Consider the following 72,089-nt stretch of genomic DNA (forward strand, 5'->3'; position numbering starts at 1 on the left):
GGGTTCACAGTGGTATGTATCTCTGGGAGGAGCTGGACTAGCTTGAGTTCATTTGCCAACACCAAGGGATTTGTGAGACAGTTGATTCTGTTGTAGACAGACATTAGCTTTTAGAATAGACACTCTGATAGAATAGGGATATTAATACCACTATCCTCTTTGCCTCCTAACATGAGCATTTCAAACAAAAGACTGCATTAGAAGAGAATAGTCTATTAACAAATTTTAAATTTTTCTTTATTTCAGAACTGCCTTTATGTACAGACATCATAAAAAAAAATGCACATATAATGGAGATCTTCCAAGAACAGGAGCTGAAATTAAAAGTTAAAAGCATTTAGGAGAACTGAAATTGTCCCAGAGAAGTTCTGAGGCTCATGCTTCTTTAAATGTCCTTGATAACCTCTTCAAGTTCTTCCTTTGTGAACATGTGGAAATTCTGGCCGGGCTGCACCGTGGCCAACTGGAAAGAAAGCAGAGAAGAGTTAATGAGCTGGGCTCGATTACTCTGCACATAGCACCAGGTCTGGAGGAAGCTGTGTTAGTGATGCCGCTGTTCATTAGGAACTAAGGGATCTGCTGTCCCAGGGATATCCTTTCCCACCGTAGGTTCCTAAAATAGCTCTCTGACTCCCAAATAAAACTTTTTATTGACCAAATTTTCTATTTTGAGGTTAACTTACCACATAATAGTTAACCAAACACCTGGCATCATTGTCATTTTTTCAAGTTACTTCAACAAGGATCAGAAAAGCAGCAACAAATTACACAGGGTTACTACGTTTTTCCATTAATGATTTCTTTAGAAATATATTAAAGTGTGTTTACCCACTTGCAAGTGAACCTTGTGTGTGTGAGACCTTTGTTTCTTGGACAGTCTGTGTTTCAATTTCCAACAGAAAAATGGGGATGATAATAGCACTTATACAGAAGCTGTGAAGATTAAATGTGTTAATATATGTAAGTGCTTACAACACTGCCTAGGAACACTGTAAGTACTAAATAACTATTGTTATTAGGTATGTTGTATTCTCTAAAATTGTTCATAAGGCAACTTAACAGCAAAGTTCTGTTTTTTTTAAAAGGACTGGCCATGAGGGTCGCCTGGGTGCTTAGGCGGTTAAGCATTTGCCTTCAGCTCAGGTCATGATCCCAAGGTCCAGGAATCAAACCCTGCACAGGGATCCCTGAAAGGCAGGGAGCCTGCTTCTCTCTCTATTCCTTAATTTTATTCCTTAAATTTAAAATTAAAATTTAAATCAAATTTTAAAATCTTTTAAAAAAATAAAAAAATAAAAAATAAAAGGAATGGCCATGAAAATGAAAGGATTCCACTAACACTGACAATAGGAAATCAGTTGTGATTGACAGATATTAATAATAACCAACAGTTTAGGGGCACCTGGGTGGCTCAGTGGGTTGAGCCTCTGCCTTCAGCTGGGGTCATGATCTCAGGGTTCTGGGATCGAGCCCCATGTCGGGCTCTCTGCTCAGCCTGCTTCTCCCTCTCCCTCTGCCTGCCTCTCTGCTTACTTGTGATCTCTCTCTGTCAAATAAATAAATAAAATCTTTAAAAAATAATAATAATGATAAAAATAATAACCAACAGTTTAGATATAATCTATTTAAGCAATAAAAGACCAGGGTTAGAAGATGGTTAGTTTCAAATTTAGCTAAAACAACCAATACGTCCATCACCTCTGCTGATAACACAGTTCCCATGTGTCGGGGCAATATTGAGCAATAGGTGCCACTTCACATTTGCCAAAAAGCTGTTTTGTTCGTTTTAAATGTCATGTCCTCATGTTGCCTTTTTTTTTTAGACCTTAAAATTAAACATGCTAGAGCATTTTTGGTAATATTCATTATTGATATTTAATATAATTTGAAAATTGCCAGAATTAGCACAATCCAATTATATGATATTTATTATTTTCAGGTCATGATCTCATGGGTTGTGGAATCAAGGCCCATGGGGGCCTTGCTCAGCTGGGAGTCTGCTTAAGACTCTCTCTCTCCCCTCTCCCTCCAATCCCCTCTACATACTTTCTCTCTTTCAAATAAATAAATCTATAAAAACCAAACCAATCCAAAACAACACCAACAAAACGAAATCACAAGCTCTGTGAGATAGGTAAGACATATTTTCTTTCACTGATCCAATTAATAATTATTAAGCACTTGTGCACTAGTTACAATTCTATTAGGCACTAGGGATGCGAAGATGAAGAAAATTTCTTTATTTACTAAGGGTGCCAGGTGCCAAATGCTTTCAATGTTAGATGTTATAAAAGAGCTAAGCATATGTAGAGCCACAAAGGAGTGACCTAGGTGAAGTCAAGGAAGATTTCAAAGAGAAGCAGCTTTTAGGTTGTGTGTCTTTTTTTTTTTAAACTTTGGCAGGGGTGGGGGGGTGCCTGCACAAGCGAGTGGAGGGAGGGGCAGAGACTGAAAGACAAATCCAAGCAGACTGAGTAGGGAGCCCAAAGTGGGGCTCAATCTCATGACCCTGAGATCATGACCTCAGCTGAAATCAGGAGTCAGATGCTTAACCGAATGAGTCACCCAGGTGCCCCCTTGAGTTAAGTCTTAAAGTGGACGAGCAGAAGGGCAGGTTGAATGTATAAATGCATAAAAGCATGAAACAAGATGATGTATTTATAATACAAAGTAATTCTGAATGGCTAGAGCAGAGATTGCACATGAGGTGAGATAAAATGGGGAGGAGGAGTAGGAAAGACAATGTATTATACTGGTATATTCTGGTTTGGTATAGGACCCCAAATCATGGTTGGGTTCAAATTTTGATTCTTCCACTTACCAATTCTGTTATTTAGGGCATGATTCTACCCTCTCAAAGCTCAGTTTCCTATTTTGTAAAATGGAAATAGGAATACCAACCTTGGAGAGTTGCTGTGTAAATTAAAAAAGATAATTACATGCAAAATGCTTAGCAAGGTGCCTAACAGATTAAACATTATGACTTAAGAACTGTAAATCATTTCATCATGAAAGAAGCTTGGAATTCATCTTGTGGACTAGAAGTCAGAAAAGATGTTTTTAAGTGGAGAACAAGCTAGACTAGATACGTGGTTTAGAAGATCAACTTCAGTAGCACAATGCAGGGAGGTGGGAAATGGAATGAAATGAAGGATGGCAAGGCTATAGGAAGGAAGACTAGTTAGGAAACCTCTGAAAATATACAAGGCAGGAGAACACTGAGTGCCTGAACAAAAGTAGGCACTGGAAGTAGGGATGGAGAGCGGGCACAGACATGAGAGTTACTGAAAAGTAGGCAAAAACAGTGAAGAGAACAATTCAGTAAAGGTAAAAGGGAGAAAGCCAGAATCTTCTAGGTTTCTGCTATGAATGGCAGGTACACCGATGGTGTCATCAACCAGCATTAGAAAGACAAGATGAAATGGTTTTCAGGAAAGATAATGAATGTTTCGTTTTAGAATTGTCAAAAATTTGAGAAGTCTGCTTCAGACAGGTCAAATAATAGGTCTAAAATGTGACCATGAAATATGACAAAAAGGAGTTATCTTAGCAAGGAGCAGTCTCAGGGAACTATTAAGAACAGAAACAAATGATAGCGATTGAGGAATAAATGGAGGGAAGCAGTGAGCACAATGAACCTAAGGTTCTGCTGGGAAGAGACCTAGCAATAAAGGTTACAAAAAAGGATGAATGAAATAGCGCTTGGCAATAAAATGTGACAGACTACTGACAGCCACAGGCTGAATCTCAAGTCATTACGCTGAGTGAAAGAAGTTAGACACAAAAGAGCACATACCGTGTAACCCATTTATATGAAACTCTAGAACACCCAAAACAAATCTATAGGGACAAAAAGCAGATCAGTAGAAAGGAATGGATTAAAAAAGGGACATAAAAAAATTTCTGGGATGACAGAAATGTTCTATACCTTAATTGAGGTGGCAGATTATGTGCTTGTTAAAATTCACTGAACTGTGTACTTAAAATAGTACATTTAAAGTTTAAATAGTACTGCATTTTACAGAATATACACTGTATCTCAACAAAGTTGATTTTTTTTTTTTAAGACAAGATACTAGGTCGAGGAGTTAACGAAAGTGGATTTTGTTTTGTTTTTAAGACTTTATTTATTTGAGAGAGGGAGAACAAGAGAGAGAGCTCATGCACAAGCAGGGGGAGGGGCAGAGGGAGAAGCAGGCTCCCCACTGAGCAGGGAGCCCAATGTGGGGCTCAATCCTGGGATCATGACCTGAGCTGCAGATGCTTAACCTACTGAGCCACCCAGATGCCCCTGTTTTGTTTTCTGAAAAAGATGCCACTTGGAAATTTTTTTTTGTAGAGAAGGAAAGGCTGGGGATCCAAGGGACAACTTGATGGAGCAGGGCCCTAAAAGAAGATGAAACAGATGGGCTCTAGAGCAATGGCTCCCAAATGACTGACCCTTAGACTCATCCAAGGAGACTTCAAAACTACAGATTTCTGGGCCTCATTTCCAAAGACTGATGGACAGCCAGATTTAGAAACATCAAGAGTACTGGTGGAGTAAATTATCTTGGACAAGTCAAAGTGCCCTTTTGTTTTAATGTGAAAAAACTATAGTCAGGGATTATAGTTAGGGAATAGTTAATGATAAAACATGAAGGAGACACTTCTGATGTTCTCATGTTCTGATGTTCTTTTCAAAGAAACACTGAAACTGAATGAGCTAAAAATCTATGCAGTTTCAGGTGAACCAAACAGGCCTCAGAACCTTCATTGTGAAATCAACAGAGCTACGTCTGAACTACTCTGAGGTGGGAAGGGGATAGTCTTAGAAAAATGCCAAGACCCTAACTCATTAAGTACCAAGAAACACTAAGTACTAGAAAGGAAATGACAAAAACCCTCCTCAGGGTTAGGAAGGGGTATCACTGCATTTGCTGCACTTGGTCGTCTCAGAGGTTGCCAAGGGAAAGTATTTAAAAATCTCTGCTAAGAAAGTGAAAAAACAGTATTTATGTAGTAAGTTTTTCCATTTCCATTCCAAACCCTTCCTCTCACCATTACTGCTCAAAGAGCAACCCCTCCTACTCCCCGCCCTCTCTCCAACTCCACTAAGACCTTTAGGCTAGCTTCTGTTTTGGCATCCAATTTGCTCCTCCCACTGCAGCCTGTGGAAGCTGGCTCTATTGGAGAGACATTCGTAGGCCCTGAACCAGCAATCCTCTATCAGGGATTAACCCTAACATACATTATCTAAGTCTATGCTAAGTACTTCTGACAAATATCCTGGTTAAGTGCTGATTGGTTTAATTACGGATTTGTGATTACAGCTGCACTGCCTTTAAAAATTCTAATTGAAATATAATGTACATACATACTATGCCTACTATCCTGACTTTCTATAAGTATCTGTTGGATGATTCCAGCCTCCACTAGATTTTTAAAAATTATTTTTAATTAAAAAAAAATTTTTTTTTCTCCATTAGTATTTTAATACAGCCCAGCAACCCTTTTACTCATCCCTGTCTTCCTTTTTCCTTATCCATAATGACTCTTCCAAACAGTTCCCATTCACCTTAATTTCACTGTTGCACTCACCCATCCTGAGCAGATGATGTAAACAATCACGAGGGAAATACAGAATCCCTCTCCCAAGTCACCTGCAAACTTACCCTAACTTATTCCCAAGTCACCTGCAAACTTGCCCAAACTTACTCACCACTATACCTCCTTTCCTCCCATCTACTTTTAGCATCCTAAATAAGGGCACTCAGAATCTGGTCCACAACTGTCACGTCATCTCCAACTATCTCACTACCTCACATTTATCTCACACCCAACAGTCAGAAAACCCTCAAAGATCTCTTTTACAGGGGCGCCTGAGTGGCTCAGTATTTTAAGTGTCCAATTCTTGGTTTTGGCTCAGGTCTTGGTCTCAGGGTTGTGAGATCGAGCCCCTCATCACTGGGCTCCCTGCTCAGCAAGGAGTCACTTGGGATTCTTCCTTTCACTCAGCCCCTCCCCACATGGTGTTCTCTTGTGCTTGAGCAAGCACTCTCTCAAATAAACACATAAATCTTTAAAAAAAAAAAAATTTCCTTTTCTATACAATGTTATTTTACAGCTTTGAGCCTTTATGCATAGCTGTTTGCCTCTTCTCAGAACACCCTTGTCTTCTTTTCTTTAGCATCACCTCTTCCAGCCAGCTTTCCTAATGTCCTAGTGTAAGTTACATGTTCTTGTGGCAATACATTCTGATCACTACTATAGAAGAAGTGCCACAAGCTGTTATTATCTCTATGTTCCCCAGATTACATAGTATACTACCCTGAATGGGAACTGGAGTTTCTGTGTCTGTATCCCTGGGCATCTAGTATAATACTGGACATATAATGGGTATTCAATATAAACCTGAATGAGTCTACCCTTCCAAATCAACTCCATCATTTGTACTAAGGCTTCCCTCTTCTAGAACTTTTCGATCACCATTTAACCTCTGCTTTTGTTTGTTTCTTTTTTTTTTTTTTTTAAGATTCTATTTGTCAGAGAGAGAAAGAGCACGCACGAGCGAGCGCGTGTACAAACAGGGGGAGCAGAAGGCACAGGGAGAAGCAGACTCCAAGATGAGCAGGGAGCCCAATGTGGGACTCAATCCCAAGACCCTGGGACTATGACCTGAGCTGAAGGCAGATGCTCAACCAACTGAGCCACGCAGACATTCCTGCTTTTGCTTCTTTTAACATTTTTCTATATACTAGTTTCTTCTTAGTCTATGAAAGTATTTTCAAGTCTTTTATCATCCTTAAAAAGACAAAAAAGTCCTTTAATACTGCATTCTGTGGACAGTAAATCCTTGAGAAAGCAGGACATCCATGTTTTGTCCACCTCCCTTCCAGTCTTTAACTCATCCAGTTCTGGCTTCTGCTGTTACCATTTATTCAAAGGATAGTAATAACTTCTAAAGGGCCAAGCATATAAAAATGTGATTATCTCCATCCATTCAAACTTCAGCAATGGGAACTATGATATATAAATAAAAAACAACAGAAGAGAAAAATACCTCTATATTAGTTGCATTCAGCTTCTCCTCCATTACTTGTTTGAGGATGATGAGTGAAGACTTGATGGCTTCTTTCAATGTCATAGACTTGAAACAAAAAGGGTAAGAAGTGTAACCATTATAATTCTGCTTTCCTTCAAAGATTTCCCCTATAGTTCCCTGAAGAAATGACTTAGCAAATAATAAATCACGCCGCTTAATAAGTAGAGTGCATGACAAGAATCTCTACAATTCAAGTAAACAGTCAATAAGTATAATACATTTATTCACAGGGGGGGAAAAAGTCCTATTTTGAACCAGATCAAAGCCACCAACTTTCATGTAAGGGACCTTTGAAGAAGCAGAAAAGGCTACACTTATGTAGTTATCTTCTTTTAATAATCGAAGCAAGATAATATTGGGAATATCCTATGAATAAGAATTCCCAAATGATCTAAAAAGGTAGCTCATTGGTTAGCAAATCTGTTCTTGTACCATTTTAAACCCATGAAACCCTATTTTTCTACACATAAATTTTTTCTACATATAAAATCAAAACTACCAGGGGTTGATGGATGTGTGAACTGTGAGAATAATAAGTATGGCAGTCCTCAAACACAATGAATTCCCCAAAACTAAGCCCTCTCATCCCATAAGATAAAAAGTGCCAAATGCCTACTTGCTTCCAGAGCCAGACTAGGAAATACAAGTGTTAAGTAAAGCTGTAAAGATAAAGGATAAACAAGCTGTGGTACATCCATACTATGGTATACCACTCAGCATTAAGTACTGATAAGTGCAGAAACATGAATGGAACAGTATATTGAACAAAAAAGGGCAAACACAAAATACAAACTGTATGACTGCATTTATAAAAATGACAAGAGCAGACAAGCCTAATCTCTAGTGGTAAACATGGTTACCAGGGAGGAAGAGGGTGACTGGAGAGAGAAACATTTCAGGAAGTGAGAAGTGTTCTACATCTTGTTTTAAGTGGTGGTTATAAGGGTAGATAGAACTGTCAAACTCCTAGATAGAACTGTCAAACTCCTAGAAATGAACTCTTAAGGTCTGCCCATTTTATTGTATGTAGATTATACCTTGATTTAAAAAATAATAATAAAACTAAAGTTGTGAGTGCTCAATTACCTTGTGGTAAACTTCTTGCAAGGAGCTCTGGGCACCCTCTGAAGCAGAGCCAATTGCTCGAGCATCACACTGTACAAAGGTCCCAGATGGGTCCATGTGAAACCTGCAAAACCCCCCAAGAGAAGGGGATTAAAATGCTGAACAGTGGTGGCATTTTAAGAAATAAACATCTCGCTAAAGAATATAAATGCTTGGCCCTGCGGCCAGAAAACCACTGAAATACTGAGGAACAGGTCCAAAAGACATTCTGTGCCTGAGGAAACCAGATCTTTTCAAAAGTGTTTAAACTAATAAATTCCTCAGATATTTAGCAGTATAGGAGATCTAAATATGGCACCCACGTATGCCTTTCTAAATATCTGAGGATAAGGATCAAATCAACATTCTAAATCAAAGCTCTAAAATACAACCTGACTATAGTAACCAAGTTACTTTTAATTCTTTCCAGCATTAGCAGTGGTGCCAACAGGGGGAGCTCTTTATAGACTCCCCAAATTTGCCTTAGTATAAGCAGCACACAATCACTGAACTTTAGAGTTAGAAGCCCTTCATTTTTTGTAATTCTACAATAATCTTCTCAGTTGATTTGAACAACCAGTCCCCATCCTAAATTAAAATTAACTTTACTAGAAAAGAAGTAGGAAAAATGGCAAATTATTCTTACAGCTGGGGTCCTTTCTCATCAACTCCTCCAAATAACAGTGCTACTCCAAAGGGACGAGACTAGAACCAAAAAAACAAGAGGTATTAAGATAACTGGCTATTGAAGTAAGTGGTGAGAGGCGCTGGGAAAGGTTTGTTTAGAGGACAAATGTCCTAAGTCCCTAAGAACAGCAAGAAAACATGACACAAACACCACACTCACCATGGCACCTGGATCTGCATCTTCTTCTCCAAACTGAAGAGCTAGATTAGACACAGCCTGAGTCACACTCTCCACAGTCATTGTCTCATTGTAGGTGAACCAATGGTTCTAGAAGAAGAGCAAAACATGGTCTACCTCCTCTTCTTTTTTTTTTTTTTTTAAAGATTTATTTATTTATTTGAGAGAGTTAGAGAGAGAGAGAGAGAGCGAGCGAGCACGGGAGCATGTGCAGTGGGGGACAGAAGGGGAGAGAAAATCTCAAGCAGACTCCCTACTGAGCACGATGCCCCACAACCCTGAGGTCAAGACCTGAGCTGAAATCAAGAGTTGAACACTTCACCGACTGAGCCACTCACGCGCCCCTAAATGCTCTCTACCTTTTAAATAAGAGAAGCATTAAAGCAGCCCTCCATCTCACTACACACATCCCTGTGAACGATGGTTGCAAACTGAATGCTCAGCTCCATTGTGTTTTCCATAACACTAAACTTGAATGCTCAGGACTGCATGAAAGGAAGAGAAATAGCTCTGAAAATAAACTCTGATCAAAAGGACTCTAAGCAACGACAGACTAGAGGATTATTCCAATGAAAAACAGAGTTAATGCCTCGCAGCACCAAGCTTGGTCTTTTCACTAAAGTGAATGCTAACGGCTAAGTGCCACTTTCCCCCAAAGACCCTGGGTCATCATTATACTGGTGTTTAAATTAATGACTTACTTTTCTATAAGTACTGACAGAAAAGTTGAAAATAAGTGTAAAAAATGTTAACAAATCAGGTATTTTTTTTTCCCTTCCTGGTCTACTCTCCAAGCAGAGTATCAGTTTTCCTGATCAGTACTTGTCACCTGGTACATAACATTACTTGCAATAGGAGAGCTGTTATTTTCAAGCCCAGCACCAAAGGCAGCTGGGGTAGAATATCCCTTAGCTACATTCACTTCCTGCTACGGTGCTCCCATAGAAAGTCAATTAGGGAACAGAATGCAGTGCAAAGCTTGCTTTATATAAGGCAAATCAAAAAAGAAGCAAGAGACTGTCAGCACTATTTGCCAGGGCTTCCTTAAAGCCTCAATGGTTGGATGGCTAGACTCCAAGCCTCAGAAACTTATAAACTAGGGATTCTACCCAAAATCATTCCCAAGAGCTACATCTGATATTAACACAGATAACCTGCAATACAGCTCAGGCAGCTATGACATCATTAAAGAAAGAACTCAAGCATCATGGGAAAAAGGAGAGATGATGCTAATTTTACCTGTGTCTCCACTCTGGCTTTATCAATTAAAGTCTTAGCATCAGCAATTAGCCCACTCATGGCACAACCTGCAATGTAAAAGCAATAGTGACCTAAGGGGCCAAATCCTTGCAGGACTCTTTCATCCACTCAGGAAATACTGAAATACTGGAATGGAACCACGACAGCCACCTAGCAATCCCACAGCAATATACCCAAGAGATAAAAATGGGAAATTATTTGATTATCTGAACTGAATACAAGTACAATTATATTACAAATAAATTTCAAAAACAATCCACAATAACATAGAACTTCAATATTTTTAAGATAGAAGACAGAGAAGAACAGCCAATCGAACATGAATTTCCTCACATTACATCCTTAAACATCCCTTCAGCACTCTTTATAGACCACAATGCACTTTCAAACTAAGTAAACAATAACATCCTAACAGAAGAAATTAAAATTTAAAAAGCCATCTCACTATGACCTATAGTAGAAGAACCTAGGATAAAATCAAAAGCTTTTTACCTCCCTGACCAAAGAGAAACCAAGTAATCTAGAGAAAAGTTTGTCTAACGGTCCAAGATACCAAGGTTATGGCTTTTACTTTATACACCATGACTCAAAAATCTGCACTTCCAGCCTAAGCCTTGCTTCCACGTTTCAAACCCCATAAAGCCAAATGACTCCCTTAATATATCTACTTGGATATACCACCAACTCAAATCAAGTTTGTTCCCTTCTAAACTCCTTGGCCCGCACAACCAATTAGATCTCAAATTCTTTCAGTGTCTATCAAATTAGCATGTCTGGCATTAATCCTTACTTTCTCCCTTCTCTGGCTATCATTTTGGTTAAACCCCTCATCATCTCCATGTGGACTAAAGCAAATTTCTTACCTGATCTCCTTACATTCAGTCTCAGCCCTCTTCACTCTACCTGCAACCTTGCTATCAGAATGGTCTTTCTAAAATACTAACCTGATCATATTACCTCAATGCTTAAAATCTTTCTCATCAGAGCAAAAGGATCAAGTTCAAGCTCTTTAGCATGGTAAGAACGCCCAACTATCTGATCCCAGACTCACTTCTTGCTACAGTCCACCTCCCAGTCATACCAAAATTGCTTGTGCCGGCGTATTCCACATTTTATACCATCAAGGGTTTGCTCATTTCCATTCCCTCTAACCAGAGTGTCTCCCTTCTATCTCCAGACACTTGTTCACTTGGTGAACACTTCCTGATCTTTTGCAGTTCAGCTCAGCTCAATCTTCACCATTACGGAATCCTTTTCTGAATACCCACTACCACTGGCCCAAGACAAAACTAATTATTTCCTCCTCTGTACCCCTTCTAAACACATACCACAGCCTTTCTTAATGCTACCTATATCACTCAGTTGCATTTACTTATCTACATGTTTACCTCCACTATTCGGTTGTATGCTTCTGAAAGACAAGGACTATGTCTCATTTCTCTCTGTATCCCTGCTGACTAACATATATCTGGCACATAGTTAGGTTCTCAATTTGCTGAATGAAGTGACACTGATCTATCTCCAAAAGACAAGTGACCTGAAGTAGCCACAATGTTCTAATCTTAAAAGACTAAATCTGTTTCTCTGTCTGTGAAAGAAATAATGTGGAGCTCCCAGAATCACCATGGCATTTGGTTCTGAGGCCTTCAAGTCATTATTTTACTGATGTTTCATTAATAAGATGACTAGTAGGTTAAGAAAATCTGGACAGCCAACTAAAATGCCATGCTATAAATAATGAGAACTACTCACCCTGTAATGCTACAGTGATGCCAGAAGCTAAGGCAGGGGAATTTAAACAGACACCAAGAAAATTAGTGCTGGGGAGTGGGTGGGGGAGTAGGGGGTGGCAGGGAGTAAAAAGATAAATCTCAAAACAGAGGAAGAGAACTGATCTGTTCAGTCTAATATTCTTATGCTCTCTGAACCTTAGTCACCCCAAAGATCTTTAAGAATTCTTCTTTTCAGCAGAGACCTCTAGTTTTCCACACAATTTTCTGCTCCTGGTGGTTTCTTACCAGGACTAACATTATGCATTACTGAAGACCCAACCATCTCATAAGGACCTGGCCTATGATTCAACCTTGACATAGTTTAACAACCATCACATTTGCCAAGTCTAAATTTGAAGGCTCCCTGACTTAATTCTGGGAGTAAGTGAGCTCTACAACTGCTTCCTACTCTTATATTACGCACACTGGCCTACTATCTGAAAAATAATAGTTAACAAGGAGATAAGATGTTCATCTAATACATCTCCCTTGGAACACCAAAGACGACTAATTAACCCAAGCCAGATCCTACAGATCAGCTTTCCCTTACTGCTTACCTATGTGAGCATCAATCTCTACAATTTTCTCAATGCTGCTTGGCTCCATGAGTGGGGAGGTAATTCTCTTCTCCACAGCTAGGCACACACCCTCTGATGTCTGGATCCCAATGGCTGTAGAACCAAGCTGAAAAGAAATGCATCACGTTATCACATACAGGTCAAAGAACCGTCTCACATACTCACCAGGAATCTCTCTGAATAACTTTACAAGATAAAAGCTTCAATCAGCTATATCTAGTATGCAGAGAATAAGCAGCACCCTAATAAGTAATGTACTATTCCTATCAATGGTGAGAGCACTGATTTATAGAATTTTGTTCTTCTAAAGAGAAAGGTCACCAAGTTCTTAAAAACATGTGGAAAATTATCAACTTTAATGCCAGTATTTTGAAGGAGCAGATTCTAAAGTTCTAAACATAGTGGGGAAAAAGTAGTAAAATTCTAATATTTTTCTTTCCAGCTCTGCTATCTTGACCTATCCCAAAAGGTAGTATTCCTCAAATGTATAACATAACCTCCAGAAAAGTAATGTACTTAAAAAAAAGAAAGAAAGAAAGAAAGAAGAAGAAGAAGAAACACAAATACCACCACCAATGTAAAAATAGTAATCTTTTTTTTTAAAGATTTTATTTATTTATTTGACAGAGAGAAATCACAAGTAGATGGAGAGGCAGGCAGAGAGAGAGAGAGAGAGAGAGAGAGAAGCAGACTCCCTGCTGAGCAGAGAGCCCGATGCGGGACTCGATCCCAGGACCCTGAGATCATGACCTGAGCCGAAGGCAGAGGCTTAAGCCACTGAGCCACCCAGGCGCCCAAAATAGTAATCTTTTGAGGTCACTAGCAGTTCACAATATAGATAATTTCATCTCCCATCTCCATGACACCATCTTAATCACCTTCCCTCTATGTCTATTTCTTTATCTGTAAAACACATCAAGAAGAGTAAATGTATTAATATATAAAAGGCTTAAAATGGTGTCTGGCATACAATAAAGGAGTAACAAATTTAGTCATTCTTCTTCTATGCCAGGATTACTTCAATAGCCTCCTACCTAGGCTCCCCAACTTAATCTCTCTCTTAATGTATATTTCATGTTATGGCCTGACTGATTTAATAAAATGCTCTTTTCATTATACTTCTTCTCTGAAGAATTAACATCTCCCTATATTGCCTGTAACATAAATTCCACATAAGCTTCCACAGCCCTCAAAACCTAATCTCACTTTTCTCTCCCAACTTTTTTTTTCTTTTTAAAGATTTTATTTATTTATTTGACAGAGAGAGATCACAAGTAGGCAGAGAGGCAGGCAGAGAAAGAGGGGGAAGCAGACTCCCCAGTGAGCAGAGAGCCCAGGATCCTGAGATCATGACCAGAGCAGAACAAAGAAGCTTAACCCACTGAGCCACCCAGGCGCCCCTCCCCCTCAACTTTATCGTTCATTATTCTCCAACAAAATCCACCAGGTATAACCCAACCCACTTTCTCATGCCATATTATCTCCTACTACCTTTGCAACTCTGCTCATGCCTTCTCTCTCTTGGAATACAATCTTCTGCCTATCCAAATTCCACCCACCATTTATAAAGCCTTCGATGACTAAATGCGCTCTTTCTTCTGAATTACCATTATTATTTAGTTAGTTCTACAAAGCATTCCCTGCCAGTGCAATCACCAGACTCCTGGAACCTGTTATTGCAAAGGAGTCCAAAGAATTCCATGAATCAATATGCATAACACGTTTAATATGTCTGCACACTGATCATGTCTCATACATAGATGTATTATTTTTCAAATACATAGTCCTTTTTAACTGTTTTTAAATGTATATAGCAGCTTTTTACTACATATTTTCTTTTTTTTTTAAGTTCACTGTTCTTTTAAGATTTCATTCAGTTTTTTAAAGATTTTTTTATTTACTTATTTGACAGAGAGAGAACACAAGCAGGGGGAGCAGGAGAGGGAGAGGGAGAAGCAGGCTCCCTGCTGAGCAGGAAGCCCAATATGGGGCTGGATCCCAGGACCCTTAGATCATGACCTGAACCGAAGACAGACACTTAAACTGACTGAGCCACCCAGGCGCCCATTATGTATTTTCTTAATTGGTATTTATATGCATAACTATAGGAGATGAACTGTTAAACAATTTTTTGTAAAAAAAAAAAAAATGAGCGTTCATACTTCTAGTTAAAGTTGTAGACTGAAAACACCCATAAGCTCTACTCCTTCCCCCAGCCTGGCAAGAGTACAAGATTAAAGGATGGTGGGGGTGAGGGATGTACAAAAAATATACTAGGACAAAGAAAATGGGCAAAGACATAGCAACAAAATTTCAAAAAAAGATTGGTTGGTGGTAATTTACTGAGCAGACCTGAGAATTCTGAATCCTAAATCAGTAGTAAAGAAATCAAGAAAAAACCTAATTTGTATCACAGAAACCTCCAAAAAGGAAACAGTGGTAACAAGGACCTGTGGAAATAGAATCAGAGGAACTAAAAACTGCAGCATCAGTTCCATGCCTACCTAAGAAACAAATTTCCAGATCCCATCCCCTATGCTATAAAGCTGGAAGATGGCCTCCACCCAACTCCTGTAGAAGACTCTGGAGAGTGTAAAACAGGGTGGTCTTTGGATTGCAGGACACTAAGAACAGTCAAAAACAGGAGATTAGAGTGGGAACAGGGGCATTAAGTAAAAATTGACAAGCTTAATATTAAGAACCTCAGCCTTTGGCTCTCAGAAGCTAGTAGCTGAAACCCTTTAGGCATGAAATGAGAAGGGGCATTTTTCTCTAGAGCAGTGGTTTTCAAACTTTTTGAAATCTACAAACTCTACATTAAGAAATACATTTCCTATCATGATCAAAACACACAAAAGGATACAAATATAACAGAAACAACATGGAAAAAAACAAAACACTCACCAGAACTATGAGCAAGGCATTCTGATATCTCCTGTTCTATTCCACTCAAAAAGAAATGCTTCAAAAAACTACTAAATTGACTTCCATGACCACTAATGGGTCAACACTTGCAGCTTGAAAAACACAGCTCTAAAAAAATCTAACCAGTTAGGGGTACCTGGCTGGCCCAGCTGGAAGTGCATGCAACTCCTTATCTCAAGGTTGTGAGTTCAAGCCCTACACTGGGTGTAGTAGGGATTAAATAAATAGAAAGGGAGGAAGGGAGGGAGGAAAGAAAGAATCTAACCAGCCCAAGGAAAAAAATTAAAAAACAAAACAAAAAAAAACCCTTAAAAATCCTTGGGGTGCCTGGGTGGCTCAGTTGGTTAAGTCTGCCTTTGGCTCGGGTCCTGAAATTGGGGTCCTGGGACTGAGCCCCATGTTGGGATCCCTGCTCAGTGGGGGAGTCTGCTTCTCCCTCCCCCTCTGCCCTTCCCCCTCCCCCACTAGTGCACACACACTCTCTCTCTCAAATAAATAAATATAATTTTTTTAAATAAAATCTTTGGGGTGCCTGGGTGGCTCAGTCAGTTAAGTGTCTTGACTCCTTGATTTCAGCTCAGGTCAGGAACTTAGCACAGTGAGCCCTGCCTCAGGCTCCACACTCAGCAGGGAGGCTGCTTGGGATTCTCTCCCTCTCCCCCTGCTCACTCTCTATCCCACTCTCTCAAATATATAATCTTTCAAAAAAATCCTTAAAGAAAGGAATATAGGGCACCTGGGTGGCTCAGTGGGTTAAGCCTCTGTCTTCGGCTCAGGTCATGGTCTCAGGGTCCTGGGATCGAGTCCTACATGGGGCTCTCTGCTCAGCAGGGAGCCTGCTTCCCCCTCTCTCTCTGCTTGCCTCTCTGCCTACTTGTGATCTCTGTCAAATAAATAAATAAAATCTTGGGGCGCCTGGGTGGCTCAGTGGGTTAAAGCCTCTGCCTTCGGCTCGGGTCATGATCCCAGGGTCCTGGGATCGAGCCCCGCATCAGGCTCTCTGCTCAGCAGGGAGCCTGCTTCCTCCTCTCTCTCTGCCTGTCTCTCTGCCTACTTGTGATCTCTGTCTGTCAAATAAATAAAAAATCTTTAAAAATAAATAAATAAATAAATAAAATCTTAAAAAAAACAAAACAAAACAAGGAATCCCCAGGATGATGTTGACAGAATATCCTGAGTATACAGCTATGCAGTATGCTCAGAGAACTGGTCCAGACTGGAGCAGGTGAGAAGGCTCAAAGATTTTTTAAGAATCTTTTTTTAAAGATTTATTTATTTATTTGAGAGAGAAAGAGAGAGTGTGCACATGCAAGAAGGAGGAGGTGCAGAGGGAGAGAATCTCAAGCAGACTCTGAATGCAAAGCCTGACTTGGGGCTTGATCCCACCACCCTGAGATCATGACCTGAGCTGAAATCAAGAGATGGATGCTTAACTAATTGAGCCACCCAGGCACCCCTATTTAAAAATCTTTAATAGGATATTTAATGTGCCTGGATGTTTTGAGAAGATATATATTACCTAGAGAGACTTTAGGGATGATTTTATGATATGCATATATTAAATTAAACAAATTTAAAAAAAAAGAATTCTCCACTCTCAGGAAAAAACTGTGGAGAAATGGAAAAATGGCTCAGCTGTGAGCAGCATTTACATAGTCATACTGATGATATAAATGTTGACTAATGATCTCACAAGATTATGATATATATGATATAGAATGGGTTGCCTTACCACCACCCCGGAAGGAAATTGTGTGTGTGGGGGGGGGTGGTGTCTGTTTCTCTATGTGTGTCACTAGGGGCAGAAATCATCATTCTCCTGTCTGTGGATAATGCCTAAGCAAAACAAAACAAAATATGTGAGTCTGTGCTAGAAATACAGAAGTAAATGCCAAGAAAATTATCAGCGGAAAGACTTCAAAGTGCTGCCTCAAGGAAGTTGAAGGTAAAGGGGGCAGTCCTCAGGGATTGCTGTTTTTGTTACGGAGTTTATATAATCATTTTATCTTTCGACTCTAAAACTACATACAGGTATGCCTTAAGAATAAAATTTTTAATCCAAAAATATTATCAGAGAATTTAATGTGGCACTTAGTTGCTCTCTAGTTGATTTATGTACTGTATATTGCTCTTTTGTCTCCAACTGAACAGAGCAGGACAGTATTCATACCTACTTTCAAATTATATCTAGCAGGGCGCCTGGGTGGCTCAGTGGGTTAAGCCGCTGCCTTCGGCTCAGGTCATGATCTCGGGGTCCTGGGATCGAGTCCCGCGTCGGGCTCTCTGCTCAGCAGGGAGCCTGCTTCCTCCTCTCTCTCTGCCTGCCTCTCTGCCTACTTGTGATCTCTCTCTGTCAAATAAATAAATAAAATCTTTAAAAAAAAAAAAATTATATCTAGCAGAGTTGCTCTCAACTGTGGGCCCATTTTACCATGTCTAAAGGACATCTGTCTGGAGGGCAAAGTCTGGAGACATTTTTAGTTGTCACAGCTGGAAATGTGAGTGCTAATGGCATCTAATGGTAGAGGACAGAGATTCTGCTGAACATTCTACCTTGTACAGGATAGTCCCTGAACAAAGAATTATGTGGTCAAAAATGTTAGTAGTCCCTGGATACTATAATTATTTTGTGGATGAATCATTATCATATTACGAGGATAAATTCTCAACCTGTTCAATTCGGCCTCCAACTTAAATAACTTCCTAAGCATCCCTCCAAGAAAGAGTTCATACTTTCAAGACAGTCTACTTTATAAAATATATCAAAATCAAGATTCTTTTTTTAACATTTACCCCCAGATGTTTCGGTATTACAGTTTTGCCCAAATTTCATCCTGCCCCTTGGTGGAGATGAGGAAAACGAAGGGAGGGAGAGAACATTTGAACTGATTCTATGCAGTACTTTTTTAAGAACAACTCATAGTGACCAATAATCAGATGCTCCGTATAATACGGTAATTTTGATACTGCCACAGATCATCCTTCCTTCCCCCAAAAAACCTACTAAGGCAATTTTTTCCACTTTTGCTGGCTGTATCTCACCCATGCCATCCATACAGCACCTCCAACGATAATTTCTACTTCTCAGCCATTCTTAGTCATTTCTCTAGCTCCTTTCATACTGCTGAATACTTAAGGTTATCAAATTGCTTTTTCACTGGCAACTCTAAGTTGTCAAGGCAACAACCAGGTTGTTTAAATACCAAAGAGCCTGAATTTTCACACAGGTTAAGTCACATCTATTAAGGGCCACATGGCTATTTCTATCTTAGTCCAACAGAGGGCTAGAGATCGGATGCTATCTAATTATCTTTAAGCAATCTGGAAATCACTAGCAGTAGGGAGCTTAAAAGAGAAACCCTAAAAACCTGAGGATTATTCTTGGTTTGCACATCTGGGTGGGAATGTTGTCTTTAGAGGCTCAAAATAAATGCTACAGCTTGGAATTATGATGGTTTCGTATTTCACAGTACTGTATGGTTTCAATATAGGGCAAACATGATCAGAAAGAGGGACAGGCACTTGTAGCTGGCCCACCATTTTCTGTCCCACCATCTATCATAGTGCATCCACTTTTATTTCTATGTCTTCAACTAATCGAAATCTCTTTTGCCCTTTTCCAGACTCTCATACAACCATACACACTTTCTAAAACAGGTAACTTAGAGAGAAACACAGTAGCTCTCTTCAATTATGCAAGGAACTGTCTTTGGAGGTTTCAACATTCTGTATGGTTCAAGGGCAAGACTAGGGCAAAATGAAGGAAACTTCAGGAAGCTAGACTCTTCATTCAATACAAGGGTAAATTTCTTAACCATTATGAACTGTTTTCTAACAGAATGAGCCATCTTGTGTTTAAATGTTCTATCACCAGGACTCTACAAATAGAGACTATTTGGGGATGCAAAGTGATTGAAGCACAGGGTAAAGGGCTGGACTAGACACCTGCTAGATATCAGAATCACTGACGGAGTCCTTAAAAATACTGATGCTGGACCTTACCCTGGACAATCTGTATCAGAATTTAGATTATCCATAATTCAACAAAGGCACATCCCATGTGATAACTAACTTTAAGTATAGATAGCTTACTTACTAATTTTCTTAACACTGGTTGGAACTATTTGATTTTGTTACTAGACAACAAGACACATCTTTTATTTAGTCCTAAAAGTGCCCCATATAAATCCACTCTACTAATAAGAACACAGGTGATCAAAGGATTTGTTCAAAGTATCTCCCAGGACCTAACTCTAGACTTCTATACTCTTCTCTTTATAGCCAAGAAGATTATGAACACAAGCATGTGTCTCAGCCCCACTGAGAAAAAGCTACATAATTATGAAGCAGTTACCTGTTCAAAAGGTTTTAGGGATGAGATGGAAATTGCTATTAAAATGGTTAGTAGGGGTGCCAGGGTGGCTCAGGTCATGATCTCAGGGTCCTGGGATCAAGCCCCATTGTAGGGCTCCCTATTCAGTGGGGAGTCTGCTCCTCCCTCTTCCTCTGCCCTTCCCCCACCTTGTGTGTGTGCTCTCTCTTTAATAAATAAACAAAATCTTTTTAAAATCAAAAATAAAATCATTAGTATTTGGTTAGAGGGAGATAATGTTTTCTAAAAAAATACCTAAAACACATTTATTCCAAATGTTCTGCCAGCAAAGCATTAGGTTGCCATGAATTTTCAAAAACTTGCCACTTGATACTATACCTTGATAGCTTCAATGGCATATTCCACTTGAAATAATCTTCCTTCAGGAGAAAAAGTATTCACGCCCCTATAATTTAAAAAAGGATTAAAAATTGTCAGAAAAAATAAGCATAGACATATGAAACTCAAATTCCTTGACATCTACCTCAAATGGTTAAAGATGTGCATATTGTCATTATTTTCCTTTGCCCACAACAAACTGTAGCTATTTTTTTGTACATTAACAGCTTTTCTTTCTTTCTTTTTTTTTTAAAGATTTTATTTATTTATTTGACAGAGAGACATCACAAGTAGGCAGAGAGGCAGGCAGAGAGAGAGGAGGAAGCAGGCTCCCTGCTGAGCAGAGAGCCGATGATGCGGGACTCAATCCCAGGACCCTGAGATCATGACCTGAGCCGAGGGCAGTGGCTTAACCCACTGAGCCACCCAGGCGCCCAACATTAACAGCTTTTCAAGAAAATGGAACCTATGTATGGAATACTTCTGTCCTACTTCAGAGACTTCAAACTGGTCAAATGAGAACAGGTGACCTTCTGCCTCAACCCTGAATCAATCTGCAATTCCTTCAGCAAATTCATGCCCCAAAACTACCAGGCAATTCCCAAGAAAATAAGCATTTATCCTTATCCTCTTCCCATTACATACATTTGCTGTTAATATCTTACTTTTTAGTAAAAGTCAGTTGTAGGTACATTTCCCTATTTATTTGTATGAATCAGGATTGGTATCTTAACAGACTGAGATCCGTGCAGTTACTAAAGCCTAAGCTAGTTTATTTATTCCATACATATTTATACCAATTATATGCCAGATTTCTTTTTTCTCCCAAACACTTCCCCACCTTTTTTCGTTCTATCCTTTTGGAAATCACGATGCAGAAGAGGCATCAGCCATGGTCTTAGCTATAAAAGTTTTCAGCACACATGGATACTACAAAAATACTTGAATAAATGAATTGAAAGAGTTATGATCCTTGGTTTATGGAATTTGGATTTTATAACATGTGATATGATATATAATACAGCATTTTCAAATTTGTTTTAGCAAAAACTTTCTTTAAAATATTTATATATGTCCCCAAATATAAAACAGGTAATAATTTAAGTTGACATTTACTGGATATCTACTACATGCCTGGCATTGTTATAAACCTCTAAATGACTTAACTTATTTAATACTCAAAATAATCCTATGAAGTAGCATTTTAAGATAGATACTATCTCACAATTGAGACATGGAGGTTAAGTAATTTGCTCAAAGTCACTCAGCATATAAAGAAGCAGAGGTAGGGGCGCCTGGGTAGCTCAATGGGTTAAGCCTCTGCCTTCTGCTCAAGTCATGATCTCAAGGTCCTGGGATCGAGCTCTATGCTCAGCGGGGAGCCTGCTTTCCTCCTCCCTCCCTCCCCCTGCCTGTTGCTCTGCCTACTTGTGATCTCAGTCAAATAAATAAATAAAAATCTTAAAAGGGGGGGGGGGCAGCGCCTGGGTGGCTCAGTGGGTTAAAGCCTCTGCCTTCAGCTCAGGTCATGGTCCCAGGGTCCTGGGATCGAGCCCTGCAAAGGGCTCTCTGCTCCGCAGGGAGCCTGCTTCCTCCCCTCTCTCTCTGCTTGCCTCTCTGCCTACTTGCAATCTCTCTGTCAAATAAATAAATAAATAAATAAAGCTTTAAAAAAAAAAAAAAAAAAAAAAAGAAGCAGAAGTGGACTGAGAATTTAGGCAATGTGACTAGAGTCCAAGCTTTTAACTATTCCACTATACTGCCTCTGGGAATTATTAGCCTGGGTTAAATTAGAAGGTAAAGGAGAATCCCACAATCCCAGCATCCCCCTTGCCCCAGAAGTCATTTAAAAAGTCCAGAACTCGGGGCGCCAGAACTCTTAAAATGCTACTTCATAGGATTATTTTGAGTATTAAATAAGTTAAGTCAATTTTGCCAAGTTATCTGCCTTTGGCTCAGGTCACGATCCCAGGGTCCTGGCATCTGGCCCCACATGGGGCTCCAGAGCCTGCTTCCCCCTCTTCCCTCTGCCTGACGCTCCCCCTGCCTGTGCTCTCTCTCCATCAAATGAATAAATAAAATCTTAAAAAAAAAAAAAAAGAGTTATGAACTGTAAAGAACAACTTTTTTTTTTTTTTAATTTATTTTTTAGAGAGAGAAAGAGAGCATGAGCAGAGGGAGGACCAAAGGGAGAGGGAGAAGAAAGGAACAAGCAGACTCCTCCATGTTGAGAGGAAGAACTGACTCAGGACTCAATCCCAGAGCCCTGAGATGATGACCTGAGCCTGGTCAGATGCTTAATTAAATGAGCCACCCTGGCGCCACAGGAACAATTTTTAAAAATCACTGAGTGAAAAGTGAGGACAGAAGACCTGGAATTAAGTTTTAGTTCTACAACTAGCTTTAACTCAAATGAAAAACCAAAACCAAAACCTATGCTGGCCCTGTCACAGGTTAATACTGAATTGCATGGAGTAGGAAAGAACTTTGTAATGTGTAAAGTACTATGCAAATACAGTATTTTCACTCCAATTCAAGCACTTCATTCTAGTGAGGTATTACTACATCCTAACATGCACTCCACTCTTGGCCCTCTACTCAAACTTTACTGTTTCCCGGAGTTATTTCATTTACACTAAGCACCAACTACTTTCAAATCTCTATTACTAGTTTGGACACTTCCCTGGCTAATTTAAATGCCTCCTAAGCATTTTTACCTGGATATCCTATTAGCACTGAATGCTCACCAACCTGAATTATCTCTTTAAATCTAGCCATCCTTGCAAAATCAGTTCCATCTCCTGCCATTCCTATTTCATTTTTATTTTAAAACATCTCCAATCTCCCAGTTTCCCTAGCTAGAAAGTTCTGAATGATCTGACTCATTTCTTCCCATCTCCCATATTAACAATATGCCAAGTTACATCAATTCCTCCCACATAGTAACTCAACACTCTTCTTTCATTCTCAACGCCCTCATTACCTTTCACCTATTACAATAGCCTTCTAACTGGTATTGACTCACTCTTTCCTCTATTCCAGTCAGATAATCTCTGCAAAACACAATTATGATTCTGTAACTTCTTAAAGTGAAAATAGTAGCACATGGTTGTGGAAAGAGTAAGACCCAAACTCCTTAACCACACATAAAAAATGTAGCACATGGTTGCCGAAAGAGTAAGACCCAAACTCCTTAACCACACATAAAAAACCATTCAATATCTAGCATCAACCTGTTTTTTCCATAGTTCACCATTCCCATGCATACATCATATATGCCGTACAGAACAGAATTTTCCCAAACGTGCAGTGCTTTCCCATTGTCCCTCCTTTGTTCATCCTACATTCTTGGCCTCAAAACTATTGACTCTCACAGTCTATATTTATTAAAATCTTACTCTTTCTCAAGACTCACTGTAAATATCAGCTCCTTTTTAAAGTTTTCAATGATCCCTAATATTGAATGCAATCTCCCTCAACAGAACTTAGTACTTGATTTGAATTTCTCTAATGACATGAATACACTTCTGACTCACACTAGTTATTTTTGTAAACAGTTCTTTAAGACAGTCTCCCATACAAGAGCAAGGATCTTGATATTGTTCACTGATGTATGGCCAACAACTAGAAAACAGCGCCTTGTATACAGCAAGCATTCAAGTGTATCAGATAAGTGAATGTAAAAAAGCTGTGCTTTAGGCGTTCTTGGGACGATACAAAAATGAGTAACACAAAGCAGTCCTTGAAGATGCTAAGGATCACAAAACCTTAATAAAGGCCTTTTGATAAGAAAAACAATTTTTATCATACACACCCTAACTCAAAATTCTATTACCCAAAGACGATTCTTCTTCTTCTTTTTTTTTTTTTTTTAAAGATTTTATTTATTTATTTGACAGAGAGATAGATCACAAGTAGGCAGAGAGAGGGGGAAGCAGGCTCACTGCTGAGCAGAGAGCCCGATGCGGGACTGGATCCCAGGACCCTGAGATCATGACCTGAACCAAAGGCAGAGGCTTTAACCCACTGAGCCACCCAGGCGCCCCAAAGATGATTCTTCTTAATACTTGGGAAGATTAATACTAATAGTTATTTTATACGACAGTAGGAAAAGTTGTCAGTTTTAAAACTTCACATATGGGGAGCCTGGATGGCTCAGTTAGGCATCTGCCTTCAGCTCAAGTCATGATCCCACGGTCTTGGGATCCAGTTCCACATTGGGCTCTCTGTTTGTCAGGAAGCCTGCTTCTCCCCCTCCCTCTGCCTGCTGCTCTGCCTACTTGTGCTCTCTCTCTGTCAAATAATAAAATCTTTAAAAAATAAATAAAACTTGACATGTAAATTATAAAAGCCAGTAAAAAGGTGAAAAGAAAAGAAATGGTAGTTCCAAGCGATAAAACTTTTGACAGGATCAAAGTATACTTTGACAAAGAAATGCAGCTTCTAAGCACCTAGGAGGAAAGAAAAATCTGCCTTTCCTAGCTTAAAACACAAACACAAAACTTTTATAGTTTTTTAAAAAATATTTTATTTATTTACTTGACAGAGAGAAATTGAGCACAAGCAGGAAAAAGAGGGAGGGAGAAGCAGGCTCCCCGCTGAGCAAGAAGCCCGATGTGGATGTGGTGCTCTCCTGGGATCCTGACCCCAGCGGAAAGCAGTCGATTAACTAACAGCCATCCAGGAGCCCCAAAACTTTTATAGTTATGTAAAAACCTAACTGACCAAAGCAGAAACTGAAAGTAAAAATGCCTACGGCATAAATATGTACAATTTAGTATTACGCAGCATTCCCAACCCCTGAAAAGTGTGTTTAAAAAAAAAAAATCTCAGAACCTTAATTTCGAAACAGATCTGGCCTTAACACACACAAACTAACTTGCTACAAGCTTCTTAAAGAATGAGAAAAGCTAGTGGAATCACCGTGATGAGGAAACTTCTGAGAACCACTCTGAATTCCAGTTCCTGTAAAATCAGACTCCACATTCTACCTGTGCAAAACTGAGAACGTCTTGGCGCTTCTGCAAAAAGTATACATCCCAGCATGCCCTCCTCCATCTCAATCAAAGAATAGGCTGCTCTATTTCCACGACTAAGAAACGGAAAACGAGGTTGTTACCCTAAAGGAAAGGGGAGCTGAAATTATGAAAACCATTAAAGAATCTCCAGTTGCTTTTTCTTCCAGGCAACACGCTCACATTTTCTAAAAAAGCAGTCATAACGCCTCACGAAATGATGCACAGGGGAGAGGGTGACCCCTGGACTTCTCCGGGTTAAAGGTCGGAGTCCCGGCCCCCTCAGACTTCTTCCCCAAGCACAAAGCGGAGCTTCTCGCTTCCGCACCGAGACACCGAGTCAGGACCCAGCAGTGACGCAGCGGTAGGACCTGGCGAGCGTCTAGCTTGGAGATTCACTGCGGGCAGCTAGGGAGGGCAAGAGATCCCCAGGCCCGGCCAGACTCGGGATCCTGGGGCGCCCCATGACACGGCAGAACCCAGGTCGGGACCGGGCCCCAGTCCTGGCCACCCACAACCCCGACACCATTTCCCCCAAACGCACAGACCTGTCGTACTCAGACCGAGTGAGGAACATGGCGAGGGAAGGAGAGGGCTGCAGCGGCTACGCGGGGTTTTCGAGGGCCAACACGAGTCCACCAACACCCAACTCGCCCACACCACCTCGGAATCGAGGCCCGGCTCCCAATTGCGCGTGCGCCCGCGACCCCTTCAGCCCGCCCTCCTGTACCTGTCTCCTATTGGTTGGTCTTAGTTCCCGCCGAGGTGATTGGGCCAACGTGCCTCCCCGCCAGGCTCCGGTTGGTTTCAGGGAAGGCGGGACGAGAAGTGTCCTTCCGCTTTAAATCGCGGGTCGTTGCTAGGGGCGCTTGGAGCCGGAGGTTTGTGGGGACAGTTTTTATCCGGGGGGTGTGAACCGCCCTAAGACTGGCAATCGAAGACCTTGTACGGAGAGTTGGGTGCCTGAACTCTGGTTTGATAGGCTCCTTGCTGGCTCCAGTAATCCGCACCAGAGTACGTTGGGCTCGTTTTTCTCCGCGCCATGTACTCGCCCACCCTTGCGCGGGATTCCGGGCTCTTCCGGCTCTGGCGCGGTCTTCAAGGCTCTGGGTGGAGGGCTCCAGGACTCGCCGTCGGTGGTGATGCGACGCGCTACAGTGGGTGTGAGCGCGCGCTGTGGGCGAGTCCATTCGCTTCTGACTAGCTTGCCTATCGCGTGGTCCGTTTGAGGAAAGTTGGTGCGTTTTAGTCAGGGAAGAAGTCTGCAAGTTGCCGCCTGGTCAAGGTAATTTTACCAGCGCTTCCTTCTACTCCTTACCCTCCCCGCTCCTCCCCGCGCCCTTCCCGGTACTGGTTTTAGATCTGCTCACGCAGAGCCTTGGATCCGGGATTCGTACGGCTCACTGCTTTTTCTGTTATTCATGGAGAATTTAGCTCACGGTGCCACCTTTTTGTGCTTCGTGCTCCCTGCTTCCCTTCCCTAAAGGTAGGAGAGCAACTTCATAGTTTCTCTGAAACTATAAATGTACTATCTGTTCGGGAAAGATAGCCTAGTTAAGCCATTTGATGGGCAGTGTATGACTGAAAGGGAAACGCCAGGGTTCCATTCCAGCCAATGTGATGCCACTGGTCAAGTCTTAACTTCTCCAGGCGGCTCTGTATCTCTCAAGAAAAGTTCGTATTTGGTCCTAGTTAGGTTTGTGAATGACGAAAGCAGTTCAGTCGTGGGGGGGATGTAGAAATATTCCTTTCGGGTATTGAGATTTGTTTTTCCCATCATTTATGTCCTACGTTCCTAAATTCAGCAGGAATATCGTTTTGTGGTCCCTAGCCAATCAGATGTTTGACACTAAAGAAACCGAGAAGCTCCAGGTAGCAATCCTCGGGAATGTTAGATTTCTGAGAAAAGAACAGTATTCTTTAGGTTTCCGGTCTACTAATGTGGCCTTTCTGCTGAAAAATGCCAGTTAAGGGGCGCCCGCGTGGTTCAGTGGGTTAAAGCCTCTGCCTTCGGCTCAAGTCCTGATCTCAGGGTCCTGGTATCCAGCCCTGCATCAGGTGCCCTGCTCAGCAGGGAGCCTGCTTCCCCCTTTATCTCTGCCTGCTGCTCTGCCTACTTGTGATCTCTCGCTCTGTCAAAAAAAAAAAAAAAAAAAGAAAAGAAAAAGAAAAATGCCAGTTAAATTCATTGTTCCTGCTTTTTCAAAGTTATTTTGAAATTAATGTATAGTAACTGTATACCTACGTAGGTATTACATGTAAGCCTGTGTAGCTACTTGAGCATAATAATATTTTCTGAACACTCAGGGATGCAAGGTGCTCTGCAGCCCCGACTAATACCAGGTATGGCGGTGAATGTCTCACGAAATCACTTGAAGTGGAATCTCCTCTGGGTAAATGTGTTTGTGCCCCATTTATCATAAATGAAGGGGAGCTGGTAGCTGATGGTGGTTAATAAGGGAAATCTTAACTTTCTCCCAAGAAAATAGATTGTCATGGCATTAAAAATCCGGCACCTAGTATATAATTTCTTCCCCATCATCAATTCAATAAATGTTTCATTAAAAAGTTGAACCAGGTGTCCCTCTGACAAAAATGACGAAAGGAGCCACAGAAGACAAAAGAGAAATGAATGTAGTAAAACATGAGAGAATGAGCTACATTCAGAAACAGAGAAAGGTATCTAAAACGTACTGGGGAGCTAGGCACATTGGTCCTGGAGCAAAATGAACTGTGGCAGAATAGTGCCGGATGGACTGGAGATAGTAACCAAGTGAAGAAATCAGTAAGAACTGGTCCCTAAACTGAATTCTTTACATTCCTGAAATTGCCTGATTCATAAATGTTTCTGACTATACATAAACTAGAAAATACTACTCTAAAAAAGATACCTGAATGTGTGTGTAACTGTCCAGGTGACTTATAAAGAGAAATGACAGAGGGTCAGGAATTGTTTAGAAAACTAAAATCATTAAAGAAAGCACCTTGTACTTTGGTGGCAGCAAAAGCAGGAAACTGGCATCTGGGGAGCTACTGTGAGACTACAGACACAAGCTTAAAATAATTTTACAAGCCCAATGCTATCTATTTGAAATAAATGAAATGAGACATTAGCTACTTTAAAGTAATTGAGAAGAAACAAAATGTGCTATATACCTAGAACAGAATATTATTTTAGCCTTAAAAAGGAATGAAATTCTGACACATGCTACAACTAGGATGGAGATTGAAGACATTATGCTAAGCGAAATAAGCCAGACATGAAAGGACAAATATTATATTATTCTACTTATATAAGGTATTGAGAATAGTCAAATTCATTAGAGACAGAAAGTAGACTAGTGGTTACGGGGGACAGGAGAGGAAGGGGCAGAGGAATTATTGTTTAATAGGTACAGAACTTCAGCGCAGGATGATGAGAAAGTTCTGAGGATGGATTGTGTGTGATGGTTGCACAATAGTGTGAATGAACTTGATGTCACTGAACTGTGCAGTTAAACATAGTAAAAATGGTAAATTTTATGTGTATTTTACTGTAATAAAAATAACGTTTTTTAAAAGGACAGTAATTGGGGCGCCTGGGTGGCTCAGTGGGTTAAGCCGCTGCCTTCGGCTCGGGTCATGATCTCAGGGTCCTGGGATCGAGTCCCGCGTCGGGCTCTCTGCTCAGCAGGGAGCCTGCTTCCTCCTCTCTCTCTCTGCCTGCCTCTCTGCCTACTTGTAATCTCTCTCTGTCAAATAAATAAATAAATCTTTAAAAAAAAAAAAAAAAAAAAAAAAAAAAAATAAAAGGACAGTAATTGAAATGTGAGTTCTTTGAGGAACAGTACCATGTCTTACTCAGCCTAGCACATTGCACATAGTAGAGGCTCTAGAATGTTTGTTGAGTAAATAAACAATTACTGATCAATTGCAGTAAACATACTAGTTGTATAGAGATTGATATATGTGTCAGTTGGGGAATTAGAATAAATAAAGAAAATTCAGTATTTCAAATTGCCACTCGTAAAATTTAACACTAATATTTCCTTTCTTTCTTTTTTTTTTTTTAATTTCCTAGGTGGAGTTTGGTTGGTTGGTTTGGGTTTTTTTTATAAACTTGACAAAAGTTTGTTGGTCACAACTTTTTTAGGTGACATACTGAGAGATGAGAAGGACTGTTTCTTCCTGGACCAATGCAGATCACTTGGACATTAGTTAAAGTTCTGCAAATGGTGGAGAAAAGGAACAGTCCTTTAAAAAAAAAAAAACTAAAAAAATTTTTAAAAAAGAGTTCCGCATTCACCCACAAAATGAGAGTTCTCAAATATCTTGGTACTTTTTTGCACATTTTTTCAAAGAAAGAAAAATGACCCCCTAATTGAAAGCTGCTGTAAGCATCTTAAGAGATGAAACACAGAGGTCTTAATATATTACAATTAAGTACCAATAGATTAGAAGCCTTGTCATTCCACTGCAAGTAAATGAAATAGTTTGATAAAGTTAATACCCCAACAAATATTGAAAATACTCAGATTTGTTAATGATTGTCCTGCATTATTACCTTGTGTCAGACATTCCTGGGTGCATGGCAAAAAATATACTTATGTGGAGAATTTTGTAAGTGATTTCAAATCAATCTATAATCCAGGTCCCTTTGCTCTTTCTAGATATCATGTTCCCTAAATCCATCTATCTACTTTTATCTCTAGTAGCTATAATTTGTTATTTATATAAACAGACATTTTAGATTTGGCTGCTTCACCTTATGATTTTTTTTATAGTCATTACAAAATGAAGTCATTTATTCTATTCCTTATATGAAGCTTTAAAATAAGCAAATATTTTTCACCAAGGATATTGAGAGATTCAACTAGCTTGTTTTTTTGCAGGCCTCTTAAGAAATACTAATTGGCTAGTCCTGGCCTACCTGACTGAGCATGGCAGGGGTACTAATACAGCTTCATTGTTGGACTATTTGGGACTCATCTGATGGGCAGCAATGGCTTGTGGCATACTAGCTGAAATTCTTAGAACTGTGCTGCAGTTTGAGACACTGCCTACTCAGTCCTTTCTTTTTACTCTCCTTCAGAACTCTATCACAGTTTACACACTTTCCCACCTTCTCTTCCCTCCCCTTTTGTCTTTCATAGACATTTTTTCTAAGAAATCTTCTGCATGTCATTGTCGGCCAAATTGTGTTCTCCCCAAAGTTCATATGTTGAAACCCTAACCACCCAATAACTCAGAATGTGACTGTATTTGAAAATACATCCTTTAAAGAGGCTGTGAAGTTAAAATGAAACCCTTTGGGTGAACCCTAGTCCAGTCTGACTGGTATCCTTATGAGAAGAGGAAACTGTACTCACAGAGATACTCGGGGTGTGGTGCAGAGGAAGGGCTATGTGAGGACACAGCAAGAGCATGGCCATCTGTAAGCCAAGGGATAGGCCTCAGAAGAAGCCAAACCTATTCATCTCTTGATTTTGGACTTCTAGGCTCTCCAGAACTGTAAGAAATAAATTTCTGTTGTTTAAGGTACCCAGTCCTTGATAGTTTGTTATGGCAGCCCTAACTAATACACATGCCAGATCCCACCTTGCAACTGCTCAGAGGATCCAAACTAACACAAGTGGTGCCAGGAAAGGTTCAAAACACAAAAACAACAACTAAAAAGGTTCAAAACACAAAAACAACAACTAAAAAACCCAAAACAAAAACAAAAGCTAGATAATAAAATGAGGTTTCAGGACCAGTTCGCTCACTAGCTGGTGGGCAGAGAGAATATTATCCTGAGTAGTATTGGGGCATGGGTAGTCCCAGCACAAGGTGGTGACCCAGCTGCTAAAGATTTCATCAGCAGTGACCTGGGAAAGCATCCCAATGGAGGAGAAAGAGAAGAATACAATTTCAGGCATTTGAAATATATAGGGGTGGGGGTGGGCAGTACCTTCGTGGACAGTGGAGTTGGCTGGTCACTGCTAAGTTGTATTAACACTCAGGAGGGATAAGGAAAAAGCAAAGGTCCCCCTTGGTTACTGACCAAGTATGAGAGACAGAGGACCTCTTTTAGTAATTTACAAAGAGGATTTTATTTCCTGTTGTGGAAGAGCTGAAACAGCTATGCCACAGACTCAGGACACGTTAGAAGCACAAGAGTCCCAGAGACATTAAAATGTGTGGCCAAAGCAGGTTAGGGCCCTGGTTGTGGAAACCTGAAACAAGGTATGGGACATCTGTATGTACAACTGTAAGGATGTTAGCTCTGCAGACCCTCGTGAACTTTCAAAGCTTGCAGAGATGGGCTACCTCTACATAGTAAGAACTAGTAATTCCCCAAGTTGAAAGACACTGCAGAGCCATTCCTTCTCCCCTGGCTGCCATGCTAATAACTAGAGTCAAATCCTAGCATAACCCAGCTAAAAACATGCCTGACCTGATAAAGGAGAAAAGAGATCATATACAAAGGAGCTGTAAGAATTAGCTAGCATACACAAAGAAGTCAGGGAAGTACCCTGCAATTGAGTTTTAAGGTTACTTGATAATGGGAGCTGGAATATTAGACATAGATAATCAAGAATTTATTGACTTAGGAGCACTTTCTTGAGTCAGGACTTAACACCCTGGCAAGAACTTCTAGGGATAAAACAACTCACTGTTGGGGTATCTTAGAAACCTAAAGAAAGTGATGGCCAATGCTGTGCAAAGTAGAAATGTTAGGGTTGCCCAGGCTTATATGGTAGAAGAATGAATTAAAAGACTGGGGGATGTGGACATGCTGGAATGGATATGTGTGAGGTCAGAAGTTCCATCAAAGGGTTATGTTTCACAGGAGAGCCCAGAAGATAACACAAGAAGGCCTGATAAGGGGCAACAGCACCAAGAAGTTCTCTGCAGTCCTGAGCTAATAATAGCAGTCACAGAGTTATGGTTCATTAATAACTGGGGAAAAAATTCCGCTTCCCCAATTAGTATAGGCCAGATGGTGACAATCACTAGAAACCAGGAGGCCACAATTATAAAGACCAGCAACATCTGACGAGTGGCAGCCAAACTCACAGGGAGTTGTGGAGATGGATGTAGAGCTTGACATCTGTAAGGGTGAAATAGATGAGAAGACTATTAACATCTATAACCCCAAAGGGCCAAAATGGAAGAGCAGAATACTGAGGGTGATTCCACCCAAAAATCATTATCCCTTGCTCAGTGTCCAGATCTGAGCCACTTTTTAGATCTGGAAATCATTGACTTAGAGATGGCAGATCTTGCTTCAGTGCAGTAGGTATAAATGTAATGATTCCCCGGTCCTTTCCCAAAGATACCTGTAGCTATTTATTTTAGTGATTACACAGTGGGGAAGAGGAGTAACCAGAAAATTTGAGACTCAGGGCCTGAATTGACAGTATCTTGAGACCCAAGCATTATCACGGTGTCTTGTTAGAATGGAGGCAATTGGGGACCGGTAGTAAATGGGGTTCTGAGTAAAGTCTAGCTTACAGTAAGTAGGTCATTGTGTCTGTGGACCCACCCAGTGGTCATTTCTCCAGTTCCTGAGTATATAATTGGAATTGATACACCCAGTGACTGCAGTAATACCAATGTTAAATCCTTGACGTGTGTGAAGGGAGAGCTGTTAGTGGAAACATCTGAAAATGGCCTTCCACCCTGGCCGACATAGTAAATTAAAAAACAAAAATATCAATCCGAAGGGGTGTGGTGGAAATTAGTGCTACCATAAAAGACCTAAAGAATTGGGGGGAAATGGAAGATGGTCCCTGTCATATCTCCATTTAATTAGCCTGTGTGTCCCCTGCAGTAAGTAGGTAGATTGCAGAGAATGGCTGTAGACTACCATAGGCTTCAGCAGATAAGAACCCCAATGCACATGCTATGTTTGATATGGTCTTATTGCTGGAGCAGAGTAATAAGGCATCAGGACACGATGTGTGGCCAGTGTTTTATTCAATGAATTATCTTCCATTCTGATTAGGAGAGAGCATCAGAATGGATTCACATACATTTGGGACAGATAACTTTTCACTTACAGTATTGGTTAGCTCTGCCTTCTGTCATAATAAAGCCCAAAGAAATCTGATCCTCCTGGCCATCCCAGAGTAATCACTTTGACCCACTGCATCAGTGACATCGTGCTGCTCAGATGGCACAAGCAAGGGGTGGCTTGTGTGCTGAAGGCATTGGTAAGACCCATGCTCCAGAGAGTAGAAGAAAAATGCTTTAAAGATTCAAGGGCTGGCCACTTTAGTTATGTTTTTAAGGGTCAGCAGGTCAGAAGTATATCAGTATAGCCCTCCAAAGTCAAAGACAAATTGTTACATCTTACATCCCCTACCACAAAGAAGAATGCACAGGGCTTGGTATGTCTATGTTCTGGAGCAGTACATACCACACTTAGGAATACTACTATAGCCCATTTACCAGGTGACAGTGAAGGTTTTCCAGCCTTGGAGCCCAGAGCAGGTAAACTTCAAGCTATAGTACAAGCATCTGTGCCGTGTATTTCTGTAAAATCTTGGAGGTGTTACAGTGGGAAAAGAAGTTTGGAGCTTGTGATAGTTAATTTTATGTCAACTTGACAGGGCCATGGGGTACCCAGGTATTTGGTCAAACATTATTCTGGGTATGTTTGTGGGTGTGTTTCTGGATCAGATAAATACTGGATTGATAGAATGAGTAAAGCAGATTGCCATTCTTAATGTAAGCGGGCCTCATTCAATCAATTAAAGATGTGAATAGAACAAAAAGACTGACTAAGAACTCCTTCAGGCTTGGACTGAAATATCAGCTCTTCGTCGATCTTGAACCTGCCAACTTTTCATACTGGAACTTAAATCATTGGCCCTCCTAGTTCTCAGGCCTTTGGTTCAGACTGGAACTACACATCAGCTCACCTGGGTCTCCAGCTTGATTACTGCAGATCTTGGGACCTGCCTCCATAATCATGTGAGTCAATTCCTTATTATAACTCAATTGCTATAGCTATCTATTCTATATCTATACTTACACCTTCATCTATATAACTATAATGGTTTTGTTTCTCTGGAGATCCCTGGCTAATAAAGATCTTGACACCAGCAGGGGAATACAGCTGAAACAAAAAACTAAAAATGTGGAAACAGGTTTGAAACTGGGTAATGGGTGGAGTTGGAAGAGTTTTAAAGTACATAGAAATACGGACCTTAAGGACAATTCTGGTGAAATATCAGATAGAAATAAGGAACATGTTAACTGAAAACTGGAGGACAGGTGAACCTTGTTTTAAAATGGCAAAGAACATTGCTGAACTGTGTTCTAGTGTTTCATGGAAGGTAGAATTTGAGCAATGAAATTGAATATTTAGCTGAGGAGATTTCTAAGCAAAATATTGAAGGAGGGGCTTGGTTCCTCCTGACTGCTTATTGTAAAATGCAAAAGGAGAGAGGTGAATTGAAGAAGCAGTTGTTAAGGAAAAAGGAACCAGAACTTGATGATTTAGAAAATTCTCAGCCTATCCATATTGCAAAAAATAAAAAAGCATGTTTTAAAGAGAACACCAATGGCACAACTAGATTATCACTTGATAGAGCTTATGGGATTACATGAGCAGAAACAGAGCCAATTGGAACTGAAGGGGATGGAGACGAGACCAAATGAAGGAAGGCTGTTGGGCTTACTGAATTTGACAGGACAGAATTATAGAGCTGTTTGGCTGCGGGCATGCACTCTTCTGCAAAAAGAGGGAGAAATGACCCTGAAAGTTATTGAGAGGGCCTCTGCCTCAGTTTCAACAGCCTTGAGAGTGGGACTACCCAGCAGAACCCTAGGGATGATGCTGCTGCCAACTGTACCTGGACGGCAGAGCATTGAACCAAGGAGGGTTCGATGGAATCTAATGGAATTTTTGCCTTGCTAAATTTTGAACTTGCTTGGGACCATCACCCCTTCCTTCTTATCCTTTTTGAAATGAGAATGTGTATCATATGCCTGTCTCACTGTGGTATTTTGAGAGCACATAACTTGTCTGATTTCACAGATTCACAGCTGCCTCAGGATGAATCAATCATACTTCCAATCTCACTATATCTGACTTAGATGATATTCAGATGAGTCGATGTTGGAATGAATTAAGAGCTTTGGGGCTTTTGGGATGGAATGAATGTATTTTGCATGCAGTAATGACACGAATTTTAGAGGGGCATGGGTGGGATGTTATGGATTAAATGTCCCCCCATTCATATGTTGAAGCCCTAACCCCACATGTGATGATAAAGAGACAACAGAGAGCTCTCCCTCTCTCTCTGTCCTATAAGGACACAGTGAGAAGGTGTATCAGTCTACGAGTCAGGAAAAGAGCTTTCACCAGATCCTGATCGTGCTGGCATCCTGATCTCAGACCTCTGGCCTCCAGAACTGTGAGAAAGTAATTTTTTCTTGTTTCAGTCATCCAGTCTATGGTATTTTGTTATGGCAGCCCAAGCTGACAAAGACAGAGCTTATAGTAAGCCCTAGTGAGAAAATCACAGTATAGTCCTTAGGACTCTGGAGCAAGGCCATGCCATCCACAACAGAGAATTATACACATTTTAAGAACCAGCTACTAGCGAGAACTAGATACTGAGCCTTGGTGGAGACAGAACACTTAACCATAGTATACCAAGTAACCATGTGTCCAGAACCACTTGTTATGGACTGAATTCTGTTGGTTCAGATGGACCCAGCAGCATCTGTTATAAGATGGAAATGGTACATATGGGATGGAGATCAAGCACAATTGGGGCACTTGTAAGATGCATGCTCAGGTAGCCCAGATCCCCATGTAACCCACCACAGCTGCACCAACGCCATGAACAGCTGAAGGAAGAAGGGTAAAGCCTAAGTTTGGTTTATAGATGAGTCAGCTTAGTATGTGGGAGCAAACCAAAATTAGATAGTGGCTGCATTATAGTCACATTCCTGAGAGTCTTTGAAAAACAGCAAAGAGTGAAAATCTTCCCAGTTGGTAGAGTTACAAGGATCATCCCTGATCATCTGCTTTGTGTATAAGGAGAAGCAGACTAAAGTAAGAATGTATATAGATTGTTGGGCAAGGTGTCAGTTGCCTGGTAGGGAACCTAGTAGAGGACCTGGAAGGAAAAGGACTAGAAGATCAAAGATAAGGAGATCTGGAATAGAGTCATATGGATAAATATACAGGAGTTGGCATGAAGTGTGAAGATTTTTTTTATCAAATCTTGCATCTACCAGGGAAGAGGCACTAAGCAATCAAGTAGACAAAATGAATCATCCATTTGTCATTACCAGTCTTAATCATTGGCCACCTTGGAACCAGCATGATTGTGTGATAGGTACTGTTATCCCTCTCTCAGATTTTCACGTTGAATTTCTAACTCCCAGTACCTTAAAATGTGACCTTATTTGGAAATAGGGTTGCTGCAGATGTAATTTGTTAAAATGACATCATACAGGACTTCAAAGTGCAGCAGTCATAGCTTCTAGTTCAAAGGGACCCTTGTGTCTCTTAATAGAAGTGCAGTCCTTTCATCGACCAGTATCACAGCCCTATAGATCCCAGATTATGACAAATGTGGGTATGCGTCTAGTGGATCATTGATAGTAAAAGTAAATGGGGCCGTTCCTGCATCCATTCCTTGGTTACTGGGCCCATGTATTTTTCCTACTGGGGTCATAAAGAACTTTGATTTAAGGTCATACCGAAGTATTGTGGTCCTCTAATTCAAGTACGTTCTCATAAGCAGACAGCCATGTGAAGACAGACACACACAGAGAGAATGCCATGTGAAGATAAAAACAGATCAGGGGTGCCTGGGTGGCTCAGTTGGTTGAGCGACTGCCTTCGGCTCAGGTCATGATCCCGGACTTCCAGGATCGAGTCCCACATCGGGCTCCCAGCTCGTTGGGGAGTCTGCTTCTCCCTCTGACCTTCTCCTCTCATGCTCTCTCTCACTCATTCTCTCTCAAATAAATAAATAAAATCTTTAAAAAACAACAATAACAACAATAACCGAGATCAGGGTGATGTAGTAGAAGCCAAAGAATGCCAAAGATTGCCAGCAAACCACCAGAAGCTAGGGTAGAGATTTTCTTTCACAGCCCTCAAAAGGAACCAAGCCTGCTGACACCTTGAGCTCAGTCTTCTAGCTTCCAGAACTGTAAGACCATAAGTATCTGCTGTTTAAATCACCAAATGTGTGGCACTTTGTTAAGACACCCCTACGAAACTAATACAGGCACATAAATGGAGTGGCCATAGTGGCAGGGATGGAGACTATGTACAGATCCCAAAAGCATGGACTCCAAATTTCCAAGGCTGATAGCTATTGATGTCTTAATGTCCAACCTGTCAGCAACAGAGACCAATGCTGAACCCCTAATATGGCACCGTTACTCAAGGAGACCGACTGGCTAGTTGGTGACAGGTTGACTACATTGGGTCCCTTCCATCTTGGAGGAGCCAGTGGTTCATTTTTACAGAGATGGATAGCTATTCTGGGTATGGGTTTTTCTTTCCACCAACAGGTCCTTACCCAACAGTACTATATTAGGCCTATGGAATGGCTGATCTACAAACAGAATCCTGTGTAACATAGCATCCAACCAGGGCCCCATGCTTCATGGCAAAAGAGGGGTAAGAGTGTACCCATTTCCATGGGATCGGTTCCACTGGTCATCCATTACCATCCAGAAAAAGCTAACCTTATAGAGAGCTAGAATGACTTTCTAAAGGCACAGGTAAAGAGCCACTCAAGGGAAATATTCTGGAAAAATTGTGTATTATTCAGGATGTGTCATACACATTAAATCAAATGGCCTCAATTGCTGTAGTCCATCACACTAACCTTCCTATTCTATCTTTCCCTTCAGGAAGAGTGGCCATGTGGGAACCATGGAAGAGCTTCTCCCCAAACCTGAATGGAGAAATAATGATTTTTTTTTTTAAGATTTTATTTATCCATTTGACAGAGAGAGTACAAGCCATGAACAGCTTGTACAGGCAGAGGGAGAGAGAGAAGCAGGCTCTCTGCTGAGCAAGGAGCCTGATGCGGAACTGGATCCCAGGACCCTGGGATCATGACCCGAGCCAAAGGCAGACGCTTAACCAACTGAGACACCCATGCACCCCAAGAAATGATTTTTTTTTTTTAAGATTTATTTATTTATTTATTTATTTATTTATCTGAAGAGTGCAAGCAGGGGGAGGGATGGGGCCAGAGGAAGAGAGAGAGAAATTCTCAAGCAGACTTCCCATTGGATGCAGAATGCAGGGCCCTACACTCGATCCTAGGACCCTGAGATCATGACCTAAGCTGAAATCAAGAGTCGACCACTTAACCGACTGAGTCACTACGGCGCTCCTTGAATGAAGAAATAGATCTTTGGAGCAAAGGAGTTGAATTGTGATTCTGAAAATGGGCCACTGGATTCCCTTTTATGCAAAACAGTTAATTGTGGCCCCAACTACTGACCTGGATCCACCAATATGTTCACAACTGAGGCCATTCTCACAACTCATTCTTAGCTAAAGACTGAGCATCATGGGCTGGTATATCAGGCTCATTCCTTTCAGACTTGGGATTCCACTAATGTGCCGCTTTGGCTATAGAACTACCCACAGGATTTAGAGCTCACAGGGAAATTTAGAGAAAGAAACAGCAAATTTATGCAAAGGAAGCTTAAAAAGGAAATAAAGATAAAATCAGAAATCAATAAACTAGAAAGCAGATATAGAAGAGCCAATGCTCATTAATCAACAGTCAACAAAGCCAAAACGTATTAATCTTCAAAAGGACTAAAAAGATAATCAACTCCTAGCAAGACCAATCAAGGAAGAGTGCAAAAAGCACATTACCAATATCAGCAATAAAAAGGGGATCATTAGTACAGGCCCCATAGACAATAAAAATGAGGATATTATAAGCAACTTTTTTTTAAAGATTTTATTTATTTATTTGACAGAGAGAGAGATCACAAGTAGGCAGAGAGGCAGGCAGAGGGGAAGGGGAAAGCAGGCCCCTCGCAGAGAAGAGAGCCCAATGCAGGGTTGGATCCCAGGATCCTGGGACCATGACCTGATCCGAAAGCAGAGACTTAACCCACTGAGTCACCCAGGTGCCCCATAAACAACTTTTTACCAATAAATTTGACAATGTGGATTAAATGGAAAATTTTCTTGAGAACTAAAACTAAACAATAATAAATAGAAAATTCTGTATTTTATATTTTAAAGAAATTGAATTCATAATTTAAAATCTTTCTACAAAGAAAACTCCAGATGGCTTCACTGGTGAATTCTTTCCAACATGTATATTTCTTTTAGAAAGTCATAAAATGCGTATTGACACTTTCTAATGCTTACATATTACACATTCTATTCATGGATTAACTTCCCCCTGCTTCATGCATCATTTATTTAGCACCTACTATGTGTTATGTTAAGAGTTGTACATAAAAAGATGAATAAAGTTTTTGGCAGAGGGAAACTTCAGGCTGATGGAAGACTACATATAATCTAAATGCAGTGAAATAAATGCTAATAAAGATTTGCATAAAGTGCTATGAGAGATGGGTATGAATCCAGGGAAGGGAAGGCTTTCCAGGCTTGAGAGATGGAACAATGTGCCATGTACTGTGAGCATAAAAATAGCTGGCAAGGGGCACCTGGGTGTCTCAGTTGTTGAGTGTCTGCCTTAGGCTCAGGTCATGATCCCCGGGTCCTGGGATTGAATTCCGCGTCGGGCTCCCTGCTCAGCGCAGAGCCCGTTTCTCCCTCTCCCACTCCTGCTTGTGCTCATGTTCCCGCTCTTGCTGTCTTTCTCTGTCAAATAACATCTTTAAAAAAAAAAAATAGCTTATAAATAAGAGGACATTCCTTCTCAGTATTCCTTAATGGGTCTTCTCCCCTTCTTCCCTTAAATTTGTTGGTACCTCTGGGTTCTGTCTTTGGCTTCCGTTTTTCACTCTCCCCAAACAACTTACTCACTCTGACATTTGTCCCTTTCATATATGTTAATCATTTCAAAATTATATCTCCAGTCTCTACTTCTTTCTTGATCTCTATGCGTAAATATCCAAGTGTCTAGAGAACTCACCTGCTCAAGAACTTTGACCTGCACTTATTTTCCCCTCTCTCCTACATCACCATTTTTCTCTCCCTTCTTAAAAAAACAAAACTTCTCCCTTGATAGCATGTCTGTTCCACTACTGCATTATTTCTCTGTTCCCTTTATATGGTGGTACTTCTCTCTCTCTTTCTTTCTTTTTTTCTTTCCTTCTTTTGAGCTATCAACTGTATCTTAACCTTTATGAGACAGAAAATGTTTTATGAGCCTTTTATCCCTATCACTCTTCTGAGACTTCTCTTATCACCAGTAACCTTCATATTGCCAAATCCAGTTCTCAACTTACTTGACCCAAGAGTAGCTTGGCCAGTTGATCATTTCCTCTTTCTTGAAAAACTGTCATTACCTGGCTTTCATCCTCTACTGATTTACTTCTCATCTCATTAGCCACTCCTTAATTTCTTTGTTGGCTCGTCTTTCTCTTAACCTTTAAGTATTGGAGTATTCTAGTTCCATCCTTGGACTTCCATTCAGTTTTTGCTTAAATTCATCATAGCAAATCTTAACTAATTCTATCATCTTAAATGTCATCTATATGCTAATGATTCTGAAAATTATATCTGAGGGCTCAGCCTCTCCCCTCAATTCGAGATTCCTGTCTCTACTAGCTACTTGAACATCTAACAGTATTCCAAACTAAACATGTCTAAAGCAATTCTTGCATTTATCAAACCTAAGTCCCTTCACTCTTCTCCATCTCAGTAATTGGCTCTATGATTCATCCTGATGCTCAAGCCAGAAATGTTGGGATCATTGTTGATTCTTCTCTACCATCATTCAATTCATCAACATGTTACATCAGTTCTGCCTTCAAAACATATCCCAATTCTACCAGTTCTCACCACCTTGATCACTTCTACTCTAGCCCAAACCACCATCATCTTTCACCTAGATCCCTTCCTAACTGGCTACCTAGCTTCCACACTTCCCTCACAATAGTGTATTGGGAATGATCCTTTTACAGTGGAAGTTGGAATATGCCACTCCCCTGTTCAAAACCTTCCAGTGATTTTCATTACACTAAAATAAAATCCAGGGCGCCTGGGTGGCTCAGTCAGGTAAGCATCTAACTTCAGCTCAGGTCGTGATCTCAGGGTCCTGGGATCAAGCCCCACATCAGACTTCCTGCTAAGTGGGGAGTCTGCTTCTCCCTCTGCCCCTCCACCTGCTTGCGCTTGCTCTCTCTCTCTTTCTCATTAATAAATTTAAAAAAATCTTAAAAAAAAAAACAAAGTTCTTTCCATTATGTACGAGGCATTCATTATCTGATCTCTTGCTATATTCCAACTTTATCTTCTTCCACTCTCCCCTTTTTTTCTGCTTTAGCCATAGTAGTCTTTTTTTTTTTTTTAAGATTTTATTTATTTATTTGACAGAGAGAGATCACAAGTAGGCAGAGAGGCAGGCAGAGAGAGAGAGGAGGAAGCAGGCTCCCTGCTGAGCAGAGAGCCCGATGCGGGACTCGATCCCAGGACCCTGAGATCATGACCTGAGCCGAAGGCAGCGGCTTAACCCACCGAGCCACCCAGGTGCCCCAGCCATAGTAGTCTTATTATTGTTCTTCAAACATATCCCATCTCTGGACATTTGCACCTATAATTTTCTCTCCTTGAATAGTCTTTCTTCAAATATTCACATGGCTCATTTCTGTTCAAATATGACCTCCTTGTAAGGACTGCTCTATAACCTATTCTCACCTTCATTTGTTATGATTTTACTCTGCTCTATTTCCTTTCACAGCCTGTAATACTACAAGGGATCATATCATGTATGCATTTGTTTATTGGACATTATCTGTCTTCCATTCTAGAATGCAAACTTTGTACGGACAAGGAATTTACCTGTTTTGTTCAGTCACCAAGTCCTATCAATTCTACCTCTTAAATACATCTTCAACCCACCTTCCCTATTCCCACTACCTTTGCCTTTATTCAGTTGCCATCATCATTGGCTGGGACTATTATAGTATTCTCCTCCTCGACATTTTGCCTTCACCTTCATTTATCTAGGCCTTCTTCTCAAAGTGCTACCAATTTGATAGCACTATTCATGCCTGTCCATAAAACTCTTCATAAGGGACACACTCTTTGCATTTTGGACAAACTTCAAGCCCCTTAACACAGCATCCAAGGTGCCTTCTGCCACCTTCTTGCTATAACTCTCTAATAGTACCAAATTTCTTGTATCTCCTCATGTCCTTGTGTCTGTCTTTTTTGTTTGTTTTTGTTTTTGTTTTTGTTTTAAAGATTTATTTATTTATTTATTTGACAGAGATCACAGGTATAGGCAGAGAGGCAGGGGGGTTGTGGGGGAAGCAAGCTCCCTGCTGATCAAAGAGCCCGATGTGGGGCTGGATCTCAGGACCATGGGATCATGACCTGAGCTGAAGACAGAGCCTTTAACCCACTGAGCCACCCAGGTGCCCCCCTTTCTTGATTCTTCTATTTAAGTGCCCTCTCTTAACTTTCAGAGATAGATAAATATTTCTTCCCTGTGGCCATACTTCTATTGCATTTATTGTAAAGCAGTGAATTTGTTTGCATATATGCATGTCTCTTATTAAACTGAACTTCTTAAAGGAAGAGAGGTGTTCCCAGGGTATAGCTCCTGTCACACAGTAAGAGATGTATGGAGGTGGGATTAGGGCATGGAGAATGTTGTAGAAGGAACCATGTGTATGAATACTCTGAGACATAAGAGAGCTTGGCATCTTCAGAGAAGAGAGAAAGCTAGTGTAACTGGCCCAGTGAATGAGGGCCTGTGACAGAAGAACAAGCTAGAAAGATTGTGGGAACCACATCATGCAAAGTCCCTGTTGGATATGGTAAGGATCTCAGACATTATCCTAAGAGAAATAGGAAGCTTCTAAAAGGTTTTAAGTAGGAGAGCAAGATAAATTTTGTATTTAAAAAAGTCATGGGCACCTGGGTGGCTCAGTGGGTTAAGCCTCTGTCTTCGGCTCAGTCATGATCTCAGGGTCCTGGGATCGAGTCCCACATCGGGCTCTCTGCTTATTGGGGAGCCTGCTTCCCCCACCCTTGCCTGCCTCTCTGCCTACTAGTGATCTCTCTCTCTGTCAAATAAGTAAATAAATTCTTTTAAAAAAAAAAACAAAAAAAAAAGTCATGATGCAGGGCGCCTGGGTGATGCCATGAGTTAAGTGGCTGACTCTTGGTTTCGGCTCAGGTTGTCACTTCAGAGTCCTGAGTTTGAGCCCCACATCGGCTCTGTGCTGAGCATGGCATGTGCTTAAGACTCTCTCTCCCTCTGCCCCTCCCCCCACATAAATAAATCTTAAAACAACAACAACAAAAAAACACAACCAGTCATGATGCACTATGTAAAGAATGGATTGAATGGATTGAAAGGATGCAAGAATGAATGCAGAGAGACCAGATGGACATTATTGCAGTAGTTCAGGCAAAAGTGAGGATAGATTGGGCTGGGTTGATAATGGGGATGGTGAGAAATAAGTAAATTCAAAATATATGTTAGAGGTAAAATGGGACTTAGTGATAGAATAAATGAGGGGGTGGAGAAGGTAGATTGCACAACCGAGTGGCTGGTGGGGTCATTCACTGAAACGCAGGAGATTTGCCAAAGGAGAGTCAAAGGAGCAATAGGTACGCTTTCAGAGGGTAAGTATGAGATGCCTGAATATGAGACATGTAAAGGGATATGCCAAAAAAGCAGCTGAATATAGACAGAGGTATGGATTTCAGAAGAGAGGTCTGGGCTAGAAAAATAAGAGTCATGAACACACAGATTGTATGTAAAGCCATAAGAATTAATAAGAGAGCCTACGGAGAGATTGTACCATGAGATGAAAAGAGGATTACAGATGATGTGGAGCTGAGAAAAAATTCGTTAAATTGGAGATAATAAGAATATGAAACTGAGAAGCCATATGGACCTTAATGTTACCCAGGAGAATGGCGGAAGTAGAGGAGGAGAGGAAGGCTGTGAGCCAGGTGCTTGTTAAAGAATGAGGAAAACGACCAAGAGTTTGAAGGAAAATTGCATTGGGAGGGGAGAAAAGATGAGTGGATGAATGATATAAACCTCAGAAAGAGATTTTACAAGAAGGAGAAGGAGTAATGAGAGACAGCCTAAATATCTCAACTATCTACTGTTTTAGGTACGAGGATCTTCAGGAATGTCTTTAGAATGTTCAGGTTAAGGGCGCCTGGGTGGCTCAGTGGTTAAAAGCCTCTGTCTTCAGCTCGGGTCATGATCCCAGCGTCCTGGGATCGAGTCCCATGTCGGGCTCTCTGCTCTGTAGGGAGCCTGCTTCCTCTTCTCTCTCTGCCTGCCTCTCTGCCTACTTGTGATCTCTGTCTGTCAAATAAATAAATAAAATGTTTAAAAAAAAAAAAAAAAAAAAGAATGTTCAGGTTAAATAGGCTCAAAGAAATTGTACCACTGCTGTTCCAAAATAAGCCAGTCCCCTGGGGCTTAAAGCAGGGGAGGTGAGGGTGTGGGAAGGTGAAGCTGTGGCAAGGTGGCATGGAATGAGAGTGGGAACAAAGTGGGTCATAGGAGAATGAACTAACACCGACGCAGAAGGGACGAAAGGAGGAACAGCTTGAGGAAACATCTAACATAGCTGGAGATTGAGTTTAGCCAATTAGCCAAACATGCTTATGTAACAAAATCCCAGTAAAGTCTCTGGACTCTGGGGTGCCTGGGTGGCTCAGTGGGTTAAGCCTCTGCCTTCGGCTCGGGTCATGATCTCAGGGCCCTAGGATCAAGCCCTGCATCGGGCTCTCTGCTAGGCGGGGAACCTGTTTCTCCCTCTCTCTCTGCCTGCCTCTCTGCCTACTTGTGACCTTTGTCTTTCTGTCAAATAAATAAAAATCTTTTTTTTTTTTTTTTAAGATTTTATTTACTTACTTGACAGAGACCGAGAGATCACAAGTAGTCAGAGAGGCAGCAGAGAGAGAGGGGGAAGCAGGCTCCCCGCTGAGCAGAGAGCCCGATGTGGGGCTCGATCCCAGGACCCTGAGATCATGACCCGAGCCGAAGGCAGAGGCCTAAACCACTGAGCCACCCAGGCGCCCCTCAAATAAATAAAAATCTTAAAAAAAAAAAAAATGGCTGTACCATTAAAAAAAAAAGTCTCTGGACTTTGTGGTTCAGAGAAGTTCCTGGTTAGTGAGCATAGTGGTGCTAGGAAGGTGATGCATCTGGATTCCATAGGGAGAAGGCATGGAAGTTCTGTGTTTAAGACCCTCCCATGGGATGCCTGGGTGGTGCTGTTGGTTAAGCAGTTGAGTCTTGGTTTCTGCTTAGGTCCTGATCTCAAGGTTGTGAGATTGAGACGCACGTCGGGCTCTGTGCAGAGTGTGGACTCTGCCTAAGACTCTCCTTTTCCCTCTGCCCTTTCCCCACCTTTCTAAAAATAAATTAAAAAAAAAAAAAAAAGACCCACCCAGACCTCACCCTGTGTGTCTCTTCATTTGGCTAACCTGATTTGTATTTTTTAAATAAAACTAATTTTAAGTATAGCACTTTCCTGAATTCTGTGAGTCATTCTTGCGGATTTCTGAATGTGAAGGAGTCACGAATTTTCACCAAATGGTCAAAAGTATGGCTGGCCTGGGGACCCCAAGCGCGGCTGAAGTCTGAAGTAAAGTCAGTCTTGCTGAGGACTGTGCCCTTAAACCTGCAAAGTGCGACACTAAGTCTGGGTGGTTAGCATCAGAATTGCTTTGCAGTTGGAATTGATGTCAGAATAACTGGTAACAGAATTCTACTGAAACTCATTTTAAAAAGTAAAAGGAATTTATTGGTGCACATTTCCAAAAAGTGAACAAGTATATCATTTCAGGCATGGCATAATCCAGCAACTCAATGTGATCAGCACAACTCAAATCCAGCAACTCAAACAGTGTGACCAGGTTATCTGTTCTAGTTTTTTTTGAGACTGGCTTCATTCTCAGGCAAACTCTCCCTTCCTGATGCAGGATGGCTGCCAATAGTTTCTGAGAGTATGTGCTTTTGAATTTATGTCCAGAAAAAAGGGTGGTGGGAGAGGAAAAGAGAAATTCTTATGCATTTAAATAGTTGTCCAAGAATTGAGATAATTGGTTTGTTTGAATTGAGGCATTTCCATTCTTGAATGAATTATCATAAAGAGGAGCATTGCCATAAATCAAACAGACCCTACCTCAAAAGCCAGAGGTAGGATTTATCATACCCAAACCATCTGGCTATGAATGACTTTCTTAAGCAAAATGTGGGTGCTGTCATTAGATATGGGATATGAGTACTGTGAAGGCAATAGGTAGTGAAAGTGTTCTGTTGGTAGTTATTGAAGTGACTCTTCCTTTTGAAAATTAGCTGCATCCTGGAAAGCAATCCCAGATTCTTTTTTTTTTTTTTTTTTTTTTTTTAGACGCCTAGGTGGTTCAGTAGGTTAAGCCTCTGCCTTCGGCTCAGGTCATGGTCTCAGGGTCCCAGGATCGAACCCTGCATCAGGCTCTCTGCTCAGGAGGGAGCCTGCTTCCCTTCCTCTCTCTCTCTGCCTGCCTCTCTGCCTACTTGTGATCTCTGTCTGTCAAATAAATAATTTTTTAAAAATCTGATTATTAACACAAAAAAAGATTTTATTTATTTATTTGACAGACAGAGACCACAAGTAGGCAGAGAGGCAGGCAGAGAGGAGGAAGCAGGCGCCTGGCTGAGCAGAGAGCCCGATGCAGGGCTCGATCCCAGGACCCTGGGATCATGACCTGAGCCGAAGGCAGAGGCCTTAACCCACTGAGACACCCAGGTGCCCCAATCCCAGATTCTTTTAGTTCTTAAATTCTACACTTAGGAATTGTTCTATCTGTACTCCAGGTGGCTTAAGTATCCCGCAAGGTTCTCTTAGAAACCTAATGATTTGCTGGTGCAATTCTGAAAGAGAGAAATACAGCTTGTCAGATTATGGTACAACTCATTTTCTCCAGAGATCATTTATGTGACAACTTAATTATTCAGAGAATAAAACCCTAAAAAATGCTTGCACTTAAAGAGTTGATAGAGGAAGATGACTCTGCAAGAACAGCTCTATGCCCTCAGGTCTGTAAAACAACTTGGAACTACCAAAATATATGTCACAAAGTTTATATACCGGAACTGATAGACTTTATTTTTGGGACACATTCCTAAATCCTCACTTAGAGCAAATTTGCATGGTTCTAGATGCAGTTCTAAAGGTTTAGTTATCTGATGTATTGAATGTCTATTGGTTTTGCTTGTTAACTGTCTATTTTTTCTTCTTTAGGCAAAAACACCCTGATTTGCTTGGAGGGTAACTAGGTCTCTCTAACTTTGAGTTTTGTGGTTTTGGTAGGACTGATATTACCCACAAGGTCCAAGAATGAGCATTTGGCCAAGATCTGGCCAGTCCTTGACCACAGTGACTGATTCTGAAATGGGAATGTGGCCCAAATTAGGACGTTGAGAGCCCTACCCAGAACTTTGCTTATGACACTTATGGGATTGCTAGATTGTTAAGATGTAATAAGGCCGGATCAGCCTCCTTCTCTGCTTCCTACCCACCATCACAGGAACAGCAGGAGTAAAAGTTTGTTTCTGGTCCTTTCTTTAGGATTAAGTCCTAAAAGTGGTGTTGCTAAGCTCAGAAAAGTGTAAATTCTAAAGACTTTGGGTACACACTGTCAAGTCGTCCTCTGTATGGACACAACATTTGGCTTCCCAGCACTCCTGCCTTTGGAGAATCCTTTCCCATTCTATAGTAATCCTACCCCAAACATGTGGCTCAGATGGAGCTGATCCAGCTCCCAGGCTCCAGAGTGGTCATGGTGACCTGGCCTGGCCATCAAGAGAACTCCATTCCCTTGACCCAGACAGTAAGCAAGAAGTACAATATGAACTTGGGTCTGCAGCACCTATCTCTTCACCATGTAGAGAGAGCCTGCCTGAGAATATAGCCACGCAGAGGCAAGCAATGAAGCAATGAAGAGACAGAGGTAGAGACAGAATGAATCATTTGAACTACTGGATCCATCTGCATAAAGCCACTTCCATTCCTTGAACTTCTCAATGCATAAGCCAAAAAATTCCCTTTTTCTGCTTAAACTAGTTTAAGCTTAGTTTCTGTTACAACAAATTCCTGCTACTGCTTTCCTGAAAGAAACACATTGTCTAAATGTGTTCCTTACGAGCTGTGAATGAGTGTCCGGCCCTCCCAAATCCTTACACATTGAGAATTACCTTTAATAATAGCTTTGTTCATACATAGGCCAAAAAGATTAGATTTTTAGCAAGGTTGAATATTATATTAACCCTTATCTTTCATTTCATTAAATTATCAATTTTTACATGAACTGTATCCTATAGGATAATGTTACTTAAAAAAAAAAAAAGAAAGAAAAGTCAGACTGATGTAGGATAGCATAGTGAGCATCCAACTGGGAATGAAACCAACATAAAGGAAATCAGAGCAAGGAGTTGGAGAGGCAGAGACAGAGGAAGAACCCAGCTCTGTTGGTATAATTTGGGCCTCTGGGACCAGTCATGACTAAAACTCAGACTTTTCAGTTACAGGAGGCAATAAATTATTTTTTCCTTAAGCCTGGTTGAGCTGGGTTTCTGCACTGAAAGAGTCCTAACAAACTCATCTGGTTTTCTGGTCAAACAAATTAGAAGCAACAATAGAAGAGGGGTTTTGGCTTGGAGGAATGTGAGTTAGCACTAGTTTCTCCAATTTTTTTGCACATTATAAATTCTGAACTCTTGGGGGCACCTGGGTGGCTCAGTGGGTTAAGCCTCTGCCTTCGGTTCAGACACGATTTCAGAGTCCTGGGATCGAACCCCACATTGGGCTCTCTGCTTGGCGGGGAGCCTGCCTCCCCCTCTCTGTCTGCCTGCCTCTCTGCCTACTTGTGATCTCTCTGTCAAATAAATAAATAAAATCTTTAAAAAATTGATTCTGAACACTTAACGAAATAAATACCAAGTACCAGTTTTGGTACTTGGTACTGATAGCAAAGGAAGGCAAAGGAAAACTACAGAATCTCCCTCCCTCTCTCTCTCTCTCTCTCTCTCTCTCTCTGAGAAAGGAAGAAGCCGGAGGGGCGGGGGGGGGGGGGTAGAAAGGAAAGGAAGGGAAGGGGAGGGGAGGAAAGGAAACTCTTTGGGACCCTAGTTATGATATCATCTCTTACAGTACAATATCTTACAGTACAGAACAATGTTCGATAGTACTGATAGCATTCCTTATCTTTTTTTTTTAAAGGATTTTATTTATTTATTTGACAGAGATAACAAGTAGGCAGAGAAGCAGGCAGACAGAGAGGAGAAAGCAGGCTCCCTGCTGAGCAGAGTGCCTGATGCCAGACTCGATCCCAGGACCCTGGGATCATGACCCGAGAGAAGGCAGAGGCTTTAATCCACTGAGCCACCCAGGCGCCCCTAGCATTCCTTATCTTTATAAGTGTCCTCAGTGGTCTCTCATACTTCTTTGGTTCCACTCTCAGTGAGTAATTATGATACTAGGGCAAAATTGCATTAATAATGTTTCTCTTTTAATTTCCTGCAAAACCAAAATACTGGATTTTACTTTTTACATGTTCACAATTCATAAAGTTTAAAAAAAAACTAATAAAACTAAGCATTATTTAACACACTTTATTTTATTTTATTAAGATTTTATTTATATATTTGATAGAGACAGAGGTCACAAGTAGGCAGAGAGGCAGACAGAGAGAGAGGAGGAAGCAGGCTCCCTGCTGGGCAGAGAGCCTGATGTGGGGCTCAATCCCAGGACCCTGGGATCATGACCTGAGCTGAAGGCAGAGGCTTTAACCCACTGAGCCACCCAGGTGCCCCTATTTAACACATTTTAAAACAAAAATTGTACACATTGAAAAATGTCCTTTTGGTCACTCCTGGCAATGTGGCTTTCTTGCAACTTTACTGCTCCCCTACTCCCTGCCACACACATCCATCATCTCTGATGTAGCTGGTCTGAAAGAGCTTCAAGGCTTTCTTGCCCAGTTTAGCTCCTCAAGGAATTTTCAGGACTACAGTCTCTGATTGAAAATGATTTCTCCTCCAGTAGCCCAAGAGAGATGACCCAAACTGGGTCTGACTTTCCCATCCCCTGTGGGGAGACTTCCTACTTCACAGCCTCCTCCTCCCTAGTCCTTGCTCAGCACTTTTGCTGTGAGAGTGTGGTGGAGGATGAGGGAGTTTGGAAGAGGTGAGGAATTGCTGGAACTGGGTGGTAAAGAGAGAATGGGGGGCTTGTGGTGACAGTGATGGGGGGGCAGGAGAAGGAAGGAGGGTTTGAAGAGAGCTAAAAAGAGTAAATGAAGCTGCTGACCAGTGTTCAAAATAATGGTATTGCACCAACAAGGACATCTGCCTTTTGGTGCTCAAAAATAGTACAGGACACCGGAACATAGAAATGCAGAAAACAGTAATGCAATCAAGAAGACTCCTTCTTCTCTGATCTTTGGTCAGAGCACCCTCTAACTCTTGTTAATTCAACTTTAGAGACAGGAAATTCCACCTCAAGATTCCAGCTTCTGAAATGTTCTTGGCACAGACCTGGGAAGACCCTGGTCTTTCTATTTTAAAAAGGAAAAACATATGCTTATACCATCTATGCACACAGCTGCCAGATCAGTATTCCTGAAGCATAGTTCTAACCAAGTAGTCACTAATATTTATTGAATAGTTGCTATGTGCTGGGCATCAGGCTCATCATACATCATCTTATTTAATCTTCACAATAACCCTTTGTAGTAGGTACTATCACTAACCCTATTCTGGAGATAAGAAAACAAAAGCTTAAAGAAATTACATCTCTTGAAACTGAATCTCTTGAAAAAGCATAACTACTAAATGGCAGAACTAGGTGGAGAACTTGGTCCTTCACCACTTCTATATTACCTCTTCTACTCAAAACCTGAAAGTAAGTGGTCAGTGACATCTTAGGGTTTATCATGCAAGGTCCTTATCTCCAACTGCCTTTCCAATTTTATTTTCAACTACTCCCGTTCATACATCTTATTTTCAGGGCAAGATCTGCTGATTTCCAATATTCCTCAATATTCACACTTCTATGCTTTTATTTGTGTAAAATTGCTTTCTCTGGGTCACTAGCTCCAAAGAAAAAATATTTCTTTAGGTCGTTGTTTTACACAGTAATTGTTGTGACTTTTACTTTTTAATACAATAGCAGCTATTGACTTTTATTCTCAAATATGTATTTTCCCTTAAACTATTTTCTTCTGAAGCATGAAGATTAAGTGATTTTTGATATTAGGCCTTTACAAGTTGTTTATAAATCTCAATCCAACAGAATTAGGATTCCAGACAGTAGAAGTCATTTTACCAAAGTCCCAAGAATTTTTTCATTGTTAAAGATTTTATTTATTCATTGAGGGAAGACTTCCAAACTCATTTTATGAGGCCAGCATTACCTTGATCCCCAAACCAGACAAAGATCCCATCAAAAAAGAGAATTACGGACCAACATCCTTGATGAACACAGATGGGAAAATTCTCACCAAAATACTACCAAAGAGATCCAACAGTACATTAAAAGGATTATTTACCACAACCAAGTGGGATTTATTCTTGGGCTGCAAGTTTGGTTCAACATCCGCAAATCAATCAATGTGATACAATACATTAATAAAAGAAAGAATAAGAATCATATGATACTCTAAATAGATGCTGAAAAAGCATTTGACAAAGCACAGCATCCTTTTTTGATCAAAACTCTTCAAAGTGTAGGGATAGGGGGTGCATACCTCAATATCAACAAAGCCATCTAGGAAAAACCCACAGCAAATATCGTTCTCAATGGAGAAAAACTGAGAACTTTTCCGCTAAGGTCAGGAACATGGTAGGGATGTCCATTATCACCACTGCTATTCAACATAGTACTAGAAGTCCCAGCCTCAGCAATCAGACAACAACAACAACAACAACAACAACAACAACAAATCAAAGGCATCCAAATGGGCAAAGAAGAAGTTAAATTATCACTCTTTGCAGATGATATGATATTTTATGTGGAAAACCCAAAAGATTCCACTCCAAATCTGCTAGAACTCATACAGGAATTCAGTAAAATGTCAGGATATAAAATCAATGCACAGAAATCAGTTTCATTTCTATACACCAAGAAGACAGAAGAAAGAGAAATTAAGGAGTCAATCCCATTTACAATTGTGTCCAAAACCATAAGACACCAAGAAATAAACCTAACCAAAGAGGCAAAGAATCTGTATTCAGAAAACTATAGAATATTCATGAAAGAAATTGAGGAAGATACACCCAAAAAAAGGAAAAATGTTCCATGCTCATGGATTGGAAGAACAAATACTGTGAAAATGTCTATGTTACCTAAAGCAATGTACACATTTAAGACAATCCCTATCAAAATACCACCAATTTATTTTCAAGGAAAGGGAACAAATAATCCTAAAATTTATGTGGAAACAGAAAAGACCTTGAATAGCCAGAGGAATGTTGGAAAAGAAAGCCAAAGTTGGTGGCATCACAATTCCAGACTTCAAGCTCTATTACAAAGCTGTCACCATCAAGACAATATGGTTCTGGCACAAAAACAGACACATAGATCAATGGAATAGAACAGAGAACTCAGGAATGGATCTCAACCCTATAGTCAACTAATCTTTGACAAAGCAGGAAAGAATAGTCATCCAATGGAAAAAAGACAGTCTCTTCAACAAATGCTGTTGGGAAAATTGGACAGCCACATGCAGAAGAATGAAACTGGAGCACTTCCTTACACCACACACAAAAATAGACTCGAAATGGATGAAGGACCCCCATATGAGAAAGGAATCCATCAGAATCCTTGAGGAGGACATAGGCAGCAACCTCTTTAACCTCAGCTGCAGCAACTACTTCCCAGAAGCATCGTCAAAGGCAAGGGAAGCAAGGGCAAAAATGAACTATTGGGACTTCATCAGGACCAAAAGCTTCTGCACAGCAAAGGAAACAGTTGAGAAGACCAAAAGACAACCGACAAAATGGGAGAAGATATTTGCAAATGACATATTAGATAAAGGGCTTAGTATCCAAAATCTATAAAGAACTTATCAAATTCAATACACAAAGAACAAATAGTCCAATCAAGAAATGGGCAGAGGACATGAATAGGCATTTCTGCAAAGAAGACATCCAGATGGCCAAAAGACACACAAAGAAGTGTTCCACATCACTCGGCATCAGGGAAATACAAATCAAAACCACAATGAGATACCACCTCACACCAGTCAGAATGGCTAAAATTAACAAGTCAGGAAACAATAGATGCTGGCGAGGATGGAGAGAAAGGGGAACCCTCTTACACTGTTGGTGGGAATGCAAGCTGGTGCAACCACTCTGGGAAACAGCATGAAGGTTCCTTAAAAATTTGAAAATAGAGCTACCCTACAATCCAGCAATGGCACTACGGTGATTACCCTAAAGATACAAAGTGATCCGAAGGGGCAGGTACACCCAATTGTTTATAGCAACATGTCCACAATATCCAAACTATGGAAAGAACCTAGATGTCCATCAACAGATGAATGGATAAAGAAGATGTGGTGTGTATATATATATACAAAAGAATACATGCAGCCATCAAAAGAAATGAAAGCTTGCCATTTGCAATGATGTGGACAGAACTAGAGGGTATTATGCTGAGCGAAATAAGTCAATCAGAGAAAGACAATTATCATATGATCTCCCTGATATGAAGAATTTGAGAGGCAGCATGGGTGGTTTGGGGGATAGGGAAGGAAAAAATGAAACAAGATGGCATCAGGAGGGAGACAAACCGTAAGAGACACTTAATCTCACAAAACAGACTGAGGTTGCCGGGGGAAGAGAGGTAGGGAGAGAGTGGTTGGGTTATGGACATTGGGGAGGGTATATGCTATGGTGAGTGTTGTGAAGTGTGTAAACCTGGCGATTTACAGACCTGTACCCCTGGGGCTAATAATACATTATATGTTAATTAAAAATTTAAAAATTAAATTTAAAAATGACAAAAATAAATTTTGTTTATTCATTTGAGAGAGGGAGAGGGACAAGCAGACTCCCCTCTGAGCAGAGAGCCTGACACAGGGCTTAATCCCAGTACCCCGAGAGCATGAGCTGAGGCGAAGTCAGATGCTTAACCAACTGAGCCACCCGAGCAACTCCCAAAATCCAAGAATTTTTTAGTGTCTCTTAAGGTTATCTAAAAGAAATGAACACACAAACAAAAAACTATTAGGTCAGAAATTTACCAAGCTGTCAATCTCCTTTTGTAGGGTGGCTCTACTCCTAACAGGCAGAATTTTCAAATAATGAATTATCTGTCACAGTGTAATTTCATGGATTAAAAAATGCTGAAGAGGGCAACGCTGCTCACTCTTGAGAGCTTTTTCTGTATCTTCACTTAATAAACATCTATCGCTTTACTCACTTTCCATTGTCCACAAGATTTATTCTTCACCTCTGCGAGACAAGAACCCAGCTCTCCGGCTTCGTTTTGGTGTGGAAAGCCAAGATCACTTCCACCAAAGGGTGAGTAAAAGCAGACTGTTTTCTTTTCTTTTCTTTCATAGGTGACAAACAACAAAACTGGACACCTGTCAGCCAGTTAAAGGTGAAAAGCGCTGCCACAGGACTTAAGTCTCAGGTGAAAAGCTATTGCACAAAGATCTGGTCAATCCCCCTTCCTCAAAAGAAGGGTGTGCTGTCCTACCCAGTTCTGCTTTCTGTTCACTGGCTTTTCTGAAATGGCTTTCTCCCACCTCAGGGACTTTGCCTATAGTAGGGCCCTTCTAGTCTCTGATGGTCACCATGCCTTTTTTTTTTTTTTTAAATAAAGATTTTTATTTATTTATTTGACAAACAGAGATCACAAGTAGGCAGAGAGGCAGGCAGAGAGAGAGAGAAACAGGCTCCCCACTGAGCAGAGAGCCCAATTCGGGGCTTGATCCCAGGACCCTGGGATCATGACCTGAGCCAAAGTGGCTTTAACCCACTGAGCCACCCAGGCGCCCCACCACTATGCCCTTTTAATCAGGGATTCATTTCAGGAAAAGCAGTTGCCTATGGAGATACAATGTTTTTACATTTAAATATGCCTTTCATGAGAACTTAGATCAGGAAGAGAAGCTTTTCCTCATTTTTGCTGCCTGGTAAGAAATAGGTTTTACTGTTAGGTACAGTTTAGTTTTAATCATGGCCAGGAATCAAAATCCAAGTTTTTGGCAAGCAGGATTAGAGTTATCCCTTTACATGATAAATTGGAGGGAACCCAGTATTTCCTGGGCATTTACTTCCCTTGGAATACTTTGGGCATTAAGGAGGGAATTACAGACCCTCGTCCAGTTCCTCAAATGTATGCACTAGTGACTGGTACTTTAATGGGTCATATAATTGAGGCTTTCTTGTTCCAACAACTGAAATATGAAATGATGATGATGTTAAATCTCGGGGTCTGTACCCCTCAACAAGGCAATGCTTGCAAATGGGACCTCGGGTATATGGACAGAAAAAAGCATGCAGGGGTAAGGGGAGGGAACACAATGGAATCAAAGATTAAACTGTTAACCTTGTTAAGTCTTTATGATTGGGCCAGATTTGGGAGGAGGAAACCCAGAGGAGAAAAGGAGCATCAGTTGATGGATGAGTAAGGGTGGCTACTCCCGTTGGCCTGATCCCTCCTTAGCCCAAGATGTTAGGCCACTCTTTCACCTTGAGTAGGAAACCATGGGAAGCCTTGGTTCCCAGGGAAGAGCTGATATGCAGGGATGCCTTCATATGACCTCTCTTTAACAGGTACAGGGTAACTCCTACTGGATCATAAGGTAGAAAACAACAATTCTCTGTGGGGACTCCTCTAGACTGAGTACTGCAAAATTGGATAATTGTCCCTTGTAAAACTTTTCTAGTGTTTTCCATGGGTTAAACACATAAGGTTTTTTTTTTTTTTTTCAATTAACGTATAATGTATTATTTGTTTCATGGATATGGGTCTATGATTCAGCAGTCTTACACAATACACAGCACTCACCACAACACATAGCCTCCCCAGTGTCCATCACCCAGCCACCCCCTCTCCTCCAGCAGCCCTCAGTTTGTTTCTTGAGATTCAGAGTCTCTTATGGTTTGTCTCTCTCTCTGGTTTCATCTTGTTTCATTTTTTTCCTCTCTTCCCCTATGATCCTCTGCCTTGTTTCTCAAATTCCACAGATCAGTGAGATCATATGATAATTGTCTTTCTCTGATTGACTTATTTCACTTAGTATAATACCCTCTAGTTCCATCCATGTCATTGCAAATGGCAAGATTTCATTTTTTGATGGCTGTGTCATATTCCTGTGTGTGTGTGTACACACAGAACATTGTCTTTATGATGTCTGGGTGATTTCCATAGTTTGGCTCTTGTGGATATTGCTGCTATAGACATTGGGGTGCATGTGCCCCTTCGGATCACTACATTTGTATCTTTGGGGTAAATACCCAGTAGTGCCATTGCTGGGTCATAGGGTAGCTCTGTTTTCAACTTTTAGAGGAACATCCACACTGTTTTCCAGAGTGGCTGCACCAGCTTGCATTCCCACCAACAGTTAACAGAGTTCCACTTTCTCCACATCCTCACCAACATTTGTTGTTTCCTGACTTGTTCATTTTAGCCATTCTGACTGATATGAGGTGGTAACTCTTTGTGGTTTTGACTTGTATCTCCCTGATGCCGAGTGATGTGGAGCACTTCTTTGTGTGTCTTTTGGCCATCTGGATGTCTTCTTTGCAGAAATGCCTGTTCATGTCCTCTGCCCATTTCTTAATTGGACTATCTGTTCTTTGCATACTGAATTTAATAAGTTCTTCATAGATTTTGGATACTAAGTCCCTTATCTGATAAGTCATTTGCAAATATCTTCTCCCATTCTGTTAGTTATCTTTTGGTTTTGTCAACTGTTTCATTTGCTGTGCAAAAGCTTTTGAGATTGATGAGGTCCCAATAGTTCATTTTTGCCTTTGTTTTCCTTGCCTTTGGTGATGGGTCTAGGAAGAAGCTGCTGCAGCTGAGGTTGAAGAGGTTGCTGCCTGTGTTTTTTTCATGGATTTTGATGGATTCCTGTCTCACATTTAAATTTTTCATCTATTTTGAGTCTATTTTTGTGTATGGTAGAAGGAAGTGATCCAGTTTCATTCTTCTGCATGTGGCTGTCCAATTTTCCCAACAGCATTTGTTGAAGAGACGGTCTTTTTTCCATTGGATGAATATTCTTTCCTGCTTTGTCAAAGATTAGTTGACCATAGGGCTGAGGATCCATTTCTGAGTTCTCTGTTCTATTCCATTGATCTATGTGTCTGTTTTTGTGCCAGTACCATGCTGTCTTGATCATTATAGCTTTGTAATAGAGCTTGAGGTCCAAATTGTGATGTCATCAGCTTTGCTTTTCTTTTTCAACATTCCTCTGGCTATTCAGGGCCTTTGCTGGTTCCATACAAGTTTCAGGACTACTTGTTCCATTTCTGTGAAAAAAGTTGGTGGTACTTTGATAGGGATTTCTTTCGATGCATAGACTGCACTGGATAGCATAGACATAATATTTGTTCTTCCAATCCATAAGCACGGAACATTTTTCCTTTTTTTGTGTGTGTCTTCCTCAATTTTTTTCATAATATATATAGTTTTTTGAATACAGATTCTTTGCCTCTTTGGTTAGATTTATTCCTAGGTATCTTACGGTTTTGGGTGCAATTGTAAATGGACACGGCTGGTTCTTCAAGGTAAAATAAGGCATGACCTTTACAGCAAAGCATAGTCTCTTCTTCAGTTCCCAAGGACTCTCCTTTGGGATAACTTTTAACCCACCGGAAACAATTTGGATTGTAAATTTAGGAGAGGACTGAGCTCCTGTGACACACACCGCATGGCCACAGTTGGGTCTATCAGGTCTCTTCTGCAAGAAACAGGGCAAATAGACAGAAGTACTCTAGATCCATCCTGGCTTTCAGGGCTCTAAATCAGGACCCAGACCTAAGGCCCTCTTGCAGAATGTGTTTGGTGGTAACCAGAATGGCAAACTCTCTCCTAACATATTGGATAATTGGCTAAAAGACCTCCTCCAAATAAACCTAGGTTGCTGAAAGAAACACTAGTCATCCCTAGCAAAGGGGACGCTTACTCTCAGTCTCTCTCACCATTCCTCCTAAGAGTTGTGGGGACTTCTCCCTCACTCATTTCCCAGGTTAATGGCTATAAGTGGAGCCAACTGGGGTTAGCCTACCTCAGAATGGGAACTTTAAGGAATATTCTCATGCAGCTGCAAAACTCCCTTTGTTTCCAGGAAATTCCCTGTCTTCTCTGGCCTGACATGGACTGCCTAATCCCACTTGTTGTTAGGAAAACATGGCATTTGCTCAGCTGTCCAAATGGATGAGCTTTGGAACCGGGAGTCCTTTTTCTCTGTCTTCTGGCAGCACTTTGCCCTTCTGTCTGCCCCACACTCTCCTGCTTCTGCACCTTGGGTATGGTGGGGGCCTGCCTACATTGCTGACTTCAGATTTCCTTATTAGTGTCTCAGGTAAAAATTGATGCTGGGGAACAAATTTACTGACTATTAAAAGGGGACCTAGGTGGAACATCACTTGGTCTTCAAGCTAAGTTAACTTTGTTGGGTTAATTAAGATAGACTGGGTCTTTAAAGTTACCAGCACCAGGGGTGCCTGGGTGGCTCAGAGGGTTAAGCCCCTGCTTTCAGCGCAGGTTATGATCTCAGGGTCCTGGGATCAAACCTTGATCGGGCTCTCTGCTCAGTGAGAGTCTGCTTCCTCCTCTCTCTCTCTCTTTCTGCCTGCCTCTCTGCCTACTTGTGATCTCTGTCTATCAAATAAATAAATAAAATCTTTTAAAAAAAAGTTATCAGCACTAAATGTAAAACTTTTATTCTGCCAAGGTTTGCTAAAGGTCAAATTGTAAGGACCTATTTTAGCCAGAGCACTTCCATCCAGGTTAAACAATAACCTTGTTGTTTAACCCTTAAACTATCCCTGCTCCCCTTCCCCCAGGGGAATTACTTAAAAACATGTCTGGGAAACCAGCCCCCAGTAACAAAGCCCAAATACAAGGGTGGGTCAGGCCAGGTGGAGACATCCAATCAGTGGGTGGTAGGGTGGGGCGCATACTGTCTCCCTAGTTACCAAGGAGTATGGGCCCCACCCTTTGGGAGCCTTTGGGCTCCAATTCTGACCAAGGTGATAGGCTAATTCAAATATATACTAGGGTAAATTGTAATTCAATTGGTCACTTATGTGTGACCTAACATAACTGTACAGCTTTCTCTGTGTGTTACAATTTCATTGGCCACCTGTGCGTGGCCTTTGCCCTTAAAAGCTAGTCTGTGAAACAGAGAGGGGTTGCCCTCTCTGTAAGAGGCATGGCCCCGAACGTTCGGTTTGACTCTTGATGCTTGGTGCGAAATAAAGCTTTGCTTGACCTTTGCTTTGTAGCGTCTTGCTCCTTTAATCACTGGGGGACCTAACAAAATAAGCTTGTGTTATTTCTGTTGCAATTTGTAAAAAGACGACTAACATGGTGGTTAATTGTCCCATCAAAGTTTTCATAGGAAATTGTTAAAATAGCTTAAGAGTCTTTGGGATTAAATTCATAGGACATCTAAGTCTTTCCAAATAGGATAAGGTGCTAAATCATTGATTACTAGACGTAGGTTTGTGCTTTTGACTACTTATTGCAAAGAAACTAAGGATATTTAAGTCGGCTGGTAAACATGCTTTGTGCCTAACCAGTTCATAAATTTGCCATCTAAAGAACTCTGGTGTGACAATTCACAGTTGGTTACTACTTAGTCTTCACTAGAGACCAAGATTTCTAAGAGTGCAAAATTCAGCAACTCTATATGTAGTGTAAGGGCCTATTCAGCCAGAGCAGCCCCATCCCGGTTGAACTGCCATTTTGCTCTAAAGCTTAAATTGACCTTGCCCCCACCAGGGGAACTTATTTAAAAGCAAGTCCGGGAAACCAGTCCCAGGTAACAAAGTCCAAATACAAGGGTGGTTCAGGCCAGGTGGAGGTATTCAATCAGTAGGGGGCGCATACTGTCTCCTAGCTACCAAGGAGTATGGGCCCCGCCCTTTGGGAGCCTTTTGGCGCCAATCCTAACCAAGGTGTGATAGGCTAAAACGAATGTCTACTAGGGTAAATTGTAATTCAATTGGTTGCCTAGCATCACTGTGGAGTTTTCTGTGTGTGTGTTATAATCTCGTTGGCCACCTGTGTGTGGCCAAGCCCAACCACATGGCCTTTGCTCTATAAAAGTTAGTCTGGAAAGCAGGGAGGGGTCGTCCTCTCTGTAGGAGCAGCCCAACAGGTCTGTTTGATCGTCGGTCTGATTCCTGATGCTTGGCACAAAATAAAGCTTTGCTTGGCCTTTACTTTGTATCAGTCTCACTCCTTTAATCACGGACCCATTTTGGGGGTACCCTACAGTAGAAAAGTAGGAGTATGTAGGAAAGATGTAAGGAATGGGAACACATTTTTGTTGAGTGTAAAAGAAGGTAATTTTGTCCTAAATAAGATGTTTGTTTGGAGAAAAACGGCTTGGGACTAAATCTGAATGCAAAAGAAAGTTGTACAAGGTTTGTGAAGGAAAGTCTTTGGAAAGGAATTTTAGGTGTGGTCAGGATGAACTAAAATTAAAATAAAGGGATTTTGGAAGTACAGTGGTAGGGGTGCCTGGGTGGCTCACTCATTACGTGTCTTCCTTTGGCTCAGGTCATGATCCCAGGGTCCTGGGATGGAGCCTCATATGAGGCTCCCTGCTCATAGGAAGCCTGCTTCTCCTTCTCCCACTCCCCCTGCTTGTGTTCCCTTTCTTCCTATCTCTCTGTCAAATAAATAAATAAAATCTTTAAAAATAAAAAATAAAAAAAATGAAAGTACAGTGGTATATAAGATTGGACTTCTCTCTCTATTCAAAAGAGAGTTTTCTAGGGTGCTTGGTTGGTTCAGTGGGTTAAGCCTTCTGCCTTCGGCTTAGGTCATGATGCCAGGGTCCTGGGATCCAGCCCTGCATCCGGCTCTCTGCTCAGCAGGGAGCCTGCTTCCCCCATTCTCTCTCTGCCTGCCCCTCTGCCTACTTGTGATCTCCCTCTGTCAGACACCCAAGCGCCCCCAAAAGAGGGAGTTTTCTTGAACTATTGGTTTGCTTGATGAGGGAGCAGAAGGCTGGCTGAGGACAAAGCAAAAGGCTGACACCTCGCAATCTCCCCCTCACCCCCACCACTCCTGGGTGGGACAAATGTGACATTCTTTAGGAATCTCCGAACTACCATGATGTTAATGGATTGTCAAAAGGGAAAAGACAACACTGATCAAGCCGCAAGACCTCCAGTATCCCCACACCTTGTAAGCCCTCTTTAGCATATGAAAACTCCTTTGAAACCCTCCTTTCCATCACCTTCCCCCAACCGCAAGGTACATAACCTGCCATCCCTCACAACCCGGGGTAACTCCTCTTCCTGCCCACGGGTCCTGTCCCCATGCTTTAATAAACCACCATTTTGCACCAAAGATGTTGCAGTAATTTTTTCTTGGTCATCAGCTCCGGACCTCACCCCACCAAACCTCATGTATATTCTAGAACTTCATCATGTTTTTGATAAGAAAATGTAAAAAGCTATTTTTTTTCTTTTCCTGCCCAGAAAACCAGTTTCTATGTTTTCCTTTATTAAGTCTCTGATGATCCCTAATCCTATTTATGCACGGGCTTTAAAACTTTCTAAAGTTTTAACAAACTTCCCCAAGATTTAAATCATGAACAAAGTCTCTTTTACTCATTAGGCCTTTTATTTGTATGTTAAATTACTCTGACAGCACTGTTAAACAAATGAGAAACCTTCAGTTACATTTCAGTAAATATTCTAACTATTCTAGAGATGATCTACAATTTATAAAGCTTTAATATTTAAAGATAAACTCATTACTTAACATTTTGATTATTGAAAGTGTTATGCGACACAAAAGTAACTGAGTCTCTTTGTCAATTGCATCATAATGAACTCTCCGATCATTAACCATGCCCATTTCTGAGTTTTTGTCTTTATAATTGTTCTTATTCTCTTGCAAAGTGAGTTTCATCTTCAAGGAGATTCATTAAAAGGACTTTAGGGCAAATACAGGTATTCAATATATTTAAAGATTAAAACTGAAATAAGTAAAAATTTCTGGAACTAAAACTGCATTCAAACTAAACAAGAATTGGTAACGTGGGACTAGGTGAACTGAAAAGATGGTAATAGTTTTGTGATTTTTGTTTGAAACACTGCTGGTTCTTTAATGTTTGCTTTAATGTCCTTTAATGTTTGTTTCCAGATTGAGGAAACTTCTCTTAAGATATGACTTATAGGGGCGCCTGGGTGGCTCAGTGGGTTAAAGCCTCTGTCTTCAGCTCAGGTTATGATCCCAGGGTCCTGGGATCAAGCCCCACATCGGGCTCTCTGCTCAGCGGGGAGCCTGCTTCCTCCTCTCTCTCTGCCTGCCTCTCTGCCTACTTGTGATCTCTCTCTGTCAAATAAATAAATAAAATCTTAAAAAAAAAAAAGACATGACTTACAGAAACGTGATAAAGTATTCACTTGTAAACATATTGAAGCATTTAGCTTTTCTCTTTGCCTGAACCCTTTGAAATTCAAAAGGTCTTAGTAAGTATTCTTTCTTCCCTGGATGTCATGGCCATTTGCATAAGTTCAATAAGAATCTGTTGTCCTTGCAACAGGACACGGTTGGAAATATTGGTTATTTTCTCAGGGATTTGACTTGAATGTCATGATTGAGAGAGAAATGCATAGACTCAGATATGACCATACAGCTTTGAGGAATTGAGGTTGACTTTATGAAACCTGGACTCTTAAAGCCCCTTAAAGCCTCTTAAAGGCCTGGTACCTTGCTTACAGAACTCCCAGTAGCCTCACCAGGTGAGTAAAGAATGTCACCTCCTGGCAGGAGCAGGAACCTCAGGATATATTGGGGACCTCATGAAGAGGGATCAACCCAAATCTACAGTCATTGCAGGCATGTCTGATGGCAAGTGTTGGCCGGGCTTCTGGCCTGAAGAAGCTATTAAAAGTTAACCTAGAGATTCCTTATGAAAGTTCCAGCAAAGCAGATTCTAAAAGATCTATATGATAAATCATTCTTACTGAACTTATGTAAATAATTATACCATTTGTTAAAACTAGACTTGTTTTTACTTGTCTATTTCTGGAAATATGGGTTATTATTGAGAGAAAAATTAAGTTTTAATGACACACCTTTGTGGATGTGATATTTTGTGGATGTGATTGTCTTTGAACAGTGTTTGCCTAAGCTAGACAACTTGAGGTAAACCTCAGAGAAATTGCCACAATAGCTCATGTATGGACAATCTCCTTGCTTGTTATTCTGTGGGGATAACAGGACCCTATGGGTATAGGATTATTCAAACAACTAGGAAATGTAATAGACACCCAACAATTGTATAACTCAGCTATCACCTTGACAAATTCTGTGTGGCTGGGATGACAAAATTACTCTTTAAAAGCCAGAGTATACCCATAGAGATAATGGATGGCCCCACTTTCTTTATGATTAGATTGGATGATGCACTTGGGGTTGCCCTTATCTCTTGAGACAAGTCTTTTCCCATTTGCCAGTGATTCCTCCTAATTAGGATAGTGTTAAGGCTGGACTTCAAACAAAAAGCGCTTCTTGATGATTTCATCCCTCATAGTCATTTATCCTGGAAGCCACCTCTACTGACATACTAACCAAGCATATTAACAGCCCTCCTGGTAAAAAGAGCCTCAAAGCTCACTATGGGACTTCCAGCACTCACATTAGGACTAAAATATAGAATAAGCCAAACAGTATGCTTGCTCTTCAAGACTCTAAATGATACTTCCCAGGTACTGGATGCACTCATCCAAGAACCAAATGAAGTCAGAGAAGGACTTCTCGAGAACCACGCCACGGCTGACTGTCTACTATTGCTACACCATTTGGGGTGTGAAAAATTTCCTCACGTGTTGCTTTAACATTATAGTTAACTCCTGCAAGAGACATTTGTGATCAATTAAATAAGATCAAAATATCCACTGATCTATTTGACAAAATTAGTAATTGGGGATCTTATCACATGGGCATTTATAGTAGCTTTATTCATAATCACTAAAACTTGGAAGCAACCAAAAGTCACATATGACTTCATATGTGAATGGATACATAAACTGTGGTACATCCATACAATGGGATATCATTTGTTATTAAAAAGAAATGAGCTATTAAGCCATGAAAAGACAGGAAACTTAGAAGTATATTACTAAGGTCTATTACTGAAGAGGTTACATACGAGTGATTCCAACCATATGGTGTTCTGGATAAGGCAAGACTATATAGGCAATAAGAAGATTAATGGTTGTCAGAGTGTTGAGGGAGCGAGAGATGAATGGATAGAACGTAAGGGATTTTTAGGGCAGTGAAATCATTCTGTATGATACTATATGGGTGGATATATGTCATTATACATTTGTCAAAACCCACAGAATACATAACACAAAGAGTAAACTCCAATGTAAACTATGGTCTTTGGTTGATAATGATGTGTCAATGTTGACTCATTGATTGTGAAAAATAAAGTTACTGTACTGATTCAGGAAGTTGATGGTGGGAGAGGTTATATGTGGAGAAGGGAAGGGGAGATGGGAACTTTTTGCACTTTCTGTCCAGTTTTGCTCTCAACCTAAAACTGTCCTAAAAGTACAGTGTAGTTATATATAGAGAGAGACAAGCCAAGGACAGGGAGATATATGTATCTTTAAAAATTATGTACTTGTGGTGCCTGGGTGGCTCAGTAATTAAGCATCTACCTTCAGCTCAGGCATGATCCCAGGATGCTGGGAAAGAGCCTGATATTGGGCTCCCTGCTCAGCGGGAAGCCTGCTTCTCCCTCTCCCACTCCCCTTGCTTTTGTTGCCTCTCTCACTGTGTCTCTCTCTGTCAAATAAAAAATAAAACCTTCAAAAAATAATAAAAATAAATAAAAATTATGTACTTTATATTATAATTATAGTATATTATTTAATTCTAGATCTTTAAATATTCTACAAAAATACATCAATTTGATCTGCCATACTAATAATCCAAAGAAGAAAAAGTTCAGGATTGTTATTAATTGGTACAGAAAAAATATGTGACAAAATTCAACATCCATTCATGATAAGAACTTTCAGCAAACCAGGAATAGAGAGGAACATCTGTAACTTGATAAGAAGAATCTGTATATTACCTAGAGGTAACATCGTACTAAATGGTGAAAGACTGAACGGTTTCTCCTAAGAGGAATGAGGCACTCTCACCACACATGTTCAACAGTACTAGAACTTTTTTTTTTTTTTAAGATTTTATTTATTTATTTGACAGGCAGAATCACAAGTAGGCGGAGAGGCAGGCAGAGAGAGAGGAGGAAGCAGGCTCCCTGCTGAGCAGAGAGCCAGACTCGGGGCTCGATCCCAGGACCCTGGGATCATGACCTGAGCTAAATGCAGAGGCTTTAACCCATTGAACCACCCAGGCGCCCCCAGTACTAGAAGTCTTAGCCAGTGCACTAAGGCAAGGAAAATAAGTAAAAGGCATTCATGTTGTAAAGTGAGAAAGAAAACTGCCCCAATTTGCAGATAATATAACTGTCTATATAGCAAACCCAAAGGAATCTACAAAAACTCATAGAACTAAAACACGAGTTTAGAAATTTCATAGGATCGATCTAGGTCAATAGTAAAATACAAGTTTCTAGAAATTGCTAAATGGAAACTTGAATTTAAAATAATACCATTTAGGGGCTCAATGGGTGAAAGCCTCTGCCTTCGGCTCAGGTAGTGATCCCAGAGTCCTGGGATGAGACCTGCATTGGGCTCTCTGCTCAGCAGGGATCCTGCTTCCCCCTCTCTTTATGCCTGTCTCTCTGCCTACTTGTGATCTCTGTCTGTCAAATAAATAAAATCTTTAAAAAAAAATAAAACAATACCATTTATAGTGGCTCCCAAAAATAAAATATTCAGGTATAAGTCTACCCAAACATGTACATGAATGCTGTGTGCTTAAAACTGCTGATGCTGATACAGAAATCAAATAAGACCTAAATAAATGGAGAGGCATTTTGTGTTCATGGACTAGAAAATGCAACAAAGTAATGATGTCAATTTTGTCTAAATTGATCTATAGATTTAATGCAATTCTAATCAATACTCCAGAAGAATTTTTTTGTAGATATAGACAAGCTGATTCTAAAATTTATTTTGAAAGGCAAAGGAACTATATAACTAAAACAGTTTTGAAGAAGACCAAAGTTGGAGGACTCATTTTAGCCTATTTTAAGATTTACTAGAAATCTACAGTATCTGAGCCAATGTGGTATTGGCAAAAGTACAGACACATAGATTAAATAGAAAGTCCAGAAATAGACTCACACAAATATGGCCAATTGATTTTTTAAAAAAGATTTTTATTTATTTATTTGACAGAGAGAAAGATCACAAGTAGGCAGAGAGGCAGGCAGAGAGAGGGGGAAGCAGGCTCCCTGCTGAGTAGAGAGCCTGATGCAGGGGCTCAATCCCAGGACCCTGAGATCATGACCTAAGTTGACTGCAGAGGCTTAACCCACTGAGCCACCCAGGTGATCCTTGATTTTTTTTTTTTTAAACAAAAGTGCAAAAGCAAGGAGAAAGAATAGTGTGTTCAAAAGCTGGTGTTAGAACACCCGGATATCTACATTTCAATAAATATAATAATAACCCTCACTTAAATCCCATACCTTATACAAAAAAATAACTCAAAAATAAAATTATAAAACATTTAGAATAAAACGAAGGAGAAAATATTTGTGATCTAAGGTTAAGCAGAGAGTGATTAAACATGATGCCAAAAGCATGAGCCACTTAAAAAAATAGTGAAATAGACGTCACCAAAATGTAAAACGTTGTTCTGCAAAAGACAATTAAAAGAATGAAAAAGACAAACTACAGACTGGGAGAAAGTATTTGTAAATCACATATTCAACAAAGGACTTACGTTCAGAGTATATAAAGAATTCTCAAAACTTAGCCCAATTTAAAAATGGGCAAAAGACTTGAACAGACACTTCACTGAAGATGCACAGATGGCAAATAAGCATGTTAAAAGATGCTTTACATCATTAGCCATCAGGGTTAAATTAAAACCACAAAGAGATACCACTACCTACCTTTCAGAATGGTTAAAAAAACTAATAAGCGAATACCCTCCCCACCAAAAAAAACTCAACCCAAACAAAACAAAACAAAACAAAACAAAACAAAACAACCTGAAACAACTAATACCAAGTGCTGGAGAAGATGTAAAGCAACTGGAATACATTGTTGATGGGAAAGCAAAATGAAATAGCCACTCTTAGGGCACCTGGGTGGCTCAGTGAGTTAAAGCCTCTGCCTTCAGCTCAGGTCATGATCCCAGTGTCCTGGGATTGAGCCCTGCATGGGGCTTTCTGCTTGGCAGGGAGCTTGCTTCCTTCTGCCTACTTGAGATTGCGGTCTGTCAAATTAAATAAATAAATAAATAAAAGAAACAGCCATTCTTGAAAACAGTTTGGTACTTTTGTATAAAGTTAAACACATGTATTTACATATAACCCAGAAATCTCACTTCTGGGTATTTACCCTAGAGATAAATACTTACATTCACTCAAAAAGCTGTACATGAATGTTTGTGTCAGGTCTAGTCATAATAGCAAAAAAAAAAAAAAAAAGAAAAGAAAAGAAAAGGAACTACCCAAATGTACTTTGGCAGTTGAATAGATACACAGTTATGGATCATATTTCATAATATGATCGACTATTACTCAGCAACAAAAAGGAGCAAACCACTGGTAAGTACAACAATATAGATGAATCTCAAAAACTAGGCTGGGTGAAAAAACAGACACAAAAGAGTACATAGTGTGTACTTTTACTCATTCGCAATTCTAGAGAAAAGCAAAATTAAATTATAATGATAGAGAACAGATCAGTAATTGCTGAGGGATTGATTACAAAAGGGCAAGAGGGAGTTATTTGGAATGATAGAAATATTCTATATCTGGGGGTGCCTGGGTGGCTCAGTGGGTTAAAGCCTCTGCCTTCAGCTCGGTCATGATCCCAGGGTCCTGGGATCGAGCCCCGCATCGGGCTCTCTGCTCAGCAGGGAGCCTGCTTCCTCCTCTCTCTCTCTCTCTCTCTGCCTGCCTCTCTGCCTACTTGTGATCTCTGTCTGTCAAACAAATAAAATCTTTAAAAAAAAGATTTAAAAAAATCAATAAATAAAAAAGAAATATTCTGTATCAGGCTCGTGGCGGTGGTTACATGGGTACAGACATTTATCAAAATTCAAAGGTGAAATGTTCAAGTCTTCTGTCCTAGCCGGCTTGCTTTTAGGTATAGAGCAATGTTCATCAAACTGCTGGTAAAGACCCACTGAGGCGTGTTTACTCTGAAACTATTGGTAGTAAAGCTTCAGGCTCCCTCACTTGCAGTCTTTCAAGTCCTGGTTACTAATTTTGTATTCATAATTGTATGTTCTTTTTCTACAGGGGACCCCCAAATTATATAAATTTTAGGCAAATTTAGACAAAACCTAGATTGGCCTCCAGATGGCCAGATTTTCTTTTAATGAAATGTAATAGAAAATAATGAGAATGGTTTATGAAACATTTGTTTCATTTTATAAAATGGGTCATGACTTAAAAATTTGTTTTTTACCAGGGTTTGTCTTTAAGGAGGAAAAAAAGAAAGAAAGTTGTTAATTCAGGACTGTGTGGTGACTATGGATATATGTATACATTCAATGCAACACTGCTTGTAAAAGTATATATTTGTAAATCACCTTAATGCCCATCAATATGAGAATAATATAGTGGTATATGTATGTTGTGGAATTCTCTATAGTTATAATGAAGGGATTAAAGGTACATACACCTGGCCAGATGACTCTTGTAAATCCACCACTGAGTATTTGAAAAACAACAACAACAACAAACAAACCCACAAGTTAAAGAAGGTCACCTAAAGCCCAATATTTAGATACAATTTAAAATCATGTGAAAAACAATAGTAAGTCTGGTGAATTTTAATTTATTGTTTGCAGATACAGTCGTTCTACAGAACAAGTATTAAAATATGTACGAAGCTGATAAAAAAATAGAGGATAGGATAGTGGTTACTTCTGGAGTGGAAGGAGAGATAGAGGGAATGATATCAGAACACAGAGCTTTGTTTTTATATGCTTTTTTTTGTTGTTGTTAAAGAATGGGTTTGAGGCAAAGAAGGAAAAGTGTTAAAATTTAGTAAGGCTACTTAGTAGATGTGTGGAATTTTTGCTGTATTATTCCGAATTTTCTGATGGTGTTCTATTCTGTATGCATATTGTTGTAAACATTAGGAATAGTTCATATTTGTATAGTGTGGGCATTTACACATCACACCACTTAATCCTTATGCAGTAAGTAGGGCAGTTAATATTATTATTATTCCAATTCTACAGTTAAGGAGCTAAAACTGCAGAACAATTTGTTAAAAATTGGATCGGGACTCTGTTGTTTCTTATTTCGTCCAAATTTGCATGGAAATATGCTGGAGAAGTTTCCTTCAAGTCCAGCCATGCCTTCCTACCCGAACCGTGGTAAGGCACTTACTCAAGGGGGGATTGAATTGTCTTAATAATAGCTAAATGTTTGTTCCAAAAGTAGTTATTCTAAAGTATCAGAGGGGACCTCCAATAATGACTCTGTGAGGGGAAGGATACATACTTAGAAGAAGTAAATTCTTCGGAGGCACAGGCAGGTTTTGTCCTGGCCGCCGCCCCCTGGCTCACTCAGTGACCTTGGACAAATCACTTAACCTTTCCCTATTTACAATAAAGTAAACCGAACGTGTAATATTCATGACTGGCCGCTCAGGGCTCCTGCCAAACACTTTTTTGAAAATTAGGGATCGATTTAAGGTCAATCATAACACAACAATGTCAACTTTTCAATGCAAATATTCTCCAAACCCCCTATTCCTCAAAGACTGTTTTCACTCTCATTTAAATGGTGACGTCTATTATAAAGGAGAATGGATTTATACTTTCTAAAGATTAATAATTTTGGTCACCAAATTATGAATATCTTTTGTTAGAAAGAAATTAAACCGACACCTAACTAGACGGAATAAAAAGTGAGCAATTTCTGTTCTATTGCCCTTCCCCTCTGCAGGGGCTCTCGGAGCTTTTTGAAAGCAAGCAGTTTGTTAACCGTAAGGTTCAGAACCTTGTATCAACGCTGATCATGCTTTATGAAAATGGTGTGGGTTCTGGGTACTGTGGTGTGGAAGAAGAGAAAAACCGTGCACAGCGGCCCCAAATCCAGGCCAAAGGGGAAAGAGGAATTAGGAACCGCGGTGCGTCCAGGCTGGTTCCTACTTGGGCCGCGAGTTGGAGCGGCTGCGGTTTAGGGCTTGAGCCTGGCTCGGGAGGCTTTTGGCCAGGAACTTGAGCCCCCTCGCGGCCGAACTGTCCGCGGAGGCCACAGGTCCCTTTAAGGCGCCCAGCGGGCAGACCCCGGGCAGAGGGGGCGGGAGGAGGGTCAGCGAGCGCACGCCACGTGACTCGGCTGCCAACTGAGCTCCCGAGTTTGACAGAAGTTTGAATCGGACTCGGGGGCTTTCTGCAGCCGGAGGGGCAGAGCGGCGGTCCCGGCCTCGGCTAGCGCCAGCTGCAGCGCCCCCGCCATCCGCCCAGCCAGTCTGGAGCCCCGGCCGCCGACGGCCGCCCGCGCTCCAGCACAGCTCGCTGCCCCGGCGGCTGATCAGCAGCCCCTCGTCCCACCGCGGTACCCGCAGCTTCCCGGCCAGGGAGCCGAGCCCCGGCGCTGCGCCCCGGCCCCACTCTGAGAGCATGTCTTCGACGGAGGGCTCGAGTCGCGCGGCCGACAAGTCGCCGCGCCAGCAGGTACTACCCGCGCGCCCCTGGGGCTGTCTTACCACCCCTTCTCCACCTGGGCGTCACGCCGGACCCTTATTCCGCCCCCTCCCCGAATGTGAGTGGGAAGAGGACCAGCGCTTTCCTGGGTCCCCCACCCGCCCTGACCCTCCGCGGGCCCTGTCTCCGCAGGTGGACCGCCTGCTGGTGGGGTTGCGCTGGCGGCGGCTGGAGGAGCCGTTGGGCTTCATCAAAGTTCTCCAGTGGGTGAGTCGACGCTCTAGCTGTGGGCTATTTCGGGAGCCTGGGCTGTGACGCTGACCCGAAGCAATGTGGCCGGAGTGGGGGGCGGGGAGGTGCTGCGGCCCGCTGTGACGGAAGGGTGGGGGGCGGCGACAGGTGGGCGGGGGAGGGGCGGGCTGGGGCTGCTTCTCCAGCACTTGGTGGCTGGAGAGCGAGGAGCAAGGCCTGCGGAGTCCGGGATTCGGTCCTTCTATGTGCAAGGAGCCCTTGCCCAGGGCGCTCACATTTCACCCGGGCGAGAGAACCCGGGTGTAACCTTTCCAGAACTCTGATCCTGCACATACCACTCCTCGGTGGCGGGAGGGGGGAGGAGGGCAAGGAGGACGAGGAAAGCTACGGAAGGCAGAGGA

The 72,089-nt window shown here is 41.0% G+C and overlaps 2 protein-coding genes and 1 long non-coding RNA gene across 5 annotated transcripts in view; 2 read left to right on the top strand and 1 right to left on the bottom strand.

Moving 5' to 3' along the window:
* Nucleotides 1-210: 210 nt before the first annotated feature.
* Nucleotides 211-26,019, bottom strand: PSMA5 (proteasome 20S subunit alpha 5). Of its 2 annotated transcripts, XM_059137409.1 has the most exons (9): nucleotides 25,863-26,019; nucleotides 20,300-20,366; nucleotides 12,643-12,769; nucleotides 10,293-10,360; nucleotides 9,036-9,143; nucleotides 8,835-8,893; nucleotides 8,171-8,273; nucleotides 7,043-7,129; nucleotides 211-463 (listed from the first exon to the last, which is right to left on the bottom strand). In XM_059137409.1, the coding sequence occupies exons 1-9, from the start codon at nucleotides 25,889-25,891 to the stop codon at nucleotides 386-388; spliced, it is 726 nt and encodes a 241-aa protein (XP_058993392.1). In that variant the 5' UTR covers nucleotides 25,892-26,019; the 3' UTR covers nucleotides 211-385. The 2 variants fall into 2 exon arrangements, with proteins under 2 accessions (XP_058993392.1, XP_058993393.1); XM_059137410.1 differs by lacking the exon at nucleotides 20,300-20,366 and having other exon boundaries at nucleotides 25,863-26,006.
* Nucleotides 26,020-26,149: 130 nt separating this feature from the next.
* LOC131809923 (uncharacterized) lies at nucleotides 26,150-45,288 on the top strand. 2 transcript variants are annotated; one of them, XR_009345343.1, is made up of 5 exons: nucleotides 26,150-26,599; nucleotides 27,622-27,707; nucleotides 29,375-34,254; nucleotides 38,173-44,602; nucleotides 44,822-45,288. It is a non-coding gene; the product is annotated as an uncharacterized LOC131809923 (long non-coding RNA). The 2 variants fall into 2 exon arrangements; XR_009345342.1 differs by having other exon boundaries at nucleotides 34,078-34,254.
* Nucleotides 45,289-71,076: 25,788 nt separating this feature from the next.
* The window catches only part of SYPL2 (synaptophysin like 2), a 13,464-nt gene continuing 12,451 nt past the window's right edge, over nucleotides 71,077-72,089 (top strand). The window contains exons 1-2 of the mRNA XM_059137473.1: nucleotides 71,077-71,466; nucleotides 71,629-71,703. Coding sequence (XP_058993456.1) covers nucleotides 71,413-71,466; nucleotides 71,629-71,703 — 129 coding nt within the window. The 5' untranslated portion in view covers nucleotides 71,077-71,412. The remainder of the gene's footprint in view (nucleotides 71,467-71,628; nucleotides 71,704-72,089) is intronic.

The sequence above is a fragment of the Mustela lutreola genome, chromosome 10 (genome assembly GCF_030435805.1).
Source record: "Mustela lutreola isolate mMusLut2 chromosome 10, mMusLut2.pri, whole genome shotgun sequence".
In the NCBI taxonomy this organism is placed as follows: domain Eukaryota; kingdom Metazoa; phylum Chordata; class Mammalia; order Carnivora; family Mustelidae; genus Mustela; species Mustela lutreola.

What these genes read in the sequence shown, in the direction of transcription:
- PSMA5 (XM_059137409.1), bottom strand. Translation starts at nt 25,891, where the DNA reads ATGTTCCTCACTCGGTCTGAGTACGACAG. An exon ending in ATGCCATTGAAGCTATCAAG is followed by an intron (nt 12,770 to 20,299) that starts GTATAGTATCAA and finishes ATTTCTTTTCAG; the next exon opens with CTTGGTTCTACAGCCATTGG. An exon ending in ATGCAGATCCAGGTGCCATG is followed by an intron (nt 8,894 to 9,035) that starts GTGAGTGTGGTG and finishes TTTTGGTTCTAG; the next exon opens with TCTCGTCCCTTTGGAGTAGC.